Source organism: Hypanus sabinus, chromosome 8 (genome assembly GCF_030144855.1).
Source record: "Hypanus sabinus isolate sHypSab1 chromosome 8, sHypSab1.hap1, whole genome shotgun sequence".
Lineage (NCBI taxonomy): Eukaryota > Metazoa > Chordata > Chondrichthyes > Myliobatiformes > Dasyatidae > Hypanus > Hypanus sabinus.
Window position 1 is genome coordinate 40,281,843 of NC_082713.1, and position 61,464 is coordinate 40,343,306.

Consider the following 61,464-nt stretch of genomic DNA (forward strand, 5'->3'; position numbering starts at 1 on the left):
TTTGCCCTGTCACTTTCCCTTAGATTCTCTTATACTTATGGATAGGGCGGCGGCTCCTCATTCGTCTATTCTTGCAGAAAATAGGCCCAAATTATTTGGGCAACATGCACAAGCTGGAAGAACTCAGTATGTCAGACAGCATTTATGGAGAAGAACAATCAATCAATGATTCAGGCCAAGACACTTCATCAGAACTCTTCTCCACAGATGCTCTCTGACTTGGTGAGTTTCTCCAGCATTTTGTGCAAGTTGCTCAAGATTTCCAGCATCTGCAGAATCTCTTGTGTTCCAGGTTATTTGGGCTCTTTTGGTAGGACAACCCTTTCATCCAAGAAGTTATTCTGGTGAGTGTATTGCATCCAAAGTTGTATCTATTTTAGGCAAGGGAACCAAAGCTCTATGCTGTATTTTGGGTGAGACCTCAACAACATCCTATAAAATTGTAATAAAGCCTCTCTATTTTTAAACTCCATCCCTTTGATATACCAAGAGTTTTCTTTGGTAGTTCTGCAAATTTTAACATTAATGAAAGTAAATAAAGTTGAAAAAGGAATAAGAGTTTCACTGAAACTAAGACTCAAAGATGCATGCAAGTCTATAGTTTAGAGTAGGTGGGAAAATTACATCCACTCCCCGGAAACAAAAACGTATGTTTGTCATGGAGATTAAGGAATGATAAATGACTGGACCAGCCTTTCTAACACAGACATCCGCTGTATGGATTGAGAATTCAAGCAACCGAAGACGCTCAGATCCACGTATTTCATGGTTCCAATTCACGCAAGATGAATTCACTTGGACTGCAGTTATTAGTAACTTTAATCGCATTTTCAGGTAGGTATTGTAAATTGGTTTATTTCTAGTTTTGACGTGGCTTCTGGGGGGGATGAAATCTGAGCAGCCACATTCTGTAAAGTTGGTTACTTTTCTCATGTGGAACTAAACTTATTTTTGGTTGTGAGATTCTCAACCTGGTAATGCTACTTGCCTCAATGAGTGCAAAGCCAGATCTCTCTATTCGGCTGTATGCTCTGATCCTGCAGGACTTACTTTGTAAAACAACTTGTAAAAATAAATAATTTAACTGAGAATCTAAAATTAAAACATCAGAAATGGCAAATATCTGCTATTTGTTATTTCAAGCTATCTTATTATTAGTGCAGCATATCTAATTTCTCTTCTTAATTTTTATATTACGTTACTGTAGTCTTGTGCACAAAGACTAAAAGAGAACATAACAGTTCACATTAACAGGAAGGAGCTTGGTTCTACTTTTTGTGAATATGGTCTATTTGTTTTTCTCAACATTGACCAAGGTGTTCTCTCACTATGTCTGAAGTACCCTTAGTACAATTCTGGTGTTCAGGTTAAAATTCTGTAGTTTTCTGACTGTGATCTGTCCTTTGAATCAATGTTGAACGTAAAGCAAAAACAACTGATGTGTGCACCGAATACTGATGAAAATTTACTAAGGGTTTCATTCAGCTCATGTTCATGTTCTCCACTATTAGCCTCCCCTTAAGAATTTCAAAGAAAAAGAAGAAAATTATTAGGTAGGAAACTGATGCTAAGGGTAGAATTGGCCAAAAAAAAAACAAATTCCAGGAATTTATTTGAGTGGAAGGTTGTTTTATTTAAGTAAGTTCGTTTCCAGGATGTGTTTATCAATGGCACGGCTCACATTTGACGCCTATCCCTACTTGCCCTTGTGAAACTGATAAGGACTCCTTGTGAACATTTGCAGTTTGTGTAATAAAGTATTTCTAGTATTTACACCCAGTGACAAGGAGGTGTAGCAATAGATTTCCAAGGCTGAGTATGTAGTTAATTGAAATGGTATCTTTAGGTGGTTCCCATGCTTGCTGGTATTGCCTCTCTAGGTCTCAGGATTACCAGCAATGTGACTCGTATGGATTTGATGAGAAATTATCTCCAACTTTTAAATTTGTCTCTTTTACTGTTGATTCAAAAATAGTTAATATATAATCTATAATTTAACTACTTACTGAATATTGACAAAACTAATTTTCCAAAGAAAACAAAGACTATCAAAAACTGTAAGCAATGCTATCTTACACTCTGTTTTAAATTTAGTTTCTTTCCTTTGATCTCGTGGGAGAGTATGAACAAATTTGCTTTGTGTATTAACTGCATTAACACTGCTCAAAACCAGCTCTAGCCCAGATCAAGGGTCAGAACATCATACTCTTTTATTCCTTTGTGTGCCATTGCAGTGCCATGGAGTTGCTGAATCAGACTCTAGGGTCTCTATCTGGTCAAATGGAGCTAACTGCAATGTAGGACAATTGCAGGAGTTGTTGATTTATGTAGACATTTTATATTATCTTCATGTTATAGAGAAGGGACAGTGGAGTAATAACTGTGGGAGGGAAAAAACAGTCATCAGTTTTTTTCATCGTGAGTTAGCTTGTTTTTAATTGGTGTTTTAATATCTTAAATATATTGAGAGATTGAAATGAAAGACCAAAGCCCAACACAGTGGTGAAAACAAGGCAAAACGACTTGCACTTCGATAAGTTTTAATCCATTTTAATTTATTTACCAAGATGTTGGTGTCACTACTAATGGCAGCATTATTCCTCTTTGGTAATTGTGCTGAGAAGGTGGTATTGAGTCATCTTTTCGAACTCCCAGAATGTTAATAATGTAGTTAATAAACAGTTTATTAATGTGGTTAATAATGAATGATGCTTGTCATGTAGTTCCAAAGTTGTGACATAGAGATAATAGAGCAAGACTATTATTTCCAAGGCAGAATAGTGTGTGACTTGGAGGGGTATTTGCTTGTAATTGTGTTCCTTTGTATCAGATGCCCTTGCATTTCCAGATGTTTCACGTCATGAGTTTGAGAATGTTTTGAAGAAAATTAGATAAGTTGCTGCAGCATCTTATAGAAGGTACACAGCAGTCATACTGTGCTGGTGATGTAAAGAACTATTTTTTAAGTTGTAGAATTGAATGGTTTTGTACATGTGACCTGCCCTGTAGATGGTGGAACTGTTTTGGGGTGAGTCAGACGTGATTCATTTACCCCGGAATACCAAGGCTTTGAGCTGTTGTATTTGGGTAGTTGGTCCAGTCAAGTTTCTAGCCAGTGTTAAGCATGTAGAGGCAGAGCTAGATGATTCACCCCTTGCTCCTGCGTCAACATTCAATAAGATCATGGCTAATCTTTCACTTAGCATCAGCTTTCTGAACGAACTGCAAATCCCTTGATTCCCCAGGAGATTGTAGTGAGATATTGAGCAATGGCGCAGAGAAAGTGCTTAAATTCTCTTCTATTGGAGGTGGTCATGTCCTGGCATGTGTGTGACCTGGAAGTTACTAACCACTTACTTGATCATTGTGTGACCTTCTTAACACAATGCAAGTTATTGTAAGGTGGATGAAAATGGTTGGTCTTGGGAACTGTAAGGAAATCTTGCAGGACTGTATAGGAACCCAGATGATGTCAATCCCTCAGGAGCCAGATTCAACCTCTTCCTTTCTAGGAGTGTTTGAAACCAGTGGGAATTACCCATCTTCTCCCCCATTTCCCAATCCATTCTGTTCCAAGAACATAATTAGGTCTGGAACCCAGTGGTCTCAGCAGAAACCAAACCGAGCACTATAAAGTAGAATATTGGTGAGTTACTGAAACTGAATTGATCTGTCCACATTGATTTGCTGATGACTAGGTATAGCTTGATTGGCTATTAATTGGCTAGTTTAGCTCTGAGGTCCCTTGTAGCTGGGTGATTAGGCAATTTTTTCATGTTGTCAGATTGTGGCTAACAGTGGGCACCTTGGCCAAAGGCATAACTAGTTCTTGTTGTGTTCAGTCCTACAAGAGTTCTTTATTTTTACTCATTCATTTCTTGCTATCCTTTGGAGAAAGCTGACTGTTAGAAGAATTGTTTCAATGAATGAGAGAGCCAAAAATGGATTGTGCACTCATATGGCAGGGTCTAACCCAACCCTTTCTCTCACAGTTGCTGTTAGACCCAGTGCCTTTATCCAACAGTTTGTTTGTTGGTTCATACATTTAGAACATAGTTGCAAATGTCTTCGTCTTCCCTTTACACTCATGTGTCCTTTGGCAATGCTGCTGAGGTTGGGAGTGGTCATGGATTTGGCTGATTATGGTTTTGATGTATCCGGTGAACAGCATAGCATCGGTGATCCATTCTGCCTTGTTTAGACTACTCATTATTAACTTTAATCGCAATTTTGACAGATTCAGTGCTAAAAGTCAGCATCATTGCTATGGGTCAGGAATAGAATCTTAGATCAAACTGTTTAAGGATATTCAAGTTCAAGTTTATTGTTCTTCAACCATACACATTTGTATACCGCCAAATGAAACAACATTTCTCAAGATGCACAACACAGTAGATATTACTCATACACATCACATGAAGTAACATTACCACAAAGAAATCAGCAAATAATAAATATATTCCATGAGATTGCCATTTAGCATAAGGTGTATTTATGACACAAGTTTAAAAAGTATCCTGTATAACACCACTGGCAATTCTTAAATGATAAGACCTGGCTGGTGGCAGGGATTTCATTAGTCTTATGGGCTGAGGGAAGAAACTGTTTCCCATCCTAGCAGTCCTTGTCCTAATCCTATGCTACCTCCTGCCTGATGGTAGGGGCTCAAAGAGATTGTGAGTCAGATGGGAGGGATCATTGACAATGCTATTTTTTCCCAAGGGGCATTGATGAACTAGATTGTAATAATCCAATAATTACATGGTCTTCATTACTAATACTTTATTTTCCATTCCAGTATATTTAACTGAATGTTACTATGTTAGAATTTGAAATTGTCTCTGAGTCAAAAGTCCGGGCTCCTAATTAGTAGTTATGCAATACCTGTTGCTTAATCGCTGCATTGCTGCAAAGACTGAAGGTCGCAGGAATGACAAATGAGCTGTTATGACTTTCAGGTTGGGCAGAAGTGCAAACACTATTGGATCGGTCTGGATTTATAATGGGCATTCAATCTGACCCTCTGTGAACTTGAGGGTTCCACCCAAGTGATGTCACGATTTTGCTCTTCAGGGTAAAAACAGTAAGAAGTGTAAAAGATTGCAATGTGAGCCACCTTCAACATAGTGATGGGCAACAGATGGAATTTGAAGCCTAAGGCATATAGAATATTTTTGCGCCCAATTATCTCTAAAATCTGAATATCTTGTAAATTGAGATGTTTAAATTGAAACTTTTGGTAGCCAAAAGAACAAGGATGGATTACTGCACACAGAACATTAACAAGTATTTGTTCAGCAGTGGAACTGGTGCAGAACTTTTGAACGTCTAACAAATTGTTTCACTTGATGGATTTTGTTGTCTCAGTTGATACAATGGTGTTCATATTTTTATACAAAAGATCTCCATTAATTTTCCTGGGTTCTTAATGGGATGATCTGCTTCATACCTCACAATTGTATGGAATATAATCCATGCTACTCATTCATGGTGATTAAATTATGGCAATATTGTGTTTTTATGACATTATATTTATTGAGTTGTGGTATTAGGGTTAGCTCTGAATTGTTTAATTATGTCAGCTTTCTTGTAGAAATTGCAGATTGGTAGGTTTGATCATTATTCTGTTCTGAGGTCCACCAGCACTTGTGCAGCCAGACTAATTTTATTTTACAACTGGGCTGCTGGAAAGGCAAACTGTGTTCATGTTGTTTGAAGGTACTTTCACTGATTCCAATCATCTCTGATTCTATTTGAAAGTAGTTGAAACAAAACTAAATCACAAATAATTTATGTAATTAAAAATATGCACTGAAAAAAATTAATAACTACCTTTTAAGTGAAGGTTAGTGGTGTGATTCAGGTGAAGAGAATCGCCCCGGGATTTTTAGCTGTTGCTGGCATGAGGCTGAGGGGGCAGGTTTGCTGCTATACTTGTGGAATATCCTGAATTCAGCAGGGACTCCAGGGGCAGAGTGAGAGGCTTGATGCACACCTGACCTCCAGCGTCTTCCTGATGCAGAGGACAGGCACAGAAGTCCAGCATTCTCTGCTGCAACCTAGGTGTTTTCTGCAAGCCAGCAGGCTAGCTATCATCTTGTTTTGAACTATTATTTGTTTGCTGCAGTGGATTCAGGGGAAGATCGGGGTTTGTAAAACAGTTGTGGTTTGATGATCTAGATTCTAGGGGTTTGTTTGCCTGAATTTATGTTAAGGTGGAATATTGTCAACTATAACCAGGGGAGCTCCTGTATGTGGACAGAGAGCAAAGATGGTGGGATAAAGGGACCAGATTTAGTAAGAATAGAGCAGCCTGATATCTGTTTAAGTAATCATATTAAATCCAGAAAACGCTAACTGGGAAGACCAGGTCTCCACTATGTTATGTGGAAAGATTGTGGCAATCTGAAGTAAAAAGCTTAAAATAACAAATCTTGGTATTGCTGAAAATTCATGTGATGGGAATGGTGTGTCTGAAATAGTATAATGAGAAAAAGCAGGACAAAAATATGACAAGTCTGGTGCAGTGAACTACTTCAAAAAGTTGATAGGATGTGTGCAGATGAATAAAATATAAAATACCATGGACCCCAGAGAATGTGGGCTGAGTTCTAAACTTGTTTGTACTTAGAGAGATCTGAATGAACTTAATAATTACAAGAACTATGATTCTAGGTCAGTAGCATTTAATTATCACGATGTCACTGTTCCTTATGTGCAATCTACAAGGACATTATATATTGCTGCATTTTTTTGGGGGGGGGGTGGGGAATGTTACTGCAAAGTGCAGTCATACAAGATAAAAATAGAACATGCTACAAATGAGAGGAGAGGGGAGGGAAGCAGAGTAGTGTTTCAGATAGACAACCTTTCACTGTTTGAAGGTCTAAAACACGGAACTGCCCAGACTGCACTCTGAGAGTACTTTCAGCAGGTAATGTCAATGCCAATCACTCATCAACTTCTCAAATACAGTTCGGGATGGACGACAAATCCTGGCAATGCTAGTAAAGCTCACATTCTGAAAGTGAATAAATAATTAATAATTGGGCTCCCAGGTAGCATAGCTGATTATGGGACCCTGTTACAACTCAGAGTGTCAGAATTTGGAGTTCAGCGTTCAGTTCTGGTGTCCTCTGTGAGAAACTTTCTATGTTCTTGCTGTGAGTGAGTGGGTTTCCTCCGGGTGCTCTGGTGTACTCCCACAGTCCAAAGACGTACTGGTTAGTAGATTGGTTGGTCATTGTGAATTGTCCTGTGATTAGGCTAGAGTTAGAATTGGTGGGTTGCTAAAATCAGTGGGTATGGTTCAGTGGGATGGAAGGGCCTATTCGTGCTCGCTCTCTAAATAACTAAATTAATTAAATTAATAGCTGGGAGATACTGTCCTAAACACTGTAGCATATCATTTAGGTCAAGTGTGCAGATCATTGTACCCCATCATTTTACCACTTAACTTTGAAAACAAAGGCTTTCTTGACCTTTCTGACCTTATTGCCATCCTGTACCACAGCTCTTATATGTTCAGTGAGAACGTTTGATATGTAATATCCATGAAGTTAGGTTCTCTAAGGTTAATTTCAGGAAAAGGGAATGGAGACTGAAAGTGCTGGGTCTCTCTGTCTCTATTGTCTGGGAACGATCTGGGGATGAGATAACAGGTTGGGAATGTAATGCAAGTGGGATGGTGGGGAGGGGGAACATTGTGATTCTCTGCCTTGGGTCACAGTTTTCTGGAGCTCCACGTTGTCTGACTGACAGAGTACTGGGGTTTGGCAATGACACTGTAAGGGAGCAGCTGGAGGAGTGCGTGGGTCTGGTGACCAGGCACAGATGAGAAACTCCTTGCCAAATACATGAACAAAAAAACAGATGGCGTGGAATGAATGTTACTAGTTATTCCAAGGGCTGACCATTTCACAAGATGTTGTCAGCCTATAGAAGGTCTATTAAATCCCAGCAGCACTAGTTGCCAAGCTTTCTGGCAATTTGTGAGTTTGGGGGACAGGGGCAAGCAGAAGTGACTTTCTTTTTCAATGTGACTTATCCATATTTGATCCCTCCAAACTTTGGGGGTTGGGGGATGGATTTGAGAGTGAAAATTCAATCCATTTGATTTGTGGGTACTGATGGCAGTCTCAAATTCAAACTTCTTTTCAGGTGAAACTTTACTGAGGACTAATTTCTAGTTTGATATCTGGAGCTGTGGTTCATACTTGTGTTAATGACACTAATCTAAGAGCGAACAATCCATTTTATGTGATTGTAACCGCCCATTCCAGGGATAAATGGAATACTTTGCTGGTTAACCCTCAATTTTTACAGGATTAAGGTTAAAAAATGGGATCCTTTCTTAAGAATTCCGAACCTCCTCTTCTGAATTGTACAAGTCAAACATAGAATGATTGGCTGTTGAAGTAAGATGAATCAGTTTTTCCATTTGATTTTAGTTTTATATATGAAAAAATGTAAATGAGAAAGGTTCTGTTACGTCAGATTGGAAAAATGCAGAACTTAGAAATTCTGTTGCACAGTGTGGAATGTTTTACTGTATATTATTTTATGTTTTCTGTGGTGGATTGGAGCTGGTCCGATTTTCCATCTAGCTAAGTTCTTCACCTTCCCAGCCATGAATCTTGTCCTCATTTTAAATTGGCATTCCACTTGAATTGATATTCAACGCAGGATGCTGGTCAGTGCTTTAATCTCTGTCATCTCTGCGTAAACGCTGAAGTCTCCACAGTTTTCATTGTATGGCAATGGTATACTTGCGGTCATTGCAATTTACTTTCAATCTGCAGAGGACAGTTTTGCAAAAGGCTAGAATTCCCACTCGTTAAGTTTGAGACCTTCACACAGTCCTTAGTCCTTCAGACAGTACATCACTAATCACCATGACCTTGGAGACTCTTACTTCAGTAGTCATAGAAACTAGGACAGTCCCTCTTTTTTAGGAAAATGTTTTTGTGTTTTTTTTTGAAGAACATGGTCTATAGAAAGTTACTAAGATCGATTTTGGTAATCAAACAGTCCTACACTTCTCTATAGATGAGAAAACGTGGAGACCTTCTGATAAAACCTCAAAAGACTGAAGTGGTACCTTCAGTGATGCTTTTAGAAGATTGTTTGCTTCAATTTGCTGTTCTAATGTTAGCATCCTCACTCAGGTCATTGCCAGAGCATTGAGGCAATTTTCCCATCCACCACTCTGCTGGATGAGACACTGTGTGTGGGTGTCAGACTCTCATTTCCCCAAATGAGTCAACCACTGCCAGCTCACCCATAGCTGGAGATCCTGTGGCTATTGGAAGAAATGCTACCGTCGCACTGGAAGCTAATGTGCAACAAACAGATGAGGTCATCAGAACCTGAGAAGAACCTGGGGTGAACTGACTTCAATGGCACTACCCCTTATATGGTGCAGTGGCCTGCTTTGAGGATAATGGCTCTGTTCTTGATGCTGGACAGAGATAAGGAAAGATATAGAATGAAATTTCAGGTATTAGGCAGATTACCTACAGGTATCAAGTATTGGTAAGCTTCCTTTATCTTGTTGAATTAGAATTATTCAGGCAATTGGATATGAAGTAGATGTCACCAGTAGGAGGAGAGAACTGGACCAGCATGCACTGCCTTAGAATAAAAGGACATTCCTTTGGAACAGAGATGAGGAGGCAGTTCTTTGGAACACCCAGGTGTTGAATCTGTCAAATTAATTGCCACAGATGCTGTGGAAGCCATTCCATTGAATAAGTATATCGGGGAAGTTGATAGGTTCTTGATTAATAAGGGTGTCGAAGACCCTTTGTCACAAATGGATAGAAAAAACAAAGCATTATTAAACTGCAGGGAATGTGGGCATTGGAAATGGTGAGGTTGCTGATAGTTTAAACTGGGCCTCATTGTAACATGAGGATAAACTGTAAACCAGATTATCTGGTCAATGAGTGAATGAATGGGGGCAGTTAGAAAATGGCAAAAGAACAGCAACTAAAGAGTGTAGGAGTTATGTAATGCAGAGCAGGAAGACCTCCTTGGTAGGTCAGGCTGGCCATGTCCTTCGCTCCCAGAGGGGAAAAAGAGCAGAAGGAAAAATATACAAACAAACTGAGCCAGTAACACAGATGGATGACTGATAAAATCAGAGAAATCAAGTTATCTTGAGGTATAGCATTCATTATTGAGTTCAAGAAGGGTATACTTTATCCAGGTGGAAGATATGGTGCTGTTCTTCAAGTTTGTCTTGGGCCTCATTGTAACTGTGCAGGAGGTCATTGATTGATAGGTCGGATGGGAGTAGTGTGGAGCGTTAAAGTGGTAGGCAACAGGAAGTTCAGGGAGGCCACTGCAAACTGAATACACATGTTCTACATGTTATGCTAAATTTGTGTTTGGTTTCTCTAAAACAGAAAATCGTGAAGACCAAATGCAGTACTCTGGCTTGGAAGAAGAGCAAGTGAATTATTGCTTCAACTGTTTGGGTCCCTGGATAATAGTAAGAGTAGAGTGAAAGGACAAACATTGTCCATTTCAACCTGCAGTTGAAAGAGATGTAGTTGGTGGAACAGAAGGGTGGGTCAGGAAGTAGTGAAGCAAGTAGTCCTTGTGAAGCAGTGAAAGCAGAGAAGGTAAGATTTGTCCAGTGATGAAATCTCTTTGAAGATGGCGATCATTGTGAAGAATGATCTGTTGATCATTCACCCTGAACTCACCTTCACATCATTAATCTCTGACTCCTCTGTTCTTATTCTTGATCTCTCTATCTCTTTCCTTGTTCTGTCCCGGAGGAGAGAGCATGTGAGCAGAGGCTAAGGATGTTGATGAGTTGGTATCAAGGGTTTTGTTATCAATGATAGAGAGTTCCAGAAGGAAGAGGACATTTCAAAGACTCCTATAAAAAATAGCTCAACATCACAATGAGGGAGAGGGAGAAACTGGGAGAATGGAATGAAGTCCTTGTAGAAGGCAGTTAAGATACCTATGGGAGTTGATAGGCTTCCAGCTGTTAGAGTCATAGGGCACTACTGCATAGAATCAGACCTTTTGGCCTTACTGAGCTGTTATTCAGCTTAGTCCTATTGACCCCTACCTAGACCACAGCCTTCCAGACCCCTCCCATCCATACACCTACCCAAACTTCTTTTAAAAGTTGAAGTTGAACTTGCATTCACCACTTCTCCTGGCAGCTCATTCTACACTCATACTAGCATCTGACTGAAGAAATTTCCATCACGTTCCCCTTTCATCCTTAACCATGACCTCTAATTCTAGTTTCACCCAACCTTAGTGGAAAAAGCCTGCTTGCATTTACTCTTTCCACACCCTTCATAATTTTGTATATCTTTATTAAATCTCCCCTCATTTTCCTACGCTTCAGGTGAAAAATGTCCGAACATTCAAACTTTTCCTATAACTCAGGTCCTCAAGTCCCCGCAACACCATTGTAAATTTTCTCTGTACTCTTTCAGTCTCGTGATGCTAATAGCTGGCCTCTCTCCTGAGATAGAGAGATCAAGAAAAGGGAGGGGGGAGTCAGAGATTGATGATGTGAAGGTGAGTTCAGGGTGAATATTGGCCTCAGAAGTAAAGAAGTTGTCAAGTTCTGTTTGATTACGGGAGGCAGCATTAGTGCAACCATTGATGGGCTGGGAGTGGGCTCAGGTAGAAATGAACTCAAAAACTGCCTCTCAAAAAAAAAGCAGGCATCACTTGTACTCATGTAGTTGTCCATGTGGTTACACCTCTGATGTAAAGAAAGTGAGAGGTGTTGAGGGAGAAGTTGTTCAAGGGTGTGAAAGATAATTCAACCAGGTAAATGTGTGCGCTGGTGGAGGAGGATATGTTGGGCCTCTGTTCCAGGAAGAAGTGGACGGCCCTCAGGCCATCCTGGTGTTTGAATGAGGTTTATTGAGATTGGACGTCTATAGTAAAGACTCAATATTCTACAACTTAAGGTAATTTGAGTTGATTCTGTATCAGTTGTCCTTCTGTGATATCAGCTCAGCTTGTTTGTATATTTTTCGTTTTGAAGAATGAGGTTTTAAGAATGGTGTAAAAGTGGCATAACAAAGTAGTGTCCATGGGTTCACAGACTGTTTAGAAATCTGATGACAGAGGGAAAGTAGCTGTTACTGAAACATTGAATGTAAGTTTTCAGGCTCCTGTACCTCCTCCCTGATGGTAGTAACGAGAAGAGGGATGGTGAGGTCCATAATGATGGATGCTACCTTCTTGAGGCATAGCCTTTTGAACATGTCCTCAGTGGTGGGGAGGCTAGTGCCTATAACGGAGCTGGCAGAGTCAATAAGCCTCTGAGGTCTCTCTTATGAACATGTGCATTGACGCTTCTGTACCAGATGGTGATGCAACCAGTTGAAATGCTTATCATGGTACATCTGTAGAAATTTGCTAGCCTTTGGTGTCATACCAGATCTCCTCAAACTCCCAATGAAGTAGAACTGCTGATATGCCTTTGTTGTGATTGCATCAATGTAGCGGGCCCAGGATAGACTCTCTGAGATGTTGATGCCCAGGTACTTGAAACTACTCACCCTTCTGACTTCTTATTCTTTCTTTGAGTGCAGGATGTGCCCAGCCTGACCTGTCACGGAGGTCTTCCTGCTGTGCATTTCCGCCTCCTACATTCTTCCGCCTCTGTTCTCCCTCTATATCTGCTCCTATTCACTCAGATAATCTTGTTCTCAACTTATCCCATGACCACCCAAGTTCACTCTGTCAGAGACCTGCCTCACAGCAGCTTTACAAGCTTCTTTGCTCTTCTTGCAGTTGTGATGAAAGATCTTGAACCAGTAATGTTAGCTCTGTCCCCATTAATAAAACAGGACCTCCTGCCTTTTCTGTTTCTTTTAAATTTCCAGCATCTGCAGTTCATGTTTTGCTTTCGTGCATTGCAAATGAGTTTCATTCAGAGAAATCAACTCTTTCATCTTTGCTAACTCCAGGAAACACTTAAGATCTCTCTGTGATTGATGCTCAGTTCACTATAAGCTTCTTCATGACTCCTTTGATTCTTGAATGACTGATGTGCAAACTCTGCTTCCCGGGATGCTTCTCCGCTCCCTAAGCCCCTAACAAGCTGATCACTTTGCTTTTTCCTTATCACTCCTGAGGCCAGTTTATCAAAGTTAACTGGTATTCCTGGAATGGCGTATCAGTGCAAATTCTGTTTCCAAGTGCCTTGACCATCATTCTAGAACAGAGGTTCCCAACATGGGGTCCACAGACCCCTCAGTTAATGGTAGGGGTCTGTGGAATAAAAAAGGCTGCAAGCCCCTGTTCTAGGCTTTCTCCTCTATCGCAGAGCTCTGCACAGCCGCACTCAGTAACTTCGAAATATTTCTCTGTGCACACTTTTTTCATATGCTCAGCAACATGATCTACATTTTCCAATCGCTGCTGTTCAATTATTGGCATTAATCTTAACAATCATACATGTATATAACACACGTAACCATATAATATATATAGAAACAAGACAACATTTCTCCAAACCTGGGGGTAAAACTTAGTAGTACACATAACACACATATCATACAATAACCTGTGAAGGTGAGGATAAAATCTACAGATGAATCACACAAAAATAACTAAAGTGCATTAATATTATGTATTGTAAGGTATGGAACAGATTAACCAGTGACACTTTGAATACGATGCAGCAGGGAGTTCAGAATCCTAATGGCCTGGGGGAAGAAACTGTTTCCCATCCTGACCATTATCGTTTTTCTGCATCAGAGTCTCTTGCCTGATGGTAGAAAATCAAAGAGGTCGTTGGATGGATGGGTGGGATCCTTAATAATACTAAGGGCCCTGCATATGCAGTGCTCCCGATAAGTGTCCCAGATGGATGGTTGGGGGACCCCTAAGATCCTCTCAGCTGTTCTCACAGTCCTTTGTAGGGCTTGACTGCTTGACTGCTCTCATATCAGATGGGGATGCAGCTTGTCAGGATGCTCTCAATGGCGCTCCTGTAAAACGTCATTAAGATGGGAGGGGTGTCCTTGCTTGCCTCAATATTCTTAGGAAGTGGAGTCACTGCTGTGCCTTCTTGTTTAGGGAGGTGATATGAGGGGACCAGGTGAGGTAATCCGTGATGTGAACTCCTAGGAACTTAACCCTCTCTACAGAGAAGCTGTGTATTCACAGAGGTGGCTGGTTGTGATGCACCGTCAATAACTCACACTGAGACGTAGGCGAGATATCGGCTTTTATTGACTGGAAGAAGGAACCAGGAGTGAGTGTCTATCATACAAGGTCTTGGAGACTGAGGCCGAGCGTCAGGCCGCAGATCTCCTTTATACAGGGGCCTGTGGGAGGAGCCACAGAAGCAGTCAGCAGGGGCGTGTCCCGACAGGCACATAGTTCACCACAGGTTGATCTGTACCTTCCCAAAGTCCACAATCACTTCCTTTGTCTTCTCTATGTCAGGCTTAGTTTGTTCATCTCACACCAAGCCACCAGCCGCTCCACTCCCTCTCTATACTCATTCTCGTCATTGTTCTTGACAAGGCCAGCCACTGTTATGTCATCCGTGAACTTGATGACATGGTTTGAGCTAGGACTAGACACATTGCTGCCCACATAGTGACTGTGGCCTTACTGTTAAGAAGATTTGTGCTGAGTTGCATTCAAAACAAGGTCACGGCAATTGACTTTAAGTTGGCTCATAAAGTTAAAATCTAGATATGTGCCATTGCAGTTTAGGGTAGAGGGAGTATGTGTTGCTGTTTCATATTATAATCAGCATAATTGACTGAAAAAATCCGCTGGATTTGTTGTTTTCCTTCAGTTAAACATAATCTATGAAAACAGGTTATTGTTCTATTGTAAACCGAATCTTCCTAGCATGCTAATTCATTCCATCTATCCCCTCACTGTTTCAAAATCATTCATGCAGTGAGTGGGCTGTCTAAACTAAATGAAGAAAGTTAAGACAAAATCCGTTCATGTTTCATCCTGTAATAATTGTAGTATACTTTTTAAAAATCTGTGTGCATGCACAATAAAATGCACTTACTCTGTTCCTAATGTTTATATTATCTTCATATCCACATTAAATAGAATGAGCCGCAGCTGTAAAGAGCTTTTGGTCATCACCGAATCTGTTTGTTCTCAGGATGTGTGCAGGCAGTTCAGGTCACAGTGAAGGACAGCCATGTGAATGGAACAGAAGGAGGGAGTGCAACCTTGCTGTGTACGTACAAAACTGTGGACGGTGACTCGTCTGATCTGAACATCCAATGGACAGTGGTGCCAAGCCAGCCCGGTTCACACAAGCAGGTAAATGCAATTCCAGGGTCAGAGGTAAAACTCCTGGTCTTGCCATTTGTAAGCGCAGTGGAGTGGGAGCTAGTGAGCTCTGCTGCAGATTCTCCTGGATGGGCCAGGGTAGGGTGATAATGTAATAGGGACATCTCCAATATATCCATGTGGAAGAAAATGTATAATAACATGAGTTCTTCTCACCACAACCCCATCTCCCTCACCAGGATGAGCAGCCTCTACATATGTCTAAGATATAGGAGCAGAAGTAGGCCATTTGGCCCATTCAGTTTGCTCCGCCATTCAATCATGGGCTGATCCGATTCTTCCGGTCATCCCCACTCCCCTGCCCTCACCCCATACCCCTTGATGCCCTGGCTAATCAAGAACCTATCTATCTCTGCCCTAAATACATCCAATGACCTGGTCTCCATAGCCGCCCACGGCAACCAACTGCACAGACCCACCATCCCCTGACCAGAGCAATTTCTCTGCACCTCAGCTCCAAAAGCTTATCCCTCAATCCCGAAGCTGTGTCCTCCTGTCCCAGAATCCCCCACCATGGGAAATAACTTTGCCATATCTAAACTGTTCTGGTGTTTTAACATACTGAGTGTTCCTATGAGATCTCCACTCATTCTCCTGAACTCCAGGGAATACAGCCCAAGAGCTGCCAGGCATTCCTCGTACGGTAACTCTCTCATTCCTGGAACCATTATCGTGAATCTTCTCTGAACCCTCTGCAAAGTCAGTATATCCTTTCTAAAATAAAGAGCCCAATACTGCACACAGTTCTCTGTGTGGTCTCATGAGTGCCTTATAGAGCCTCAACATCACTGCATATTCATGTGCTTATCTGAGAGCCTTTTAAATCTGTTTGTTTTATCTGCCCCTGCTACTGCCCCAGGCAGCACCTACCAAACCCCCGACATTCTCTGTGTGGAAAAACTTGCCCATCTCATTTAATGCCCAATAGACCATAAATATAGGAACAGAATTAGGCTATTTGCTCGATGGAGTCTGTTGCCATTTCATCATGGCAGATCCATTTTTGCTGTCGATCCTGATCTCCTGCCTTCTGCCCATATCTCTTCATGCCCCGAGAAATTAGGAATATATCAGCCTCTGCCCTCTGCCTTGAGTATACCGTATGTGGGGATGTGGTCCCTAAGGCTAAGTCCACGGATTCGCAGCTCTCCGGCTGAAGAGATGACCCCTCATCTCCGTTCCATAAGGACACCCCTTGTTCTGTGGCTGTGTCCTCTGGTCTGGGACTCACCGACCAGAGAAAACATCACCTCCAGGGCTACTCTATCAAGCCTTCCAACATTCGATAGGCTTCAAATTTATTGCCCTCCCACTTTAGACCCACTTTCAAGGAATCAACAACTTATGTTCTCAATATTATTTATTTATTTTTGTTATTTTTGCACAATTTGCACTCTTTTTAATGTTGAATTTTTGAGTCTCTTTGTTTGTTTTTCATAAATTCCATTGTATTCATTTAATTTCCTGTAAATGAATCTTAGTATGGGGAATATAGACATTGATAATATATTTACTTTGAACTTTAACTGCATGCCCTCTCACATTTGAAATTTCTTCCCTGCATAAAAGATTCTGTGTGTATTAAATGAACCTGATCCATGCCTTTGTTTTTATATTCTATACCTCTAGAAATGAATCCCAACATTGCATTCGCCTTCTTCTCAACCGACTCAACCTGGAGATTAACTTTCAGGGTATCCTGCACAAGAACTCCCAAGTCCCATTGCATCTCTGCATTTTGAATTCTCTCCCCATCTAAATAATAGTCTGCCCGTTTATTTCTTCCACCAAAGTGCATAACCATACACTTTCCAACATTGTATATGATTTGCCACTTCTTTGCCCATTCCTTAAACTATCTAAATCTCTCTGCAGGCTCCCTGTTTCCTCAACACTACCCACTCCTTCACCTTCTTTGTATCATTGGCAAATTTAGCCACCAGTGCATTAATCCCAAGGTCCAAACCATTGACATACATCATGAAAAGCAGCAGTCTCAACACCAACCCCTGTGGAACTCCACTGGTAACTGGCAGCCAGCCAGAATAGGGTCACTTTATTCCCACTCTCTGTTTTCTGCCGACCAGCCAATACTCCACCCATGCTGGTAACTTCCCTGTAATTCCATGGGCTCTTATCTTGCTAAGCAGCCTCATGTGCGGCACCTTGTTAAAGGCCTTCTGAAAATCCAAGTACACCATGTCTACTGGATCTCCTTTGTCTACCCTGCTTATAAATTCCTCAAAAAATTGCAGTAGGTTTGTCAGGCAGGATTTTCCTTTCAGGAAACCATGCTGGCTGTGGCCTATCTTGTCATGTGCCTTCAGGTACTCCGTAATCTCAGCCATAACAATCGATTCCAACAGCTTCCCAAACATTGATGTCAGGCTAACAAGTCTATAGTTTCCTTTCTTTTGCCTCCCATCCTTCTTAAGTAGCAGAGTAACATTTGCAATTTTCCAGTCATCTGGTACAATGCCAGAATCTTATCGATTCTTGAAAGATTATCATTAATGCCTCTGCAATTTCTCCAGCTACTTCCTTCAGAACCCATGGGTGCATTCCATCAGGTCCAGGAGATTTATCCACCCTCAAACTATTAAGCTTCCTGAGCCTTCTCAGTCGTAATTTTTACTGCACAGATTTCACTCCCTGACACTCCTGAATGTCCGGTATACTGCAGACATCTTCCATTGTGATGACTGATGCAAAATACGCATTCAGTTCCTCTGCCCTCTCTGCATCTCTCATTACAATATCTCCAGTGTCATTTTGTATTGGCCCTATCTCTACCCTTGACTCTCTTTTACCATTTATATACTTCAAAAAACTTTTAGTATCTTCTTTGATATTAGTCGCCAGCTTCCTCTCATAATTCATCTTTTCCTTCCAAATGACCTTCCTAGTTTCCTTCTGCAAGTTTTTAAAAGCTACACAATCCTCTATCTTCCCACTAGTTCTGGTTTCTTTGTATGCCCTCTCTTTTGCTTTTACTTTGGCTCTGATTTCACTTGTCAGCCACGGTAGTGTCCTTCTTCCCTTTGAAAATTTCTTCTTATTTAGAATATATCTGTCTTGCACTTCCCTCATTTTCACAGAAACTCCAGCCATTGCTGCTTTGCTGTCTTTCCTGCAAATGTCCCTTTCCAGTCAACTCCGGCCAGTTCCCCTCTCATGCCATTGTAATTTCCTCTATTCCACTGAAGTACTGACACGTTTGATTTTATTCTTCTCCTCTCAAATTTCAATGTAAACTCGATCATATTGTGATCACTGTTCCCTAAGTGTTCCTTAACCTTAAGCTCTCTTATCACCACCGGATCCTTGATATTTTAGACATTAAGTTAGATTGTACTTAAATCTCTTAAAATTAACAACAAAATGATTTTTTAAATAGATGCTAGATAGACACAACTTACTTTCAGTTTCACTGTTGATATCAGTCTGGTGGTTCTTGAGAGAGTGTATCCTAAATGGAGCACATCGGCTGGTCACTGGGACATTAATTTCTCAATTTTGGTTTTCAGTTTCCCTCAGGGCTAACATTGCTTTGGACTTTTAAATAAACTTTCTATCCATGCAATAGTTTGTAGATTTTAACTTGTAGGTTTAAATTGCACAGTTAAATCTCTTCATATCTACACAGCCAAGAAGTTACTGCCTTTTGGAATGTTATTGTTTTGACTGATTTAGTTTTAATAGGTAACATCATTCTTCACCACAAATTAGTTTCAAATACGGTAGGTCTGTGCACTCACTTGATCAAAAGTAAGGTCATTGTTTTGCATTGTTTTACTGTGATGGTTATTCTCTTTCCAAGGCCAGTGAGGCTTTTTGCTAAACTCAGCTTTCTAGGACAGCTGCATGACCTTTCCAAAGGGTCAGAGTTGTTGGAATAAAGTTAAAATTTTAATAACTATTCTTTGCGCAGAATTTTTGTTATTAGCAAGAACTACTCCCCGGTGCTTAATGTAAATTGCACGTGGCAATCCATTTGAAGCTGGAGGCACAGCTTTGCAAAGTAAAGTGACCAGGAGTTTTGTCTCCATTGGCCAAACACATGACCATAGGCTCTGTCACCTAGCATGGTGGCTAGTTGGGGTGTTTGTATAGTCGGGGTGGAGGGGGATGCTGTCAGCCCTTCACAACAATAACTGTGGATGTTTTGGGAACTCTGTCACCAAAAGCTTTGAGATCTTCTGTGTGATAGCAAAGATATTTGGAACTTCACACACGGATGATGTCATCCAGTAGAGAACAGTATAAATACCATCACCCGTTTAGGGATTACAGTATTAGGAATGGCAAAGAGAACAACAGAAGGATGGGGTTGCAGAAAGAACAACTAGAATTCATTCCTCGGCCTTCAGTTTCTGCAACGGACAACTGATTCGTCTGCAACTTGTTGGTATGCTCTGCTAGTTTGTATGAATTATACCTATATTTGGAAATCCTTTGTAGTTTGTAAATCTCGTGTAAATTGGAAATATTTTAGAAATTAGAAATCCTTTCTGAGTGCTAAGCAGGTGTTAATAATTATTTGTTTGAGTTTGAACATGCAGAATTAAAAATGAAATATCTGTGTTTAAACTATTTCATCAGCTGGAATCATCTTCTCCTTGGTGGGTCCCAGCACTCAAGCTGTTAGCATTTACAACCAAACCTGACCCCTGAGACCAGACAAGGAATTGAGCTAGTCCTTGAAGAGTAGGTGGATAACCTCCATACAGTAACAGTACCTGTGTATGGGGCTCCAATCTTCTTTTGAGCTTAGGGCTCTGGGCAGGACAATACCATCACATGACTTAAAGACATTAAATATTGCAGCAGGTAGTACAGGGAAGAGTGATGTGTGTTGCTGGAGCAATAGACTACAAGATGATTCTAAGGATATTACTAAAGAAAAATACAGTTTCCCACTGATTCTCCCCATCCCTCCATTCCATCTGATCTGCACTCCAGTCTGATTGAATGTGGTTACCTTACCTGTAAGCAGGTGAAGTGACCCTTTACAGTTCCTAAACCTTTATTTCTCACATGTATCTTTCCATGTTGAGATGAATTTTAGGTTTCATGACATTTCTATGTTCAAGCAATGAGCACTTCTTTATTCTGCAATAGGCTGGGATGAGTCTGAATGTTTGTTGAAAGTAATGGCTTGGACAGTATAAAAAGTAGTTTTGAGAATGGGGTAAAGCTTGCCCCACAATGGTGCAGATAGTTGGGTCAATTCAGCAGTCAGACCCTCTTCAAGCAGCATTTGCTCTTCAAAGAAAAAAAATTGCTAGTGGATCTTTAAGACCAAAAATGCTGTTAATTATTCAGTCACAGCTTGCATTCACTGGCCGTTAGCTGGGTGTAAAGGAGGTGCATGTTATCAATGTGCATCCGGATTATTTAACACACTCGGGAGAGCTCAGAAGGGAATATTGCTGAGTGAAATCTAAACTAATACCACCTACTGTAATTCCATCTTTATTGACCCAAAGCAATACATTTAGCTAAATCAATGTTGTGGGATATTCAACTGTGTAGTATGACAAAATATTATACAGCAAGTTATCCAATTAGCACATTTCTACCCAAATCCAACAGAGCTCCTGTCCTACTGGTTATATAATGGATGAGAGCAGCGTGATGCATTGCCCCCAGACGGCACACATATTTGATAAACGAGGATTTTGTAGCCAACAGTTAGAGGTAAGTTCTGTCTCTATGTTGGTGGACAGACTAATAACACACAATGTTGTAATGCACCCCTCCAAATTCTCCATTTTGAATCTTATGTCCATGGGGTACATACTTAGCTTGCAAAATGTGCACAGATATGATGCTTCTTAAGTCAAGGATGTAATGTTGAAATTTTATAAAGCACTGGTGAGGCCTCACTTGTAGTGTTGTGAGCAGGTTTGGGCTCCTTATCTGAGAAAGGATGTGCTGACACTGGAGAGGATTCAAAGGAGGTTCACGGATATGATTCAAGGCTTGACTGGCTTGTCATGTGAAGAGCATTGGCTGGCTCTGGCCCTGTATTCCAAATGAGGGGTGACTTCATGGAAACCTGTCAAATGGTGAAAAGCTTTGATGGAGTGGATGTTTCCTATGGTGGGAGAGTAAAAAACCAGAGGACACAGCCTCAGAATAGAAGGGCGTCCTTCTAAAACGGAGATGAGGAGAATTTTTTTTAGTCACAGGGTGGACAATCTGTGGAATTATTTGCCACAGGCAGCTGTGGAGGCCACATCTTTATGTATATTTAAGGCAAAGGTTGATAAATTCTTGACTGGTCAGGGCATGAAGGGATACGGAGAGAAGGCAGGAGATTGGGACTGAGAAGAAAAATGATCAGCCATGATGAATTGGCAGAGCAGACTCAATGGGCCATTTGACCAAATTCTGGCTCCTATATCTAATGGTCTTATGGACCGAGTCAGCACCTTTACCTTCCCGTGAACAACCTAGCTACAATCACGTAGTCACCTTTGGAAAATACATTTGCAAGCATGCTCATAGCCTAACAAAAGAAAAGTAACAATTTATGCCATCCAGATAATCATTCTTTCAAAGTTCAAAATAAATTTATTATCAAAGTACTTGTTTGTTACCATATATAACCCTGAGATTTGTTTTCTTGTGGGCATAGTCAGTGAATACAAGAACCATAATAGAATCAATGAAAGACTGCCCCCAACAGGAGGGACACACAGCCAGTGTGCAAAAGAAAACAAACTCTGCAAATGCAAAAGAAAACTATAACAAATAAGCAAGAAATACTGAGAACATGAGACAAAAAGTTCTTGGTAGGTCGTGGGAAGTGTTCAGTGATGGGGCAAGTGAAGATATCCCCACTGGTTCAAAACCCTGAGAGCTGAGGTGTAATAACTTTTTCTGAATCTGGTGGGGTGAGGCTGCTGTATGTTCTTCCTGATGGAAGCATTGAGAACAGAGCATGACCTGGGTGGTGGGGGTCTCTGACGATTGATGCTGCTTTTCTCCAACAGCACTCCATGTAGATGTGCTCAATGGTGGAAGGACTTTCCCTGTGATGGACTGGCCCGTATCCATTTCTTTTCCATTCGAGGGCATTAGTGTTTCCATACCAGGCTATGACGCAACCACTCAATATTCATTCCACCACAGAAGTTCATCAAAGTTTTAGATGTCATGCCAAATCTTCTCAAACATCTAAGGAAGTAGAGGTGCTGCCATGCTTTCTTTGTAATTGCATTTATGTGTTGGCTCATGACATGTCCTCTGAAATGATGACACCTCTACTACCCCGATGAGGACTGGCTCATGGACCTCTGGTTTCCTTCTCCTGAGCTCCCTGGTCTTGTTGATGAGGCCAGTCATTTGTAGGTTCTGTCACCTTAGTATCGCCACTGTTGGTTTAGCAAGTTACTTCATCTAGTGCCAGTGTAGACAAGATACAGGGCAACAGCACAATAAGATCTGATAAGATTACAAGAGACTGAACGTATTAAATTTTAAAACTGCACTTGTAGAATGAAGGTTTTTTCAGCCCAGAAGTCATTCTATAGCCAATAGCAGAAGTTGGGCAACCTGCCACTGTTCAAGTAGGAGGGAATTAACTGCGCATTCATCTCATTCAATTTGGATAGCAGAGAAAGGCAACTCTTAATAGCAAAAAAATGCAAGCAAAAGAGAACTTCAATTTCAAAATTGGTGAAGTGACTGTCCCATATATTATTAAATACTGTCTTGATGAATGAATTGTTTTATGTTCTTAAAGAAGGGAATGGGACAACAATTTGAATGTTTTGGGAAATCTCCATTCCTGTTGATTGTGCTAGTAAAGAAGGACAGACTTGCATTTATTTAGTGTGTTCATGGCTTAAGGACATCCCTAAGAGCCATACGTCCCCTGAGTACTTTAGAAGAGATGTCATTGTTACAGTTTAGAACACTGTAATAGCCAACTTGCCCCACATGCAGCAATGTTTTAATGACCAGACGATCTGTTGGTCAAGTAGGAAGACTCCTCTGCTTTTCATGGACACTCTGGTATCTGAGCATTTTTTCTTGCATTGAATGTAGCCTGTGTTCAGTGATGTGAATGGATAGAGCTATACTTTTGAAAGAAAAGTAGTTAATTAGCTTTACACCTACAGAGCAATGCCAGTGGAGTAATGATTAACCAACAAAACTGGAATTTATAGCAGAGGACTTGACTGACATATTTTGAAAAGGGAGAAACTAAACATAGAAGGAGATCAACATAGGTGGGAGAAGGGGGAAAAAGTCATAGACGTGCTTTTATGTGTCCATGCTCCTGAGGGGAATCTCTTCATTGTACCTATCATCTTCCAAATCCAAAAGACTCAATGCCACACCTTCCAAACCTTCTGAATGCTGAAGTATTAGAGTTGCTGGGCTGGGCCAAGCTACAGAGATGGAGGGATAAGAGGGGAACTGGAAGAGCAAGAATTTGAAAACTGTGGTCTTACCCAAAGTTCCTCATTCCAAATGATCACCAGCTCCAAGCTTACTACGTTCAAATGTATCAAAAGCAGTGTTCTTGAGTAAAGTAACAGGATGTGGCCTGATAAACTTTGACAGTTTTAAAATTTAAAAAAAGATAAAAATTGGGAGGTTATAAGTTATGTGTTTCAACAACACACACAAAATGCTGATGGAACGCAGCAGGCCAGGCAACATCTATAGGGAGAAGCACTGTCGACGTTTTGGACTGAGACCCTTCGTCAGGACATGTGTTTCAACATGTTGTTCTACCGACTACCGTGTGATTAGTATTGCAATGGGACAAATGTGTTGCTGACAACAACTGCCCCTAAAATTAAGACCAAATTTGAAATTGTTGTAAGCATTTGAATCGCAGTAGATTTATCAAAAGTTTAGTGAGTTTGGACAAACTTGGGTTGTTTTCTCTGGAGCTTTGGAGGCTGAGGGGAGATCTGATAGAGGTTTATATCATTATGAGAGGCATAGGTAGAACAGATAAACAGATTTTTTTCCAGGGTGTAAATGTTGAATACTGGAGGGTCTTGTTTGAGGTGAGGGGGTGGAAGTTTGAAAATGATACGTGTGGTAATTTTTTTTTCCACAGTGAGTGCTAAGTGCCTGGAATGAGCTGCCAGCAACAGTAGCAGAAGCTGACATGATAGTGGCATCGGTGGGGCACTTTAACAGACATAGAAGTGTACAGAGAATTGAGGAATTTGGATTATGTACAAGCAGATGGGACAGTTTAATGGTTGGCTTGGAAGACAAAGGTCAAAGGGACTGTTCCTGGCACGTACTGTTCTGTGTGTCAGTCGTAGTTTCACATTAAGGGACAACATACTGTGAAGAGTTCTCTTGGCTTTGATGAACAATGTTTCTTAACTATAATTTCTTCATAGATTCCTCAGCTGAATGAGGATAGCATTTCTATTCTTTGCACAAGCAGTCTTGTAGGTTGATGATGTGTCAGCTGGTGCTAAATTAGAACAACTTTTATTTTATGACAAACGCAAGAGATTCTACAGATGCTGGAAATCCAAAGCAATACACATAAAACACTGGAGGAACTCTGCAGGCCAGGCAGCATCTATGAAAAAGAGTAGACAGTTGACGTTTTGGGCCGAGACCCTTCTTCAGGACCTGATGGTCTACTCATTTCCATAGATGCTGCCTGACCTGTTGAGTTCCTTGAGTGTTTTGTATATGTTACTTTCTATTTTATAAGCTTGTGGCTTCCAGGAAATAACTGAAAGAATCTACTGATCTGAACCGAGTTCAACTCATTCTTCAAGAGACATCTAAGAAATGCCTTTATTAAAAAGGTAGATGATATACAAGTCATTTTTTTCAAGGCCTATAGTGGATTTGGCTGACCTGTAACCACACAGTTTAGAGCTCCCTCTGAAAGTACACCTTATAACTATTGTTCTTTTATCCTTTATAGCAACAAACCTTAGACTTACTTATGCAGAGTGGCCTCTTTATCTCCTTATGAGGGAGTTGTCATGCAAAGTGCCTGGCACAAAGAGAATACTCAAACAATAGTATCTTTTCATAGGAGAAATCAAACAATGCTGTTCAAAACAAAGAAATTCCATATAGCACAGCGATACCCAACAGCCCTTTTATCAAGCACCCCTGATCGCATTTACAAATACATTGGGTGTGTTGTGTGCAATCAACACACAATGCTAAATTCCTAACTTCTGGAACCACCTCATGAATTCTCCATTTCTTCAACTCAGTTAATTTAGGATTAAACAGATCTCTGATTTTTTTTTCAGTTTGAATCCCTTGCCTGAAAACCTTTTTTTGCAGATCAGAATAAATGTCAAATATTTTAACTGTTAATTTACATATATTATGATCATCTAAAATATTTTCATTGGTTACTGATGGAATAATAAAACTTTTAACTTAGTTGAGGAGCTGCAGTCTTCACAAAACAAGTTTGTCAAGTAGTTCTATTTGGAATGAAGGTGTTAATTTCTTCACATGTGCTTAGGTTATTCGTTGTGATGGTGCAGTAGGCAGCACTTGCACTGCAAAGGCTGCACTTTGGAATTGTCCCAGGAAATATGATACTATTTTATTTAGAAGCACCTACTTTTCCCTGAAAGGGCCTCAGTCTCAAGAACAGCATTGATCTTGGTTGATCCTTTTTGAGGATAAGAATGTATCTGTTGATGTCCAGTTCTTGCTGTTGTAGGCCCCAGCTTTACAAGCATGTTGAGAGTTAAGACCAACTGTGCATATTGTGACTGCTTGTCTTCCTTTACAGATCTACTATTCTGCGGGCAATGTAACGTATATAAGTACAGAATTCAAAGGCAGGCTATTGGCAGCACAGAAGCCAGGAAATGCGTCCATTACCATTGAAAAACTGCGTCCTTCCGACTCTGGGAATTACATCTGTGAAGTTGAGAATCCACCGGACTTTCAAGGCAACAACATTGGATCAGTCATACTCACAGTTTTAGGTAGTGCACCACTCATCTCCACTGTTACAAAAGTCTTTCTCCTTCAGTGTTGTGCTCTTCATGCTGAGGGATGTTAATGGTAGAAATTGGAACACATTTTATTGCAATTATCCAGTGTCTGAGCAAATATAGTTTGCATAAGTCTCTGCCTTAAAGTAACTCTCAGCTCTAAGCTCAGAAGATCCAATATAGTGACCTACTGCATCATCTTTTCTACTTCACATGGCAACCATCCTGTTTTCATTCTGTATGACTTTGCTAACCATCTCTGACTAGGGACATCTTTTGTGCCATAGATCAAGATTTGGGTTGAGGATCTCCCATCTCATTTCACACGGGGCCTTCATAGTCTTTACACAGAGGAGACTTCCATCGCATGAGAGTTGTGTAGATTCTAAACATATGCCTGACATAAAATTCAAAGCTTAAGAAACACTGCACCGCCCAGTGACAGACTTCCTGCTTATAATTTTTAGTTCACCTCTTAAAAACAAGGATTGCAGGCCGGTCTTTGCAGAAGCAGGAAATTGTTCAGAGTGGAAGGACAGGCTCAGGCTGAGGTTTAAAGTGCACAAATCAAGTAGTCAAACTGTGACTTTGGAAGAAGTCGTATTCCCCAATGGTGATTATCCCAAGAATCCTTGCAGCTATAGGGTGACTGGAGGCAGTGCAGGAACTCAGCTAAAAGTATCTAATTCAATATTGATCTGAAATCATACTTAGAACCTTCTTGCTCAATTACACAAATATTTTTATTTGTTACCACCTCCGCCTTTGGTGAGGAATTTGAAGCTGTTATATTTAATCTGTAAATTTAATGGTAAATTATTCTGAATCCATTGATACTCCCGGGTGGACCAATGCAGTTCCCACTGAAAGAGAATATTTATCCCCTAATTTCGTGACAATTTAGTTTGCTAAGATAAGTAATATTTTTGATATTCCTCTCTACTTTGTCTGGCTCCAAGTCTGTTTACATCTAACAAAACATGTTTTCTCTCTAAGGGCAGTCTTTATGAATCTTAGTGAACGCTTACTGCCTGCAGTTTTTGTGGAAATGTACTTCTTTTGACTTGGCTTCAGACCAATACATGCCTTTCAATTGGTACAAGATATTTGGCAAAAGGAACAGAGTGGTGTTTTATCATTCAAACAAAAATTGTACTACAATAAAAATGTTTGTTTGCTAGTAATATGGGTGAGGTTCACACAGAAGTATTAAGTGAAAATCTTACAATTCTCTCACTCAATATGGCCAGCCTGTTCTACTATAGTCAGGATAGTTGAGAAAGACTTTCAAAACTATTTTGTCACTTAATGACATTATTTCTGTATTATATAATATTGGCCATGTTATTTCCTTGAAGTTCGTAGCTAATATTTCAAAAATATATCAAGATCGTTACTCTTTCCGTGAGGAGATTGATTCAATAGCTTGAAGAAAAGCAAGATTTATTGACAAAGTAAGAAAAAAGAGTAACCCAAACAAAAAAAAACTGCTTAAGTTTCACTTTTAAATTAAACAAGAAAACAAATTCAGGATAATTTCGGTGACATGACTTCAGGTTTTAGAGAACATTTACAAAATGTCCGACCTTTGGTCTTGCATAAGCGAAGCCATTTGAATCTTGTGATCAGTCTGCTGCCCTGTAAGCATTTTGCTGACGCCCATCATTTCCCAGCCAAATTGAATGGACACACCTGAACAAACTTTGAAGCTATTGTCAAATTTAAGTTGTTGATTCTGTGAGTATACCCAGACTGATTGCTAAAGGTGTTCCATTTGGTATGTTTATTTCATGTGATCAGAATTCACTCCAATCTTACAGTATATTAAATTTCAACAGAACACACAAAAAAGCAAGTTTTAAGTTTCAAGAAAAGGGAATTCAGGAAAGAGAAAATAACATAAGGACAAAAGTACAAAGTGAGAAGTTGAGGCTAGAACAAATATAGGAATGGTTATGAATTGATAGTTGATAAAAGGAAAGACATAACTTGTATAATGTGTATCTCCATATTGTGGGACTTCAGCTAAATAGCTTTGTGATTAAAGGATATCCAAAAACAAAAGTAATATAGGGAACATATCTAAATTAGATGCATAATCCCACCAAATAATCGGACTTGGGAAAGAATTCAGTTTCTGTTGTAGGTTCATCAGTTTCTAGGAATGTAAACATACAATTGTTCCTATGTTATAATTAGTTCTTTTTTTGTTCCATCGTCATCTTTTAGTATTCCTTATATAATTGCCTTTCTGCTAGTTAATATCTTCTCAATTCCCTTAAACCCAAAACTTGCTTTACCTCTATATCTTCTCCTATTCTGTCAAACTATTCATTAACCTGAAAATTAATTCTGTCCCATTGTCTGCAGAATCTATCTAGGGACATAGAGTAGGCCATTCAGTCCCACTAGTTGCTCTGCCATTGAACAAGATCAAAGCTGATCTTTAACCTCCAACAATATTTTGATGTCCTGTTCCCATATCCCTTCATTCTTTTAATATTTGGAAAATCTATCAATGGTTCAATGGCTGCATTTGATATCAGAGAGTGCGTACAGCAGACAACCTGAAATTCTTACTCTTCGCAGACATCCACAAAACACAAGAAAACCAAGAAAAACCACACAGAATGAATGACAAAAAAAAAATTAGAACCCAATCATGTCTCTCTTCTGTTTGTAATCAATGACTGAGTCTCTAAAGATCTCCGGGAGAGAGTCTTTCAAGGATTCACTATCCTCTTCATTTCAATACCAATATCCCCTCATTACTGTCCAAATGGCCTAGCACAAACTTTAATGCTTTGATTGTAGCTTTTCAATGTCTTCAGTAGTTTGCTTTAAAAAACACTGTTAAGAAGCAGGAGGGTTGCCATGTTAGCTTAGTGGTTAGCACAATGCTTTACAGTACCAGCGACTCAGGTTTGATTCCCGCTGCTGTCTGGAAGGAGATTGTACGTTCTCCCTGTATCCACATGGGTTTCCTCCGGGTGCTCCAGTTTTCTCCCACAATTCAAAGACGTACCAGTTGGTCATTGTAAATTGTCCTGTGATTGGGCTAAATCGGGGATTGCTTTATGGCGTGCCTCGAGGGGCTGGTAGGGCCTGTTTCATGCCACCTCTCAATAAGTTAATAATGTAAATTACAGCCTAAATTTAATCTTTGTTGAGCGAGTGAGGAGATTTTCTCACTAGAACGGGACAGAATCTAAAGAGCTGATGCCAGGCTGGTCCTGTATTTCTAACAACACCTTTCAGACCAATATAGGCCACTTGGCCCTTACCATCAGGTGGGGCCGCTTTCCTTTGCTGAAACAACTCAAGAGAGCTTGTTGAATTTTTATGACAACCAACAGCTTCAAGGTTACCTTTAATAGTATTTGTATTTTTAATATTACATTTATTAAAACTGGCATTAACCTCAAACAACCACTGTAGGGTTTAAGAGGCTAGTGCCAGCAGCTGCTGTAATCTGGTGGAGGAACTCAGTGGGGCAGGTGGCAGCTGTGGAGGGAAAGGGGCAGAGGACACTTTGAACTGAGGTCCTTCCCATTCCACTTTCTCCTGAAATGTTGACTCTCTATTTCCATACAGACAGTGGGCTTTAAACTCAAATTACTCTGAAGTATACAGGTTCAACACATAAGTGGGTCGAGCTCAAATGATTTCAGGATTACATGCTGTTCTTTACATGCATCCTGTCCTTATCAGCTGTGCAATAGTTGCAAAACATGCAATCGCTTGTGCAGGGAGCAGCCAGCAATCTCCTGGATAATCTTCAACATCGGCCACTCAAATTAATCTGAACTGCCATCTTTGAGTCTATTATAAATTGCAGTCTATTCAGCCTAGATCAAAAGTGTGCAAATCATTCCTGTTCATTGCCTTTCAGCCTAATTTGCTAACAACTGAATCTCTGAAAACCAAGCAGTTTAAGTTGAGTGCAGTTTCACTCTTTGAATTCAGCGATTTGGATTAGTTAATTTTGGTGCTATTAGTGGATAACTCCAATGTTACAACATCCAAATCCTTTAAAATCAATAATGGAGACCTTGGTAGAAAATATTTGTCAGTTTTCATCCATGCTATATGTCTAAATAGCACGCAGCAACACACAGTTGGACAGTTCTAGCTTATATTCTTAGATCTAAAGGTGTTTTCCTTTTCTCTCTCTTTCTCCTTTTGTACTTTGTCTTAAATGAGGCTTTTAATTGTACTGCCCTCTTGACCACATAAAGATTCTTCCAAAAAACCAATTATAAACATTACACAAGCTAAACAGCTTAATAACTTAGACCCAGTTCCCTCTTGCTTGCTGGAAATGGCAATAGTCCTCACCAGAAACTTACACAGAGGAGAAAACATCTATTGCTCAATTGTTTCAACTGTCCCTTCTTCCTACAGGCAATAATTAGAAATCAATTTATTTTAAACCATTGCTTGTTGATTAAATCTGAATATTTATAAAAATACCAAGGGGAGATGTTTTTTTCCGTCTAATCCTCGCTATTTGTAGGCTCCTTCTATGAAGACTCAGCGCACAGATTTTACAGAAAAAAATTATACCCTAAGAGCTTTGAATAATGTGAAATAAGATGTAGCTTTACATCCATTATCTTGCAGGATGGAGATTTTAATAAAGCTGTTTCATTTCTATTGCAGTTCCCCCCTCAAAGCCGAAGTGTGGCATTGTACCGCATCCCGCGAAGGCAAGAGCTGCAATCCTAACCTGTCATTCTGATGAAGGCGTCCCAGATCCCACATATCACTGGGTGAAAATTGTAGACCACGTTCACCAGAACATCACTGGTCATCTTGGTAAGAATCGGAAGCAAGTTCTTCTGAGCATTTCATTTCTACTGTGTGGATAGCCAGAGGCTTTTTCCCAAGGGCTGAAATGGCTAGCACGAGAGGGCATAGCTTTAAGGTGCTTGGAAGCAGGTATGGAGGAGATGTCAGGGGTAAGATTTTTACACAGAAGAGTGGTGAGCGCGTCGAATGGGCTGCCAGCGGCGGTGGTGGAGGCGGAAACGACACCGATAGGATCTTTTAAGAGACTCCTGGTTGGCTACATGGAGCTTAGAAAAATAGAGGACTATGGGTAAATCCTAGGTAGTTCTAAGGTAGGAACATGTTCAGCACAGCTTTATAGCCAAAGGGACTGTATTGTGATGTATGTTTTCTATATTTCTATGTATTTAAGCCACATTTAATACATATCGGCCTTCCCCATCTACTTTTTCTTCATGATTCTTCCTACTCAATCATTGAGTAGTTTCAAAGACATCTATCTTGTTTATTATTTCAGATATAAAGACTGGAATGCTGATCATTTCAAATATTTCCGACAGTGAACATGGTATTTACCAATGCATAGCATCCAACAAATTGGGAAATAAAACGTGCAGTGTCGACTTGTCACATCTTAGTAAGTGTCCATCAATAACTTGCCAAGTTTGAGATAAAGTTCAGAAAAAAAGTCAGCTGGTCAGGCATCAGCTGTGTAAAGAGAAATGGAGCTAACATTTCAGGCCGAAGACACTTTGTTAGACAGAATGCTAACTCTCTGTTCTTTACATAGATATTGCCTGACCTGCTCAGTGTTGCTTGACAATTTTTAAACCGGAATTTGCGCCATCTGTAATTTTTTAAAAACTTTCATCGTTAAGTTAGGACATGAATAGGGAGTGCCAAATGAGTTAAGATGACTGTTGTTACTTGGAATGAAATGCTGTTTTTAAAGAGTAAATCAGTAGATGGAGAATGGTAAAAGCAGGGCTTCTGCAAGCAAATTTATGACCCTAATTTTCTTTAAGCATTAGGATTTGAGTAACTTACTGGAAAACCGGGAGTTTTAGAGGATCCTTAACTGAAATACTGAGTTCCCAATGAGAGCACAGCTGTCGCTCATTCTAGAGATGCAAATTACTACGGTAGAAGGAAGAATAGAACTTGAAATACTGAGAGTGCTTGAGGAGAAGAATGAGAACTTTAACTGCACGAGAGAAAACTTCTGGATTGGAGGAGAGTGCTCCTGTCAACATTCGAGCTCAATAAACTGAGTTCACAGTAGCTTTAGTAATTTTGGTTTGTGAATATTGAAGCGAGGAGAATAAATATGCAAAGTCCCATCCAAAATCTCAATATCATGACACTTTCCTAGAACATCTATTAATTGTGCATATTAAAAAAATTGGAATGTTAAATTCTAATGTAAACAAAATAAGTATTTCCGGCTGACCTTGTTCTTACTTGTCCAATTTTAAGTTGACAACATCTTTATTTTCCTTTCAAGTTTTCATGAGTGAACATTTATCCTTTAGTACAACTGAAGAAAAGTTGGTGTTCCCCACAGTTTCCGATACCAAGCCCATGATACAATCTTTTCACATAAAATTTTAATTTTGAACATTCTACAAAACTGTTTAGAGGTGTTTGTGTGGATGTTTGGCATCAATGTTCTGAATCCCTTTAATACGTATTAGTTCATGTAATTAATAATATTTAGTAAGCTTTACATTGTTGTTAAGTTTGCCAAAGGAATGTCGGGAGGTAATCAGAGCACAAATGTTTCATGTCTAACTCCAGGTCTCCAGCAATAAATGGTTGGTTACCTACTGTACATCTTTATTATTATTTGGCTAAAATTCTTTTGCCAGACAGTAGTGTTTGAAAGACTTGAGTTTAAACTGAGCTAAAATAACACAGTGGAATTCTGTAACTTTATAGTGAGCATGTTGGTTTCTCATTCATTCATTATCTAACCTTAGCTCGTAATAGCACAGTAGCAGACCAAGTTGCGAAGAATACCAAGACTTTAGAACAGCTGTATTGAGCAATTCCTCCTCTGAACAGACTGGGTGGATCAAATGATTACCTGTTGCTCGTTTCTCCCTTTAACTCCAGATTCGGACAGTGATGCCATTATAGGAGGTATTGTGGGAGCAGTTCTGATTGCAGCGGTGATTGGAATTATCATCTGGGTGGTTACAAAGAAAGCAAAGAAAAAGGCAAAGAAAAATGTGCAAGAAGGAACTGAACTACAGTGAGTGTTACTGTGTTGTGCCAAATATTTCATATTTTATCCTGAAAGAAATACTTGGTTTTCTGTATGTGTTGTCTGTTTTCATGAGCAGAATTGAAAGAAATCAGAAGTTTGTTTTTTTATATGATTTACTTGGGGAGCAGACAGTATCCCAGCCACAGTGTTCAGCTGCACGTCACAGTTGTTGTGATACAGGTACAACATTGGCCTCTACTGGACAACATGGGAAACTATCCAGACAAATAACTTCCACTAATGCCCGAACAAATCCAAATTGGATCCAAATCAAACGGACAATCGAAACAGTTTAACCTCAATCATCAGAAAACTTTTGAAAGGTGCCATTGACATAAATTAAGCAGCATTGTAATGTCTTTAATGCTCAGTTCAGGTATAAACAGTACTGTGGGAACTTTGAACATGGATCAAAGAATTGGATTCTAACAGTGAAGGTGGCATCACAGTAGCATTTGATTGGATGTAACACCAAAACACCCTGGTAAAACCATGCTGATGGCTGACAAGGAGAGAGCACTCCAATAATGGAACCATACCTTGCACAAAGGAAGATGGTTGTACTTCATACACAAAATGCTGGAAGGACCTACCAAATCAGTTAACATCTATGGAGGGGAATAAATAGTCAATGTTAACACCTGTCACCCTTCTTTTTAGAACTTCTGTTCTTGAAGAGTCTCAACCCTAAACGTTGACTGTTTATTCCCCTCCATAGATGCTGCCTGACTTGCTGGGTTCCTTTAGCACTTTAGTGTGTGTTGCTCAAAGATTGCCACCTCCTGCAGTATCTCTGATTTGTAGATGGTTGTGTTTGATAGGGGTCAACCTATTCCACTCCTAGGACATTTAGACTCATGGAGGAGTACAGCACAGATACATGCCCTTTGACCCAATCAGTTCATGTCAACCACAACTAGCTAGTCCCAATTTCCTGCACTCAGCCTATACAGTATTCCCTTGCCACACCCCTCCATGTACCCACCCAAGTGCTTCTTAAAAGATACTATTGTATCTTCTTCAACCCTTCCTCTGGTAGCTCATTCCACAAACAAGTAAATTCTGGTTCATTGGTCCATTAACCAAACCAGTAAAGAAAACAGCTGGGATTCCCTTTGTTTATTTTGGACAGCATGCAGCTTATTTGGGACAGGAGACTGTTACCAACACTGTCAATTGCATGAACTTGTTTGGCAGTTAGACAATATACCACACTTAGAGCAAGTGTTTTTTTTAAAGTAGTGTCATTTGCATGTGTTTGTGTTTAAAAGATAGTGATCTTTGTCATTGATAGTTGCTGAGAAATAAGCGGTGGGATCATTTAGAACTGTTTTGCTCACTGCGGTTCCAAGCATTCAGGCTTGGACATGCCAGGAACAGCCAGGAGTGAAAGTGAAATGATTTCACTGCTTCAGCGAGTTAGGAACTATGAAGAATTTGAAGGTATTGATTATCATTTTGAATGGTACAATGAAAATGAAGATTTGGAGGATGCAGTCATCAAAAGTATTGTATGAATGCAATATGTTATCTGCACTAGGTGTAAGCACTAATTTTGTTAATTTACAGTCAATCATTAGAACATGGCAACATGTGGTTGTCTGTCATATCTGACAATGACAGGGAAAATGGTGTGGGGGAGTTCTAAAAGTGGAACAGCTACTTTTTGGCACAATTTCACTCTCTCGACCTCAGAAATCCAGATCCATTACTATGAGTATTTGTCATAGATTGGGGTCTTCCTTGGTTACAATGGATAACTATGACTACGTTTGCACTTTATCTTGCCTTCCTCTCCTTGCAGTGTTGTAGAACCATCTTCTTGTGTTGAGCACCTTTCCACTATGTCTTATAACTCAGAGTGGATCAAGAGATGCTAGATGATTGCCTTTCCAGGATATGGGACTGCTAGACTTTCCTGGGAACTGATTAATATGGTATTGGCTTTGGAGAAAGTAGTGAATAAAACCAGATATTTTACCTGTAGCGAGGGAAGATACCATGGCAGAAGAGCTGGTGACAGTGTAATCACTCCTTTATACACAATTGTTACCTACCTGTCAAGGACAGGGCGCATTTTGTTAGTCTGCTTAATTAGTGTGGTTGGCATTCTTCCAGTAACTGAATCAACTTGTCTTTCTGCAGTTTGCCATGTACTCAAGGTCCATCAGCATAACATTGCATGACCAATATTAGCAAAGCACTCTGGTACGATACAGGTTCCGTTTTGTTACAGACAAAAATGCCACTTTTTTATTGCAAGTATATTTCCACATTATTTCCTTTTTGTCATTTCATGACAACAGTACACTTCACTAAATACAGTAATTGAAATACTCTTATATGTGTACTGTGTATAAAGCAATGACGCAGTTTCAAATCCCAGCCCCAAAATTTCAGTGAGTAGCCATTCTTTTCCTTAATATCCTCTCCCATATCGTGTTATTTCATGCAAATATTGTAAAAGAATAACAGCCATCATTGTAAAACTAATAGTGAAACCGTAATATAGAATACTTGCTCACCATCCTCCTAGCATCCTGAATGGAGCCAGCTTCCACCGCGAGCGCAATAGTTGTAGAATAGAACATAGAATAGTACAGCGCATTACAGGCCCTTTGGCCCACAATGTAGTGCTGACCCTCAAACCCTACCTCCCATATATACCTATCTAGTAGTCTCTTAAACTTCACTAGTGTATCTGCCTCCACCACTGACTCAGGCAGTGCATTCCACGCACCAACCAGTCTCTGAGTGAAAAACCTTCCTCTAATATTGAACTTCCTTCCCCTTACCTTAAAGCCGTGTCCTCTTGTACTGAGCAGTGGTGCCCTGGGGAAGAGGCACTGGCTATCCACTCTGTCTATTCCTCTTAATATCTTGTACACCTCCATCATGTCTCCTCTCATCCTCCTTCTCTCCAAAGAGTAAAGCCCTAGCTCACTTAATCTCTGATCATAATCCATACTCTCTAAACCAGGCAGCATCTTCGTAAATCTCCTCTGTACCCTTTCCAATGCTTCCACATCCTTCCTATAGTGAGGTGACCAGAACTGGACACAGTACTCCAAGTGTGGCCTAACTAGAGTTTTATAGAGCTGCATCATTACATCGCGTCTCTTGAACTCTATCCCTCGACTTATGTAAGTTAACACCCCATAAGCTTTCTTAACTATCCTATCTATCTGTGAGGCAACTTTTAGGGATCTGTGATACTGATCCCCTAATTTCTCAGTCCTGATAAAAGGTATCGGCCTGAAACTTCGACTGTACGCTTTTCCATAGATGCTGCCTGGCCTGCTGAGATCCTCCAGCATTTTATGCATCTTGCTTGCATTTCCAGCATCTGCAGATTTTCCCTTGTTTGTGATTGGACCCTTGATTTCTTAATCTCTTTGGTAACTTCTCAGATGTAATTTGCCAAGATAGTTATATTTTCTGATTTGTTAGATAGGTAACTACAGAATAAAATCCAAAGCCAATCTGATCTATGATGCTCCGGTACAAACAGCCATTAGTTCTGTCAGCAGCTTGGTTAATGCTGTTGGGTTTGATCAAAGGCATATACGGCTTTATTTGCTTTTTTCTCCAAAGCCATAAGACCGTTAGACATAGGAGCAGAATTCGGTCATTCAGCCCATCAAGTCTGCTCTGCCATTCCATCATGGCTGATCCCGGATCCTACTCAACCCCATAATCTGCCTTCTCTATTTTGGTGAGTCTCCATAATCTTGACCAATTGACCTTTTTAGGAAAGGCTGCATATAATGCATTGTACATATTTTTATAAAAATCTTCATTTGGAATGGAGGCAGGTCCCGGCCTGGCACCGTTACAGCGTTCGCGAAAGCCCTGAAAATGTAACCTCATAGAAGTCTAATAGTGCCCTCGTTAAGGTTTCCAAATCCATACCACTAGGTCTGTGATACAAAACAATAGTTTTTAAGTTTCTGAATAGCTTTTTTCAAACCTGTCTCCAGGTCAGGCAGTTCTTCTAACATGGTCCATAATTTTCCTGCAGTCTAAGGTCAATATGGTTCCCCATCCATAATTAATCCACTAATTCCTTCCTATAATTATTAATCATAAACCACACTGATGTCCCCTGTTTAGGACAGGGAAGGACTCCCCTTGTCTCATCATTACCAATTTCTAGTCTCTCTTCCTCACACTGCTTACTGTATCTTCTCTTTCTTTTGTTCACTAGAGCATCCTGTAGGGATTAAATTTATGAGCCCGGTTTCCACAAATCCCACTCTTACTTACTCTTTTTACCGCTGCATCCATAATGCTAGACCTTAGCTGTCCGTGACACTCCTACTGTATGGATTTGGAGCATCCCTGATGCCATAGGTGTCCATGACACTCTTAACATTCAAATCTAATCATTGACAGTGGTATGTTTCTGGTCGCCATGCTGAAAGTGTCAGAATCATCGAGGGAGAAGCTGATCCACTCAATAGACAGTTGCTCAGATCACAATGTATAGAACAGGAGCAGGGCAGAACCCAACGTTTGCTATTCACCTGGAAAGGCCACACAGAGTGAAAAGCAAACTTGTGTTTTGGTGATGTGGTCACCAGAATCCAGTCCCGCACCTAAACATGCGATCTTGATGGACCCTCCAAGTTTTGTCGAGCACCTTTCCACTACATCTTAGAACAAACAACAATTCACCCAGTGGATCAATGATATGCACCTTTATTTTACCTGCTGCAAGGAAAGACCAGCACCGCACGTGATCTAGTGATAACTTAAAAGAAACAGATGGCATAATCACACCTTTACACACAAATATTTTCTACCTGCACCAGTTCAAAGACAAGGTACATCTTGTTAGTATGCTTAATCAGTGTACTTGGCGTTCTTCCAGTAACCACATCCACTTGTCTTTCTGCAGTTTGTCACATACTCAAGGTCCATCAGCCTAATGTTTCACTATTAGCAATGCACTCTGGTACAATACAAGTTCCATTTTGTTACAGACAAAATTTTCACTTTGTCACAAGTACTCTGCCCAGTCCACTGGGGCTAACTTTACATGCTGGGACAGGCATGTCCTGATTACAATGGGGTACCAGGCCTGCCGACTATCTTCACCTGGTTTAGCCCGCCTGTCAGAATGGTGTACTGGGTGTGGCCACTGCTGCATACAAACAGCTACTTGGAGCTGAGTGTGCACTGGGGAACAAAGGTTGAGTAAGCTGCCCCGGAATGGGCATGATAAGCTCCTACACCAGAGGCGTTAACACCCCCTCCCTCCTCCCGGACACCCTATACACAGCAACATACACCAGATGAATTTCTCTGTCAATAACAAATAACTAATATGTAGTTTTAAAATACTGTAGTAGCAATAGTAGTGTTCTAATTTGTCCTGTATTTCATTTAAATGGATAATTTTTTACTCCGTTAAATGGTAGTTTGTCTTTTTTGATACTTTGGCTGCTTATTTAGGCCAAAATGTACTGGTTCCAATGTGTCCACTGGACTAACCATCCTTTTCATGAAAAACCTGCCCCTCAGATCCTTTTTAAATTTTACCCCTCTTATCTTAAACGTATGCCCCCCAGTTTTGGACATTTCTACAGCAATATGCTCCAGTCTCAACCATCATCTACTGCTTCATCAATAATCTTGTTTCCATCATAGATCAATAGTGGTGACTTGCACTGATGGATGAGCATCGTTCAATTCATTTACAACTCCTCAGAAAACAGGCAGTCCGTACCCGAATGTAACAGATCCCAGACGACATTCAGCTATCAGCTGTAACAGTAATTATTCGGCCAAGTTACATTAGTGTACATAATGATCATTTGTGCCAAGAGAGAACATAACCATCAAAAGAAATTTGGCCTCTCCCTGTAGACTCTTCCGATTTTTATCAATGCATCATAAAATACATAACTGGTTGATACGGCAACTGCTCTGTAAGAAACTGCAGAGAGTGTGGACACAGCTCAGTGTGTCACAGGAATCAGCTGCCTTGATGTACTCGGATTATAATTCTCACTGCCACAGTAAAGCAGTTATAGTATAATCAAAGACCCCACCTACTTCGGACAATCTCTCTTCTCCCCTCCAGAAGATACAAAGGCCATGTATCACCAGGCTTAAGGAGAGATTTTATTCCACTGTTATCAGATTCTTAAATGGACTTTTTGTGTGATACAATAGTTCCTTGTTTTGATCTTCCACTTTATCGTTTATCTACACTGCACTTTTTGGTAACTTTTACACTTCATTCTGTGTTGTTATTGTTTTACCTCATGCATGGTGTAATCTGATCTGTATGAACCGCATGCAAGACAAGCTCTTCACTGTATGTGACAACAATAAACCAATACCAATATCCTTGACAGTTAATCATACTCCCATCATCCCAACTATCAGCATCTGGAAGCTCAACTGGGTTGCATAAATTCTGTGGCTACAAGAACAGGATCAAAGTGACTCAACTCCTGGCAGCCCAAAGTCTTTCCACCATCAATAAGGCATAATTCAGGAGGATGAAGGAATAGTCTCCAACTGTCTAGATAAATGTAGATCCAAGTCTCTTTCATGAAGCTTGAAACCCACCAGGAAGACATTCACCCTGATTGGCTTGCACCTCATCTACCTCCCTAAACAATGATTTTCTCCACTACCAGCAGATGCTGACTGCCTAGAGCACAGAGTACAATTGGTACTATAGTTATTTGCTCTGACTCCTGCACCATCTCCCAAAAATGTAACCAACCCCACTTCACCACCATCTCACTCAGATCCTCCACTGTCTATCAGATTACTTGACCAATAGCAAATCCATGAACACTGATTCACTGCACTGAATTATAGAGAAAGCTGAAGACATCTTTCTCCAGTCTCCACTGATCTCTAATCACTGATTTCCTTCCCTTTCCCTGGCAATCGTCTGAGGCTCTATTGAATTGTTTGCAGCTTTGGTGTCATATTTAGTGAATATAATTATGAGTGATGGTTTCTTTTCTTCCAAGGGTGAAACAAGATGCCAGGAATTCACCTACAACATATGTGGCTGTCCCTACTGGTGCTGCAGTGAAGGAAAATCCAAATGACGCATTAGACGAAAACAACGTGGAGACCCCTGACGTCCATGAAACTCCAAATGAATCTCTGCCGTTGAATGAAGATGCAACTGCTTCAGGCACTGAGAAAGCAGTGAACAAGGAGACTGAGGGAAACGGTCCTCAGGCCATTTAGTCAAAACGCTGCATGAGAATTTGGAGCTATCGTTTTATACAAAAAAGCAAGAATGGTTTTCTCCCTAATTCATCAGAAATCATTTGTATTACAAGCCCAATATTACGAATAGCTCTGTGGAAATAATCAAATTTCTCTTCAAAGTGTCAATTGCATGTGTCCTGACTCAAAGCCACACTCTGTCTTTAATACAATGAATTGAAAAAATGCATGCCTAGTTTAAATACTTTGATTATTAATCTGTTATCTTAACAAAGTAATATTTTTATAAGATTTTTTATGCAGGACAATATATTCACCTTGATGATTTTCCTCATTTGTTGCCTTCCATTTCCCACCTCAATGATCCAAATACTTTCAATATTTGACAGGCTTATTGCTCCGGAAATGGAGATGCCTAACTTGGTGTTAGGATTCTTCAACCAAGGAGCCAAAAGTAATACGTTCCTATTAGATAGAGATCAGTATTTTTATGTTGGTTACGAACAGCATCAAATAATAAATTATTATTTACTTAAAAGTAACAAAATACTATCAGTGCTAGAAATCTGAAGTAAAAACAGGAAATGCTGGAAATGCTCAGTAAGTCAGGCTGCCTCTACGGAAGGATGAAAGAGTACCGTTCTGTAAGATTAGTTCTGTTACTCTAAGCCGCTTGACCCTCCGAGTATATCCAGCAATTTCTGTTTTTGACTCCGTTTTTCTGCATTGCTGTATTTTATTGTTAAATTATCACTTCAGGTCGAAGACCTTTCAATAGATGAAAGGTCACTGAAAAGTTAGCTGTTTCTTTCCACATATGCTGTCTTCCCTTGTGATTATTTTCAGCAGTTGTGCTTTTATAGTTAAGATTTATAAATAAGATTCATACAGGTTGGTTGTTTACGTTGGGGTGATATTGCAGAACCATCACTGATCACAGAACAGTTCCCTGGCAAAACCTTTAGAAGAGAGTTTCTAAATAACCAGGCAAAGCCATCGTGACATGAAGCTTTGTTGAGCTGTTCAATCTTGTTTCAGACAAAATCCTGATCTTCGGAGCAGACATAACTTGTTCATTCCGTCAATCTGTCTGGGTTTATTCCAATAATTCAATGGCAAGAACTTCATTACTCACCACCTTGATTTTGTAAATTTTCCTGTTTTAATCACATCAATAGTGACTATGAAATATGATAGTTTTATTATATGTATGTTTGACATAAATATTGAGAAGTGGGCAGTTAAAGAAGCCACACTAAAGTGAGCAGATGTTATGTAATTATGCGCATCGCCTTGCTATAGATTTACATTATTATTAATTAATGAAGAACAATAAGCTGGGCTTTCAAGATATGTGAATGTTGCCTTTATTAGGAATATACAGTTTATGTATTAATTCACTCATTAGAAACCCTGCTTATTTAACAGAATGCTGTTCTGATATGGATTTAAGCTTACTGTAGACAAGTCATTTATCAGATAAGTACAAAAAATGCTGGAGGAACTCAGCAGAAGAGACAGCATCTACGGAAGTGAATAACAGTCAAAATTTTGGACCGAGACCCTTCCTCAGGACTCTTGACCTGCTAAATTCCTCCAGCATTTTGTGTGTGTTGCTTTGGATGTCCAACATCTGTAGACTTAATCATGGTTATTTATCAGATAATGACTGTCTTAAGAATAAATTAGAAGGAACAGGGAAAACAAATAATAAGGAAATATGCTGAATTTGCATAAAAATATAAAGCTCAGACTGAAACCTAGCCCTGTTATTGGCCAAGACATTAAATCCCCAAGCAGCTAGCTTACCAAATTTACATTGTCATAACTTACCAAATGTTATAATTAATGCCATGTAAAGTTATTACTTCCAATTGACTTGTAGATCTCTCTAGGTAGCTGTCTGAAAGCTAATTTATAGTCTATTCCATCCTTTCAAGTCAGGTTAATCAAATCCAAAGCTCAAAAAGTTTGTAAGTAATGAATAGTGAGTACTTAGTTCAGTGTCTGGAATAACTCAGCATCTTCACAAGGGAAGATTCAGGTTATATTATACCTGCAAAAGTAATTTTGTGAAAGTGAAAATAATTTTTTTTGTGATTTAAGGAATCTGAAAAGCAGACAAAGTCATGCAATAATACAGGGCACCTTCAAGACAATGTAACATTTTAACACTAGCTTAAGGGTTATTTGAAAATAGCAGTTTAGAATAATAAGGGGTCTTTATCAAAATTTATAATGGCAATTCTATTACTGAATGCATGCATCCTCTGAATGCCTTTCTAAATGATGCACTGGTCCCATGTCTCTTTATTCAGCAGACACAGATAAGATTGGAAGTATAATGGGACAGATGACTAAATGGTTTCAGGGGTTTATCTGATATTTACAGGGAATTATTATGTGAAGTTAATAACCACTGGAGACACAGACAACATGCAAGAAAATGATATAGTATTGGTGTGTTGGTGGAATGAGGTAAAATTCTGAAACAGAAGTAGGAAAGACTCAGAATGGAAAAGGAATGGTTAGACAAGCATATAAAGAATTTCAATGTTTCAGTAGTTCCAGTTAATATCAGGGAAATGTATGCATTATAATTCCTGAAATTCTTATTCTTTACAGACATCCACTAAAACTGAAGGATGAGTGACATTAAAAGCGTTAGAACCCCAAAGCCCTCCCCGCGCACACGCAACAAGGAAGCACCGACCTTCACCCACCCCCACCCACTTCCGCGAAAAAAGCACTAGCACCCTCCGCCCACCAAGCAACAGCAAAGCCCCCAAGAAAGACCATGATCTGCAGTACAACAAAAACTACTCATTCACCCAACAGTTTGACATGCCACAGGAAGAGCTAGAATCAGTCGTGAGAGGAACCAAATGAGATACAGAGAGGTAACACAAAGGAGTGAAACTAACAACAAAACAGTTACATTTTCCTAGGGCTTAATTATCATCTTCATGACGCAGGGGCAACGCTTACTAAAAAAGGGATATCTTGGATTGAGATTTTTTAAATAATGGAAGAACTTGAGAGGGTATTCATTGCACCACATATAAAATGCTGGACGAGCTCAGCAGGTCAGTCAGTGTCTATGGAAACGAACAAATAATCGACGTTTTGGCCGAAATCCTCCTTATGGGTCCCCAAGATGTTATTTCCTTTTCCAAGTGAGATCAATTGTACAGGCCACGAAAAAAAATGCAAAAAAATTTTTTTAAAGGAATTTAGAAGAAATGCATTTATTCAGAATGCATATAGAATGCCAAATTTACTGCAAGACCTAGTTGTGGTGAATGGCAAAGATTCACTGGAAGCCAGTTGCATAAAGGTGCAAGAGAGAATGAAATATGTAGCTATGCTGTTGGAAGACAATGGGAGTAGGTCTATGTAGAGTATAAATACAGATGTTGAAAGGCCAGTCCTGTACTGTTCTTTACATGTAACTTTATAAGAGAGAAAAAAAATCTGATATTAAGATTTACCACCAGTGAGCTCCAAGGGAATTCCCATCCAGATGCCAATCAGTCTTTCCCGAGCTCAAAATCAATTAGGTATCCATTCTCCATTCTGATGATGCATATGTTAACACCCACAGGACAGGTGAGAGGTGACCATATTGTTGGAATGGTAATCCATATCAATGAGCTAACAGGACCATTTTGTACCCCTAGATTTAGTTTCTTCTTGGGCAATTAGATTGTTTAATTTTCCAATTTCTATTTTGTATTTCTATATTTACACTGCTCACAGATTTTGTGACCTAGAAATTCTACAGGACTAGGAAAGGTGTTGGAGACCGATACATGGTTTGTAAGGGCACCTGCTGCTGTGAAGTTTTATTGGTACAAGCTCAAAGGCCTGATCTCTAATAAAACATCCTGCCAGTTCTAACACACTTAAAGATCTTTTCAACACTGGTTCCACCACTGCAGAGCAAGAGGAGAAAAACAGGTTTGGGTTTGGAGTCGTGATGGTGGATGGGGCACAGAGAGTGGAATGAGTGGGAGGGGAAGATTCAGCTACCAGGGATCAGGATATTCATGTTGGGACTTGTGGATGGTACCGTGCTGAATGGAATAGCTGGGAACAGGCAACAACATTGGGTTGTGGCGGGGGATGGTGGAATGACTTAGGGATCACATTTTGGTGAATCAAGCTAAAAAGGGCCCAGGGTGAGAAAGTAGCTTTTAATTTAAAGATGCCAACCTGCGGCCAGTTCCCAGTACCACTCTCCACTGCTTTTAGGTTCTGCCAAAGCATATTGTAAACCCTTGCTTCTGCATGAGTGACACATGTAGTCAACAGAGGTCATGTCTCCAGGCAGCTGCTGCACCCTACTGAACACCATTCTACAACTGGGTGCCTGAGTGTTATATCTAGGACACAGAGGAGCTGTATAAATTTCAAGATCAATGTGATAAATAAACAGAATGCATTTTGTATATGCTATCTTGATTAAAATTTGTTGCATAGAGCACATAGACATTGTGATAGATGATAGAATTTCTTAGCCTTGGTATCTTCTAAATGTCTTCATCATTTTAAACTTAATTGTTTTACTCCATTTAAGATTAATTCTTTCATTTTTATACATGTTTATATTTTTCTACTTTTCTTTTGAAAACAGTTAAAATGATAATAGAAAAAAATCTGAGATTTTAATTGTTGACTGATGATTTCCATTATTTACAATTTCTAATTTCTAGCATTTGTCACTAAACAGGTGTCTAAAAAAGCTAGTTATTGTTTTTAAATCATGGCTAATTGATCAAATTGTTGTTTAAATTGCCATTAAGACTATGAAGAGTTCAATCAAATATCTTGTACTTTGCAATTCTGTAAGAAACAGTGTGAAATAAAATATGATTTTAATTTCAACATCTTTTACTTACCCTCAAATGAGGGAAAATCAATCCCAGATTTATGCCAGTCAGTAACTGCTACCAGTCTTCTGTTGAGATGATGAGCCTTGATTGTTTTGGGTGGGAATATTATTTGTAGTAAGTTCAAGTCCTAGCTGGATTATCAAAATGAGGTTTTGATAGATTAGTCCCTGATAACCTTTGGGTATTAATAATGTTTCATGAAGTCATTTGAAATAATATAATGCAGTATTCATAAATATTCCCAAAATGTACCCTCGCAATGCATTAATGACAGTTTAACACAAAAAATTATACAGTGAACAAAGGTCGCTCATCGGTTTCAGCTACTCCTTTCTACTGACCATGGGTGAAATTTTGTCTTTGTGCCCTGAGTGACTTTGAGCTTGGGAAGCTGAACTGGCCACTGAGTATTCTGAACTCCACACTCATCCAAGTCTCATTGGCATTGTATTTTCCAGCTGGTGTGCTGGTGACTGATTCCATGCAGTGACTCTGTCGAGTGAGGGTAGATGCTTGGTCCTGCAGAGAGAGTAATAAATAAGCCAGAGGACTTTTCTTAAGACTAGAAATGCATTTTTTCTGTTTAGGACCCAATTTAAAAATATACGGAATCTAACCACCCAAAACACTTGCCTTTTTGGAGGAGATGCCCTTGAACAAGGGAATTAAAGGAAAATAGTTATTTGATAGTTCTTATTAGACTTCTCAATATTAACCAAATGGAATAGATGTCGAGGGTGCCTCATTTCTTTGAAGGGTGCCATTGATGCCTCACAAGAGGTATGTCCCTAGTTTGCATTTATTTCCCCCCCATTTTGGTTGTGAGCACTGGGTCCTATTTAAAAGCTTTATTGGAGGATGATTCATAAGACAAACAGTGTATTATAATACACTGGATTTACAATAATTTATCATTTATTTTTCAGGCAGGGGCTGCAGCCAGCAGTTGGAAGCTCCCAATCCCCACCCGATCCTGACACTGTTCTTTTCCTGTTTTTGAAGGAGGGCAATGATTAAAAGGAAAATATTGAGAAAATGATTCCTTGATTTTTAAATGTAATTGAATGTAATTTAAGGTAAAGTTTTTGAAGTCTATATTCCCATGCAGCCTTCTGTGAACCTTACAGAGACTACATCACACTTGATGGAGAATATAGCTTGACATCTATCCCATTTCCAGGTATTAAGAATTCCAGTAACTATCAAATAACAACTATTTTCCCTTAATTCCCTCACTCAAGGGTATCTCCAAAAAGGTAAGAGTTTTGTAGTGAGATTCAATATTTTTTAACTAGACCTTAGACAGAAAAAATCTTTATTTATCTTTTGGTTTTAAACATTAATAACCAGTTTTTAGGAACTGGGTGTCATGTTTGTTTGGTGGGTTAGATTATTATTTTTTAGCTCAGATGACTATTCAGATCCTGCACATAAGATTGTGAAACTTGCCAGAGAGGTGCTTCGGGTGGTTCCTATGCAAAGACAAACGATAACCTGAGCTATTTCCCACTGGGCCGCACTCAGCTGCTGCCCTGAGAAGGGCTGAGTCCCTATGGACACAGAAACAAAGGAACGGAAAATGCTGAAAACACTTCAGCTTGTCAGGAGTGTTAGCAGAACTCATTCAAGAAGAGGCAGTGAGGAGTTGCAGTTGCCGTAGGTCATTCAGCACAGGCCCTGGATGGTACAGCAGTTCTCAAGACGTTCATTTGCGATGCCATGTCTGGTCACTCACATCAGCTGTGATGTCATCTCATGCATTATGCTGTCATAAGAGTAATGTCATCCATCAGATTATATATTATGGTAGCTTTGCTCTCAAAGACTGAGAGCATATGCTGAATGTAACAATATGAGAATTTTAACTAAATTACTCTTAAAGTCTAAGATATATTCAAATGAAATCAATAGTTCAGGGCGACATCAATGCTTGCAATATTTGAAGACACTGAGGAATTTTCAGAATGATGGACTTTACACAGCTTATTTGGGTGAAACACTTATTTCTGAAAACCTGATAACAGGTGATGTCTCCTATAGTATAACGAAAGTTAAATCGCCTCCTGGAGGATTGACATTAATCCATGCTGGGGGAGTAAGAGGCTGGGTACCATGGCAACACAAGGTCTTCTTCCAGTCACAAGAACTGTGGACATCTTCAAAGACTATAAGTGGCAATGATCAAATCTTTGAAGATTTATGTCAGGTGCTCAGGGAGTCCTATGGAAAATGTATAGTCGTGATGAGCTCCAAACACTGGACCCCTGCACCAGGAGTGCAGATTCAAAATTCTTCTGACGACCCAGCAGTGACTCCTCCATGGAGACCAGAAATCATCCTGAGTACCCCATCGCAATCTCCTCTGGCCATCCAAATGACTAAGAATTCTTGTCCTAAGATTGCAATACACTATGGCCATAAGCTCTTGTATCTTCCAGCTAGCTATCCTCATCTCAGTCCTTTAGAGTCATCATGGGCTTCACTTAAATGGTCTATAATCAGCAACAGGAAAGATTTTACAGTCACAGGTTCGCCAAAGATGAAAGGCTACAAGTGTATTCACCTAAAGACTTTGATTGAAAGTGCCATTGAGGAGGTAACACCATGCAAATGGAAAGCATCCTTTAACAAAGTCAGGAGGTGGGAGAATCGATATCTTTATAAACAAGAGTAGTAACGGCCCACCCCTCTGACAATTGTGAATAAATATATGAAAGGAATATCTGGAGGTATCATTTTCACCAAACTGAAATGAGAGGACATTTCTGATGCCTCTAACTCACTGTTGCAAAATCATCACAATTAGGGCTTCACATGATGCTAGCAACATCTATCTGGGATGTGTAGGTTTGTTCTCACTTTTTGGTCAGAAAGTTACGAATGTGGGACACCAGCAGTTTGAAGTCACTATGGAATCCAGAACTTAGGGAAGCATAACCTAAATGTTTCATTCTTGATGTCTCATCCCTCAGATTTCCTGTACCTCAAAAACATTGGAGAAATAATATTATGCCCTTTCTCACTAGTTTGTTGAATTTGAAATAATATTTCTATGAAACAAATTATAATGACCAGAACACATGATTAAATGACTTAAACTTTAGGGCACCATGGTCAAGTGACGCTATCACAGCTCGGGGCATTCTGGAGTTTGGAGTTCAATTTGGCACCGTCTGTAAGAAGTTTGTATGTTCTTTCCTTGAACCAAATAGGTTTTCTCCCCATGCCCTGGCTTCCTCGCACAGTCCAAAAATATACGAAATTTGTCATTGTAATTTGTCCTGTGAGTATGCTAGTGTTAAATAGGTGGGTTGCTGGGCTGAATTAAAATACATAAATGTTTAACTACTTTTAATGATGTCTCATAGCTCTTGTTCAAATCTGGACTCCCCAGAGCACGCTTTCATCTTTTCACTATTAATTCTGGTGCAAAAAAGCAGTGTCACAAATTGACTACTCCAGAAAGTTCAACTTCCTCAGACTCTGATGACGTGAACAGAAACAGTTTCAACATAAAGAGTGTGAATATCAATTTGACCACTTGAATTACGTTGATGAACCTTTGTCATTGGATTTAAAAAGCGATTACAAATCCCAGTATTATCTCTGAGAGACATTTCTAAATGAAACTTACCACTTACTTACCCAAAATTCAAATACAATTATTTATTCTAGGGGAATAGGCTTCGTTTCGATGGCTAATGATGCTGATTGGGTTAATTTAGAAACCATTCTGCCCCCCAGTATCCCCAATTTTTTAATCTAGTGCTGATCAAAATTTAAGGCAGATTAGTGTGACACAACTTTGGATGTGCTTCCTTGTCGGTAGATTCATGGTGTATTTAAAACAATGCTAAAGAGAACTTGATGGTTTACTTTCCGAGCCTGCAGCATCTCTGTGCACATGGTCCATCCTACTTTGACATGGGCCATTGAATAGTTAATCAGTTAATCACAGCAGAAACTATTCAACTGTTTCACCTTAGACACCCTTTTAGAAGTGAACACTGAATCCCAAGTGGCTCTCAGATGCATTTGTGGAATTTGTTAAAAGCCCGATCATGGCATTCTCAGCTTGATTTGCAGCCAGTATCTTCAGGATAGAATGTGTTTCTAAAATAATCATGGAAGCGCCAAATACATTTCTTTCCCATCAAGTTACCAATTCTGTTTTTAGAAATACAGCTATGGTAAAAATGCAGAAAACAGTCAATGGGTCGGGCAGCATTCGTGGAAAGAGGAACAAAGAATCTGCATCAGGTTTAATGTCACTGGCATATGTTGTGAAATAAGTTATTTTTTGGCAGCAGTACATTGTAATACATAATAATAAAACATTATAAATTACAATAAGAAATATATATATAAGATTAAGTTAAATAAATCATTCAAAAAGAGAGCAAAATGAAAGAAAAGAAAGTGTGGTAGTGTTCATGGGTTCATTGCTCTTTCAGAACTCTGTTGGCAGAGGGAAAGAAGCTGTTCCTGAAACATTGAGGGTGCATCTTCAGGCTCCTGGACCTTCTCCTTGACAGCAGCAATGAGCAAAGTGCATGTCCTGGGTGATGGGGGTCCTTATGGTGGATGCAGCCTTTTGAGGCATCACTTTTTGAAGGTGTTTTTGATGCTGGGGATGGAGCTGTCTGAGGTTGCAACTCTCTGCAGCTTTTTTTCCAATCCTGTAGGTTACCCCTCCATATTTCAATAATATTTGGCTAATATTGTAAATATTATACATTGTTTGATTAAGCATTTCTTGTTGTTTGCATAATGCATTGCGGGTTATATGTAAAAGTACGTAAATGGCATACGTCATCATGCTGCCATGTCAAACGTGCACACTTCACTTAAAGTAAAAATGAAGTTAGACTCACATTTCCTTTGAATTAGTTTTAAGTTCTGGAATTATGAAACCTAACAGTGGCAACAAGGTATTTTTAAACTGAAGATGAATCGGCAATGACTACTTACCTGTTAAAGTGCAGTGAGACATTACTAATTTAAAAAAAAAGCACAGTCATTCCGCAAAATGAGTTTGAACTACATTTCAAAGATACTGAACTGAAGTCTGCAGATATCCAACTAAGAACTTAAACTAGAGAAATTATAACTCCTGTGGGAATGACACTCGTAACAGTGAAATATAACAACCAACAAACCCCATTGAGCTTGTATGTGGTAAAAACAAGAGTGCCAGCATTGTGGGGATGTGATTGGCTGAGACAACTACAACTTGATTGGAGATCCATCCACTATTTACATGCCACATCCCCTGTAACAGGAGGCAACATGTACTGGATGATGCCACATGCTATACACCATGAACTGCTGCCCAACGGAGGGCAAGCAGGTGTTGGTGCCAACTTCTGTGCCTCTGATTGGAAAGCATATTGGACCAAGGAATGACTATGTTACTCGGAAGAATCATGAAAGCAGTGGTCTGACCATAAATGTTTTTGTGGATAACATCAATCAGAAAGCTTCTGATATATTGACTAGGCAGCTACTTGCAAAATGTGACTTGGTTTTAAGTTGGAAGTGAGTTGGAGGAACTTCAGGAACGTTGGAAGCATTCAGTTTTCGTGAGTATAAAGAACCAGAAACTACTCTGCGTACATTAAGGTTATTGCATGAACTTCAAGTGTGAGACAAAATTCTGCTTGTCAAAGTACCGTAGGTGCAAAGACCAAAGACCAGCTGCATGAGTGGAAGGCCAAAAGGAAATGAGTCAATGGAGATACGAAAACAGAGGATTCATCAGACGATGTTGTGGATGAGGAAACCAAGAGGAGAGTTCAGATTGTAAAGGGAGCAATAGAAGGATTAATAACAGAAAACTCCAGTGAACTAAATCCATCTTCCCAAGATCACGTTGCACATTTTAGAAAGAAGAAAACGGAACAAGAAGAAGAGGATGACATAAGTACTATTAAAATGGAAGAGGATAAACGAGACCTAATTTCCCAAGAAATGATCAAATTCAGATATACTCACAAGAGGCTGGAAGAAGAAATAGAAAGGCAAGAAAAAAAAAGACAAGAAGTTGAAAAGAATCAAAGTAGATCTAGAGAGAAAAACCAAGAAAAGTAGAAGAAAGGTGTCCAGAGCTGTCAGAACCACTTCCTGCAGTCTCAGAGTCAACGCCGACAATCACCACGGAGGAGGCCACAGAACCTGAGATTGTTTCACAGCCACAAGTCTCAGCCGCCAAGCAGAGTGACCCCCTTGTCAGGCAAGAAGTAATCCCACAAATCCTCCACTGTGATTAAATCTTCAGGCCTGAATGGGACAATTTAAAATATATTATGTTGTGAATATCTGTATTGTTGTTGTATTATTCTGTTTTATATTGTATATAAAACAGTTGTATATACAGCATATATAGTTGAGATGCACTCTGTATTGAGTTGGAGTTTATAGCTAAGCAGGGAGGAATGTTGTGTGTTTAATATTTCAGTAATATTTGAGTAATAGTCTGATTAAGAATTCTTTGTTGTTTACATATTGCATTGTGGCTTATTTGTAAAAGTATTTAAGTATCATTATGCCACCAAGTCATACATGTGTGCCTTGCTTAAAGTAAAATGGAAGTTAGACCTGCATTCCCAGCTTCTTAATTACTTTGAATTAGTTTTATGTTTTGGAGCAACAAAGCAAAACAGAGTGCAAGGTTGTTGTTTCGACACCATTCAACCAGCTGATCTGTCTCACCCTGTACATCGCCCCATCACCATCTGAAATTCTGCCAATAGTTGCGTCATCAGCAAATTTATATATGGCAAGTGAGCTGTGCCTGGCCTCAGGGGCAGAATGAGTAAAGCAGTGGGATAAGCACACATCCTTGAGGCATGCAAGGTGTTGATTGTCAGCTGTGAGGAGGCGTTATTTCCATTCTGCACTGAGATATTGCTTTAGGTTAATGACCGTTCAACAGAACTGTAAAACCCAGAGAAAGGGAGTTGCTTGTGATATTAACTCAGTTTTCTTTCCCATTAACACTATCTAGTCTATGCTATAGACTAGAGAACTAACTGTGCTCTGGTCTTTCTGGTGGAAATTACTCCCCTGCTTTTGGAGACGGTGTTCCAGAGTTTAGAATTAGCATTGGTAAAGGACAAGCAATAAGACTCAAGTCATGAAAATGTGCGTTTTCAAGGGAAACCTGCAGGTGGCGATGTGCCTTTACCTTTGCCCTTTCTCAGGTCAACTCTCCTTTGGTCGACATACTCTGGAAAGATCATGAAACCACATATTTCACTTACTTTATGTCTTTTACATTTGTTTTTTGTCTTGAGTGTGATTCTGGAACTGCTGGAGCCTGGGATTTGCTGTTTAGAGATGGTTTGGGTGTTTTAGCGCTCTGCAGTCTTCGAGAGGATTCTGGGAGACAGAGGCAGCGTGCGCGAACCTTCTGGCAGGAAGACTGCAGGATGGGGCACAAGGCGAAATCCGACTCCATTTTGCTGATTAAAGCCTCCATTGTTCGCCGATTAAAGTGACAAGGGAGATTGAAACATTGAGGCAAACACGAGGAAATCTGCAGATGCTGGAAATTCAAGCAACACACACAAATTGCTGGTGGAACGCAGCAGGCCGGGCAGCATCTATAGGGAGAAGTACAGTCGACGTTTTGGGCCGAGACTCTTCGTCAGGACTAACTGAAAGAAGAGATAGTAAGATCTCCTCTTTCAGTTAGTCCTGACGAAGGGTCTCGTCCCAGAACATCGACTGTACTTCTTCCTATAGATGCTGCCTGGCCTTGAAGCATTGAGGCCAATGTGGAAGGAGAGCACTATTGATCACCGTGGGATCGCTCTGCTGCTGGGGAGAGCCTGTCGCTATGCCTGGAAAATGGTAACCCAGGTATTCTGCATTTTGGATTTAGACTTGGACTATAGACTTTCTTTCAGTCTTATAGTTATTTATATTCTGTGTTTTTTGCCTGATCTTTCTTGTTTATTTGTGTGCAGGGCAGGGGGTTTTGGGGTGTTGAGATGCCTATTTCATTCCTCTTTGCTTGTTTTTGTGGTGAGGTGGGATCTTGGGGATCGATGATCGTGCTGCTGTTCTTTTCTTTCCTGTTTTCATGGCTACCCAGAGAAGAAGAATTTCAGAGTTGTATACTGTGATAATAAAAGTACCTTTGAACCGAACCTTTTAATGGGCAGTGGCACGGGTTTGGGAAGTGACGTTGGAGTAGCTTGTGTGAGTAACTACAGTAGAGTTTGTAGAAGGTGCACTCTGTGGCCACTGTGTGTCAGGGGTAGAGGCAATGGAATATTTAGGAAGGTTGATTGGGTGCCAATCATGGGGCCAAAAGGAACTGCAGATAACTTTTGACTAACTTGTGTAGATGTGTGGTGGAGAGTATATTGACTGGCTGCATCACACTGTAGTATGAAAGCACCAATACCCTTAAATAGAAAATCCTACAAAACATACTGAACACTGCCCAGTCCATCACAGGTAAAACCCTCCCTACCACTGAGTGCGTCTACATGGAGCATTGCGGGAAAGCAGCCTCTGTCACAGGGCCTCCACTCTTCAGGTCCTGCTCTTCTCTCACTATATCAGGAAGAAGGTACAGGAGCCTCAGGACTCACACCACCAGGTTCCAGAACTGTTACCACCCCTCAACCACCAGGCTCTTGAATCAAAGGTGATAACTTCACTCAACTTCACTTGCCCCATTTATGAAATGTTCTCATAACATATGGACTCACTTTCAAGGACTCTTCATCTCCTGTTCTCCATATTAACTGCTTATTTATTATTACCTTTTTCTCTTTGTATTTGCACAGTTTGTTGTCTTTTTCACGCTAGTTGTCCGCCCTGTTGGTACGATCTTTCATTGATTCTGTTATGGTTGTTGGATTTATTGAGTATGTCCACACAAAAGTGAATCTCAGGGTTGTATATGGTGAAGAATATGTACTTTGGTAATATATTTACTTTGACCTTTGATCTTTGAAGTCACAAACAAAAAACAGAACACTGGAAGAACATAAAAAGCCAAGTAGAATTTGTGGAGGCATTGCAAATGGATATGATCATTGTACATCCATCAGCAAGCATCCTCACTGCACACCTTAATTTCAAAAAAGTCATTGGTGGAACAACTGAAGATGGTTGGGCTAGGGCACTGTCCTGGGCTGGGATGATTGACCTTCAATAGCCATATTCCTTTGTGTGGGGCATGCATACCCTAGCTTTTTATATATCTGAATGCCATGCTCTGAAATTCATAATTCAAGATTAAGTTGATTTTTTAAAAAATTCATTCTATTTTGTGTATGTTGTCCGAGTCTGGTACAAATATTATCAAGCTGTGTGGTACCTCTTGCACGTGGAATATCCACCTGTTGCTGGACTATTGTTACTGGCCTGGTTGAATGTCATTGGCTGTAAGGATCTGAGAAATGGATAAAATGCAGATAAAGTACATGCATTCTGCAAAGAAATACATAAAAAGATTTATACCATGAGACATTCGGTTAAATGTTTCAGAAACAGGGCAACAGCACACCCTGCAGGGCATCTCTGTAACTGCATGTCTAGATCCAGATTCAGATTCATTTGTTCATACATGTACATCGAAACATACAGTGAAATGCATTGTTTGCGCTAACAACCAACATGATGTCCTGGGACAGCCCACAACCATGCCTATCATGTTCACAGAACAACACAAACCCAGAGCCCTGTTCCTGGACTTCTGATCAACCTTCAGTATCGATCCCGAAAGCTTATTCCGAGCTAGCTTAGGGATACAAAAATCATGAGCCTGCTTTTTAAGAAAACAGTTACCTCACTGACAATACCAGAGAGCACTGAGTTGAGACTTGTCGGAGTGTATGACTCACAAGAATCGGTCTAGTGAAGAGTGCTCTGCTCCCTCCCTGTTCTAGGAATATAAGCCATTGAGCAGAATTAGGCCATTTGGCCCATCAGGTCTGCTCCACAATTTCATCATAATTGATCCATTTCCTTCTCAACCTCAATCTCCTCTTCACCTTGTAACCTTTCACATCTTGACTTAAAAAGAATCTATCAACCTCCGCCCGACACACCCAAAGACCAGGCCTCCACAGCTGCCCATGGCAATGGACTCCACGGAGCCACCACCCTCAGGCTAAAGAAATTCCTCCTCATCTTCATTCTAAATGGAAGTCCCTCTGTTCTAAGTTTGTGTCCTCTGGTTCTCGATTCCCCTGCTATAAGAAACATCCTTTTCACATCCACCCTATCAAGGCCTTTCAACGATCAATAGATTTCATTGAGATCCCCCCACTCACACCTCTAAATTTCAACAAGTCTAGGCCCAGAGCCATCAAACTCTTCCAGAATTATTTTCATGAACCTCTTCTCAACCCTCTCCAACGTCAGCACATCCTTTCTTAGATAACAGGCCCAAAGCTGCTCACAAAACCCCAAGTGAAGCCTCACCAGTGCCTCAGCTTTATGCCCTTGTTTCTATCCTGGTGCTCTTGAAATTAATGCTACATTGCATTGGCCTTCCTTGCCATGGACACGACCTGCAAGTTAACCTTTAGGGAATCCTGCACAATGACTCCAAAGTTCCTTTGCACCTCAGATTTTTGAATTTCCTCCCTGTTTAGAAAATAGTCAGCACTTTTATTGCTTCTATCAAGTGCATGACCATATAGCTCCTGACACTATGTTCCATCTGCCACTTCTTTGCCCATTCTCCTAATCTAAGTCCTTCTGAAGCCTCCCTGCTTCCTCACCACTACCTAACTTTGTACTGTCCACAAACACAGGTACAGAAACAGAGCAGTACAGCACATCAACAGGCCACTCAGCCCTCAAAGTGGTGCTGAGCCAGCTAAAACCCAAATCAGAAACAGCCAAACACCAATCCCTCCTACCTACACCATGTCCATATACCTCCATCTTCCTTACATCCATGTGTCTATCCTTAAAAGCTAATATATTTGCCTCCACCACCATACCAGGCAGTGCATTCCAGGCATGCACAACTCTCTGAGTAAAAAACTTACCTTTCAGATCCCCCTGATCCTACCTCCTCTCACCTTCAATGCATGCCCTCTGGTATTAGACATTTCAACCCTGAGAAACAGATACTCTGTCCGCTCTCTCTATGCATCTCATAACCTTTCTAAACCTCTATCAGATCTTCACTCAGCCTTTGACACTCTAGAGAAGACAACCCAAGTTTATCCAGCCTCTCATGATAGCACATGCCATCTGTACCAGGCCGCATCCTGGAAAATCTCTGCACCCTCTCCAAAGCCTCAACATTCTTCCTACTGTGGAATGACTAGAACTTTATGCAATACTCCAGATGTGGTCTAACCAGTGCTTTATAAAGTTGTAACATAACCTCCTGACTTTTGAACTCAATGCCTCGACTAATTAAAGCAAGCATTCCATAAGCCGCCTTAATCACCTTATCGACCTGTGTAGCCGTTTTCAAGGAGCTATGAACTTGGATCCCAAGATCTCTCTGCTCAGCAACACTGTTAAGGATCTTACCGTTAACAGTGTACTGTCTCCTTGCATTTACCCTACCAATGTGCAACACCTCACATTAACCTGGGTTAGATGCCATCTGCCATTTCTCAGCCCATATCTGTAACTGATGTATATCATGCTGTATTTTTACCAGTCTTCTCCACTATCCACAACTTCACCAATCTTGCTATCATCCACAAACTTACTAACCCACCCATCTACATTTTCATCCAATTCATTTATATACATCAGGAACAGCAGAGGTCGTCGCACAGGTCCCCGTGGAACTCCATTAATTACAGACCTCCAGCTCGAATACCACTACTTCTGTCTCCTCTGCACAAGGCAAATCTGAATCCAAACAACCAATTCACTGCGGATCCCATGCACCTTAATCTTCTGGATTAACTTCCCATGAGGAACTTTGTCAAACACCTATTAAAATCCATGTAGACAATATCCACTGCCCTACCCTCATCAATCTCTCTCACTAAACCTTGTCAAGTTGGTAAGGCACAACCTGCCAAGCTCAAAGTCATGCTGACTCTCCCTAATTAGACCATGGGTTTCCAAATGGTCATATATCCCATCCCGAATAATTTTCTCCAGCAATTTCCTTACAAATGATGTAAGACTCACCAGTCCATAGTTCCCAGGGTTTTCCTTTGTTCCCTTCTTAAATGGAGGTACAACATTAGCCACTTGCCAGTCTTCCAGGACCTCGCCTGTGGCTAGGGAGGACACAAGAATACTGGTCAAGGGCCCAGTAATCTCATCTCTTGCCTTCTTCAATACCTATGGTAAATCCCAGCAGGCCCCGGGACATCCACTTTAATATTCATTAGGAAGCCTAACACTTCTTCCTCCTTGACCTCTAAATACTCTAATGTATTTATACACTCAGCACTGATCTCCTGGTCCTCCATATCATTTTCCTTTGTAAATACAGCAGCAAAGAAGTCATTAAGTATCTCACTCACATTCTCTGCATTCAAGCAAATGTTCCCCCTTTAACCTTGAGTGGTCCTACCCCCCTCCCTAGTTATCCTTTTGCTCTTGATGTATGTACAGAATGCCTTGGGATTCACCTTAATCACAGTTGGCAAGGACTTTTCATGGCCACTTCTGACTTCCCTAATTCCCTTCTTTAGTTCTTTTCTGGCATCTTTATATTCCTCATGTGCTTTGTTTGATCCTGACTTTCAATGCTTTACATACTTTTCCTTTTTTTCTTGACTAAATTCATCACCTCACTAGACATCCAAGGTTCTCTTATCTTTCCATCCCTGTCCTTCCTTCTTTCCTGCACTCTGGAGATGTCAGGGGTAAGCTTTTTTACTTGGAGAGTGGTGAGTGCATGAAATGAGCAGAAATTTCTTTAGCCAGAAAGTGGTGAATTTGTGGAATTCTTTGCCACAGGCAGCTGTGCAGGCCAAGCCTTTATGTATATTTAAGGAAAATGTTGATACATTCTTGATTGTTCAGAGCATGAAGGGATATAGGGAGAAGGCAGGAAAATGGGCCTGAGAGGAAAATTCGATCAGCCATAATAAAGTGGCGGAGAAGACTCAATGGGCAAATGGCCTAAGTCAGCTGCTACATCTTGTGGCCTTATGGTTTTATAATCTCAGAAGGTAGAGTGTGGGGTAATAGATAACCTACTCTGGATGTCTGAAACTAGCGGTATTCAACAGGGGTATGTTCTGGGACTGTTGCTGTCGGTGATTCCTATAAATGACAGATGAGGAAGTAGAAGAGTGCGTTAGTAAGTCTGCAGATGACACGGAGGTTGGTGGAGTTGTGAATTGAGCAGAAAGTTGTTGTATGTTACAACAGGACGTTGACAGGATACAGAGCCCAAGTGAGGAGTGGCAGATGGAGATCAATCTGGTAACTGTGAAGTGATACACTTTGGAAGGGTGAACATGAAGGCAAAACACAAGGTTAAAAGCAGGATTCTTAGTAGTGTGAAGAAACATAGGGATCTTGGGGTCCAAGTCCATAGATCCCACAAACTCGTTGCACAATTTGAAAATTTTTAAACCAATTCCTCTGAGTAAAAACTCTGTAGCTCATTGTGTTGATGAAATGAGTGAAGCCAATGAGTATCAACTATGCTCAGAGCTTCAAAAAACAGAATTTGGGATACAGCAGGATGAGCCAACTGTGCAAGACAATGAGGCATTGCTAATGGCATATGTAGAGTTTATCAAAAATGGAAAAGTTTATGAAGAGATTCTCTTTTGTAAAAAGTTAAAAACAAATATCAATGGAGAATCAATCTACAATGAGCTCAAAATGTATAATGAGGATAAAAGTATTCTGATTAGGAACATGATTCCTTGTGCAACAGATGGAGCACCATATATGGCAGGTCACTATGCTGGTTTAGTGGAATCTATGAAAAAAGAAATTCCAAGTTTGTTTGCAATGCATTGTGTAATTCATCATCAACACCTCTCAGGTGAAATCCTCAGCAGGCAAAATTTTTCAAGTATGACTTGTAATATCTGCTATCAACGAAATTAAAGCTTATCCATTAAGTAGCAGAATATTTTGCCAGTTATGCCAAGATAACGAATGCCTGCTTCTTCACAATGAAGTGCAATGGCTGTCAAAAAGCTACTCCTTAAAACATTCCTTTGATCTTTTTGACACAGTGGTTGAATTTCTGCTCAAAGTTGATAAGAGCTTGGGAAACAAAATTGAACTTCTGCATGGAGATGCGGCTTTCCTAGCCGTTCTGTATGACAAAATGGACATTCCAATTATGAAACTGCAGGGTGAGAATTTCTATTTAATTCAGGCAAAAAGTGAAGTATCCTTTTTTATTGGAAAATTGGAAATATATAAGCACAAGATTGGGAGAAAAATGTTCTTACAGTTTCCCTGCATGGGAAGTATGGCACCCTTTTTCACAGATGACGATTTGCAAGAGTACTGCTTACACCTGCAGTCAGGATCTTTTGAATTGATTCAAGGATTTGAATGATCTTGAAATTTTGGACTGGATAACTAACCCATTTCTTTGCAAGGTGGAAGAACAGGAAGAGAGCTTGCATGGAGAAATTATTGAAATTCAGAACGAAGAAGAAGCAAAACTGCTTTTCAAAGATGTCGGCTTTTGTGGCATGTGGCTACACTGTCATAGGAATTTTTCTTGTCTTTGGAGAAGAGTAAAACTGTTGCATTTCCATCCTCCTACCTTGTTAAAAGAGGCTTCAGTGTAGTGAACCACATACTCACAAAAACAGAAACCACTTGGACATTGATACATGTGGGGACATAAGGCTTTGGCTGTCACAACTTGAATCAGATATTTCAACTCTTGCTGAAAACCATCAGACTCAAAGATCAAATTGACATTGAAGTTATTGTACAGAATATAGAAACTGTGTAAGGTAGGTTTAAAGACAAATAAAAATTTAAAACAGAATCATTTTTCTCATGTTAGCATATGGTCAACATGTTTTTACACTGTGGAGGCACTGGAAAGTATATTGTGCCTAAGAGGGGCTTTGGCAAGTATGAAAGTGCTTTAGGGGGTGTTGGGCTAAAAAAGGGTGGGAAACAATGGTTTAATATCTTTTGGAGAAAATATTAGAAACTGTTATTAAGTAAACACTCAGAGGCCAACTCCTGTGCCTAATAAAATGGTTACTGAATGTACTGTACATATGTTTGTGGTCTTCTGCCGATATAGCTCATCTGCTTCAGCGTTTGACATGCTGTGTGTGCTTCTAAACACTTTTTGAACACGCGCTGGCCATTCTCAGCTAACCTCCCCGTCACCGGGTGCTTTTGCTTTTGGCACCATTCTCTGTAAACTTTAGAGATTGTTGTGCATGAAAACCCCAGGAGATCAACAGTTTCTGAGATACTCAAACCACCCTGTCTGGCACCAACAATCATTCCACGGTCAAAGTCACTTAGATCATTGTGACGTTAGGTCTGAGTAACAACTGAACCTCTTGAGCATATCTGCATGCTTTTATGCATCGAGCTGCTGCCACATGATTAAATGAGAAGATAGCTGCAAATGGTGGTAAGTAAAATCAGTGAATCACACAACTTATTTCACAGAAGGAGATTATTTTTGATCGGTCTGTGTTTGATTCTAGGAGAAAAATCCCATCAGTTCGACACCCCATGTCATCTCTCCATCCTGCAATTTATTTTCCCTCAAGTGCCCATCTAATTCTCTCCTTGGTCAGTGGCCCGTAGAGGGTAACAGGTTAAAGCTCCACTTTAGGAATGGCTACTTAACCACATGGAGAGACACAGCTTTACAAAAACTCTGTAAACATTCAGACCAGCTCCTTCCATTAAGCACACCAGCCCCATCTCCAGCATGGGAATCAATTCAATTCTACTGATTTTAGCTAGTGGCAAATCTCAGGAAGAGGATGAATCAGTAACTATTATGCAAAAGAGGGAGTAACCAAAGCTGAACTGAGCTGTTAACAAGTTGTAACAATGAGATAATATTTTTGATTAAGCTGCA

General features: G+C 40.1%; 2 protein-coding genes across 2 annotated transcripts; both read left to right on the forward strand.

Annotated features, from left to right (window-relative positions):
* Positions 1–738: 738 nt before the first annotated feature.
* On the forward strand, positions 739–45,444 carry LOC132398069 (V-set and immunoglobulin domain-containing protein 1-like). Its single transcript, XM_059977009.1, has 7 exons — positions 739–834; positions 15,137–15,300; positions 26,096–26,294; positions 30,966–31,121; positions 31,612–31,731; positions 33,210–33,348; positions 40,362–45,444. The coding sequence occupies exons 1-7, from the start codon at positions 786–788 to the stop codon at positions 40,585–40,587; spliced, it is 1,053 nt and encodes a 350-aa protein (XP_059832992.1). The 5' UTR covers positions 739–785; the 3' UTR covers positions 40,588–45,444.
* Positions 45,445–47,316: 1,872 nt separating this feature from the next.
* On the forward strand, positions 47,317–48,138 carry LOC132397862 (uncharacterized protein C21orf140 homolog). The gene has a single exon (XM_059976618.1). The coding sequence runs from the start codon at positions 47,317–47,319 to the stop codon at positions 48,136–48,138; it is 822 nt and encodes a 273-aa protein (XP_059832601.1).
* The last annotated feature ends 13,326 nt before the right edge of the window (positions 48,139–61,464 follow it).

Bases quoted from the DNA above. Each gene is read 5' to 3' on its own strand.
- LOC132397862 (XM_059976618.1), top strand. From the start codon at position 47,317: ATGAGAATTTTAACTAAATTACTCTTAAAGTCTAAGATATATTCAAAT.
- LOC132398069 (XM_059977009.1), top strand. From the start codon at position 786: ATGAATTCACTTGGACTGCAGTTATTAGTAACTTTAATCGCATTTTCA. The intron at 15,301-26,095 runs GTAAATGCAATT...CTTCCTTTACAG, and splicing joins AGCCCGGTTCACACAAGCAG to ATCTACTATTCTGCGGGCAA. The intron at 31,732-33,209 runs GTAAGTGTCCAT...CTTTAACTCCAG, and splicing joins TGTCGACTTGTCACATCTTA to ATTCGGACAGTGATGCCATT.